The 72,089-nt window shown below is 42.8% G+C and overlaps 1 protein-coding gene across 4 annotated transcripts; it reads right to left on the reverse strand.

Moving 5' to 3' along the window:
• Positions 1-6,015: 6,015 nt before the first annotated feature.
• Positions 6,016-54,528, reverse strand: GPAT4 (glycerol-3-phosphate acyltransferase 4). 4 transcript variants are annotated; one of them, XM_060182012.1, is made up of 14 exons: positions 54,390-54,528; positions 34,905-35,689; positions 34,693-34,763; positions 23,501-23,570; positions 22,324-22,624; positions 21,459-21,533; positions 19,508-19,597; positions 19,240-19,333; positions 18,580-18,695; positions 17,132-17,187; positions 15,867-15,952; positions 10,963-11,091; positions 10,662-10,741; positions 6,016-7,064 (listed from the first exon to the last, which is right to left on the reverse strand). In XM_060182012.1, the coding sequence occupies exons 3-14, from the start codon at positions 34,717-34,719 to the stop codon at positions 6,956-6,958; spliced, it is 1,233 nt and encodes a 410-aa protein (XP_060037995.1). In that variant the 5' UTR covers positions 34,720-34,763; positions 34,905-35,689; positions 54,390-54,528; the 3' UTR covers positions 6,016-6,955. The 4 variants fall into 4 exon arrangements, with proteins under 4 accessions (XP_060037995.1, XP_060037982.1, XP_007522827.1 ...); XM_060181999.1 differs by adding an exon at positions 7,156-7,256 and having other exon boundaries at positions 34,693-35,689; XM_007522765.3 differs by having other exon boundaries at positions 34,693-35,689.
• Between the last annotated feature and the right edge of the window lie 17,561 nt (positions 54,529-72,089).

A 72,089-nucleotide genomic window follows, 5' to 3' on the forward strand; every position in this document is an offset into this window, starting at 1 on the left:
TTCAAGAGGGGTGATAAAAAACAGTTGGCAAAGGTTTGCAGTGAGAGGACTTGGAGAGCTGTCATCCTGGACATTCCATGGGAAGGCTTCAGGCTCCTCACAGCAGTGCCTGGGACAAGGCATCGAGACACACAGACACCTGCCAATGGATAGAGCTCAGCAGGCCTCTGCTCCAGAGAGGTGGCATCAGCATCACCATTAAGATGAGTCCTGTGTTTGCGTCCCAGAGGGAGGGAATCTGGCTTTGGAATCTGTGGCCAGAGAAAAGACAGCTATACACCATGAAGTCTGCTCTCATGGGAGCAGGACACACAGTCCAGAGTGAGCACACCCATCCCCCCAAACGGCCCATCCTCCCCAGGGGAAGAAGACCCAGTGGACTGAGAAGCCAAGAACCAAGTGGAAGGAAAGGGTACACATGATAAAAAGGCCACCTCCTTCTACAATGCTTTTGGGGATGCCAGGATCCCTTGTTTTCCCTGAATGTTCCAGGTCACAAGCCCAGTCCTCTCTCCAAGTGTGAGTTCCGAGGACAGTTGCATGCCATAGAGAAACGAAATTTGCCAGCGGAATATTTTTTCCTTCTTTTTAGACATTTTGCAAGATGCACAGCCTCCCTGACAATTTTTAATGTACTAACTGCCTGGTCCAGTGAGCTGATTAATTGGTGCTGGAGCGATCAATAAAAAACAGAAAATTAAAACAATTTTAAAGTGATTAAGTAGTTTAACACCTGTCTCCCGTCACGTCAGCGCAGGAAGAAAAATAAAGCAGGTGTCGAAGGGGCCTCCTGAAGCAGGAGAAAACAGCGGCTGCCGGGGAGAGATGACAAATCACAGCTGGTGGATCAATCTGAGCGCAGGAGCCCTTTCCCAGCCTGCTGCAGCACGGGGGAGCCAGGGACTCCGAGGCTGGCCACCTCCCCTACTCACCCTACTGGGGTGGCCCAGAGTCTGTCCACACCCCAAAACAGGCCAGGGCGCTAGGGGCTGGGAGGAGAAAGTACCTGAGAAGATCGTGACCTGGGCTGGGTGGTGGAGCACTTGGTAGCGCACATGCCTTACCATGCTTAAGGACCTGGGATCCCCCCGCAGGGGCCCAAGTTTCATGAGTGGTGAAGCAGGGCTGCAAGTGTCTCTGTCTCTCTTCCCTCTCTCTATCTCTCTGTCAAATGAAAGAACGAGGAGAGGAGGGAGGAGTAGAGACAGAGAGAGGTGGAAAGATGAAAGAAAAAGAAAGAAGGAAGGAAGGGAGGGAGGGAGGGAGGGAGGAAGGAAGGAAGGAAGGAAGGAAGGAAGGAAGGAAGGAAGGAATAAGAAAGGAGAAAGGAAATGCTAGGAAGTTTTGCTATGTAGGCATTGAACCCAATGATAACCCTTGTGGCAAAATAAAGTAAGAGAAGGACGAGGCAGAAGGGGGAGGGGGAACATGACCTTAGAAGGCTGCAAGTAACCTTCTCCTGATCCCATTCCCAGTCAGAGCTACCACAGGTGGAAAGTTCAGATGTATCTGGGGAGCCATGGAGCCTGGGGTGGAGCGGGGTGCGGGTGTGTGTGTGTGTGTGTGTGGTGTGTGTGCTATTATTGCTCTCAGGGATTAGCAGAGCCTCCTTTCTGGAAGCCTCAGTCCTCCACCCTCATTCCCAAGGAGTGACTTTCCAACTCTTCCACATTCTCCTCTCACCCCCAACCTCCTATTACTTGTTTGTACCTCTAGGAGGCGCAAACACCTCTGGAACCAAATGCTTTTCTCTCTGTGTGCCAATCTTATTCCCATCATGCCCAGAGGTTGTAGTGAAAGCAAATCACTCCTTTCCAAAGTTGTATATATTTGATTCAAAATCACTGCAAGTCAATCCATGGAGTACAAGAAACCTTAAAAGTGATTCTTCTCCAGCTCATCCTGTCCCCAGCACTGCATAGCCCTGGGCATGGGGGTGAGGGGTTCAAGCCTTTGATATATAGGACTGAAGTCTCCTGACCAACAACTTCTCCTGAGAACCCCATCCACACTCACCTGTTTGGCAGGACTCCACAGGCTTGTTTTTCATTTTCGAGTTTCCTGTTCACCTTCAAGGTCCGCAGTGAAGCAGCCTTCACCCTCCAGACTAGGACAGAAAAGGAGCATGGAGGAAGGAACTAGTGGGTAGGCTACTTTGTATCTGTTCATTTCAGGAAATGCTAGTCTCAGTGAAGAGGTGGCCAACCCCTTGCAGCAAAATTTATGTTGAACATTTCACAAAGATACTGTCTTCAGCTACTGACCTAATTTAAAATAGGATTCAGAGGTCAGACAACTAGCATGCCAGGTATGATACATGCCTTGCTTGCCATGTAAAACTCAGGTTTGACCCCTGACACCACATGGGAGGTGCTAGAGACTGATAGAAACTCCTGTGCTGCAGTGTCTTGCCCTCTCTTCCCCTGACTTTTACTGAATGAAATAGAACCTCGGAGTGATCCTATTGCCCATGCATGAGGCCTGAGGTTGCCCAGATTAAAAAGAATCCAGTCAAGGTGGGGTTAGATAGCATAGTGGTTATGCACTCTTGTGCCTGAGGCTCCAAAATCTCAGGTTCAGTTCCTGCACCACCATAAGCCAGAGCTGAGCAATGCTCTGGTAAAAGAAAAAATATCCATTAATATAAAAGTAACCTATTGGCATTTCCTGCCACCAGATGATTTTAGTGACCTGGCCAGGAAACCTAAAGATGAACGTAGTCCCCAACTGTTCTCTAGACTAAGGGTGTCCCCTTCCCTTGTGGTCTGTCAGTAAGCAGAGGACTGGCCGTTGGGCCCGTCTATGGTGCAGGAGAGGAAGGGTGTGGTGCTACCCAGAATGCCGTCTGCTGCAGGGGGTCAGGCTCCAGTACCTCACCACAAAAGTTCTCCAAACAGCACCTGCCAGCAGGCCTGCAGCTACTCCCTGTAGAGTAAACCTCAGGCTGACTGAGATAAAGTTTCCCGGGGCCCAAGTTCCAAACTCGGCGGTTTTGTTTCTGTTAAAATGCAATTGTTTTTCTCTGGAGTGTGTGGTGACTGCTCAGGCGTCAGGAAGATGTATGAAAACCTCCACTTCAATTCAGCATCCCTTTTCTCCCAGACAAACATGGTCGGATTTTAATAAATCAAAGAGCCACACTGTTTAATAAAAATTTATTGACTTACAAGTGATTATTTATCAAAAGACCATTAATAGCAGGTACTGAAATGATGTGTTACTGGGTGGTGCTGGGAGACTAATAGGAAATCAATGCAGCTGGCCAGCCAGAATGCATATGAGAAGCCCACCCAAACCTCCCCACACACACACACAGCCTGCGCAATTTCTCCAGCAAAATACACCAGACGCTACCCCTGGTGCAATGAAAAGTTCCCCCTTTTTATTTATCGTTTACAAATGAAATGATCAATACTTTTAATCTAGAGCAAAATTTATTAACTTTCCCATCGGAGAGAGACATATTGACTGGGGAGGGGGGGGGAGTGTGGGTGTTAGAGCAATGGAAGATAGATGGCAGGATGGTCGTCTCTTAACCTGTCCAAGAGTCAGTGTGCATGCAGCTGCCCTCCCAATCCAGACAGATGGGGCAACTGGGGAAATTGAGTCTGGCCATCCAAGACACACAGCAGGTGAATGGGACCCCCAACACAGTGAACTGCCTCACACTAGGGCATGATGAGAAATATTATGCTCTAATATTATTGCCACTGAGTTTTGACTCAACTCCAGGAAGGTGATGGCAGGCTTTATAGGTCCAGGAGACGCATACAAGACAAGTGAGTTAGTGCTCAGCACAGAAAGGGTTCTGCTGTCCAAAGGTTGTGACAGGCAGGTTGGGGATGGCATCAGAAGCTGGCCGGTGCTCACCTCACTAGTTAATGCCCATCAGTTTTCTTCTCCTCTCCATTGCAGCTGGCACCGCAGGGGTAGCTATATTTTGCACTTGTATTGCTTTACATATGCCCTGGTCCTGATTCCCAACTACTGTACGGTTTCACCAAACAGGTCAACTTAGCTAACCCAGAATAAGCTCTCTGATGGGTAACTTGGAATCTAAAGGGCCTCCAATTAAAAGATGAGGCAGCCTGGTAAATCTGCATGTCTGTAACAAGCACTGAATAAAAACTCCAGAGATACTATTTCAGGGTTCTAATTCAGTCTTTCTCACCTGGTAACAGAAAATCCTTTTCTTAACCATCGCTTTGATACAGACGTTGACACTAAAACAGGTTCTTGTAATACTGTTATCAGCCATAGACAGTTCTGCTGAAAAGAATGTGAGAACTAGAAACAAATCATTAATGGGGCCAGAGACAGTTCATTGGTAGAGCACACACCTCACTATGCACAAGACCCCAGATTTGAACTCTGGCCCCACATGGGGGAAGCTCCACAGATGATAGAGTGATGTTATGATATCTCTCCCTATCTGAAATAAAATGGAAAGTCAGCCTATGAATGGGGAACAGGGTAGGTGTGTGTGTGTGTGTGTGGGGGGTGTCAGGCGATAGCTCACTGGTTAGGTCAAATGCCTTACTATATATGAAGCCCTGAGTTCAAGCCCTAGCAAGATGACAGCTCCAAGGGAACTCCATGGATAGTGAAACAATGCTATGGCATCTCTATCCCTCTACTCTGTCCTTCACTCTCTAAAATAATTTGAAGATTGGCTTTAGGGGGCCACTTAGCAGTGGTATTGCACATTTGAGACCCTAGTTTCATTCTCTATGGGTAGAAAAAGAAAAGACAGAAGGAAGGAAAGAAGGGAGGGAGGGATTTAGGGAGATACAAAAAGGGGCCAGGTGGTGATGCACCTGGGTTCAAGCCCCCGTCCCCACTTGTAGGGGGACCTTTCATGAGTGGTGAAGCAGGTCTGCAAGTGTCTTTCTCTCTCATTCCCCCCTCCCCTCTTAATTTCTCTCTGTCCTATCGAATAAAATAGAAATTTAAAAAAATGGTTGCTAGGAGTGGTGGATTTGTAGTGCTGACAACAAGCCTCAGTGATAACCCTGGAGGCAATTTAAGAAAAAAGTCACGAAATAAACATACTGAACAGAAAAACAATTCTCCAAGATCAACCTTTAAAGATCATTCCAAGTAGGTTTTAAGAAATGTTAAACATACAAAGGCTGAGACCCACTGCTTCCTCATTTTGCAAAAATAGTTAATAAGAAATTGTTCTAGACGTAACAGTGTTTGAATAAGAATTGTTCACTAGCAACAGAGCGAGGAGGACATAGGGTGGGGAGGGCTCTTGAGGGTGGATACAGGACAGTTGGGAATGTCACAGTAAGGGTAAGCAAAGACAAGGTGGCAGCAGCACAAAGGCAGGAGCAGGGGCTCACTTCCACACTCCCAAAGCACAGGCCAGGTCACCTTCAGACAGGTGATACTCAACAGGGCTGGTATAAGTCCCTGCAGGCGTTGTGACTGTGCTACCCTGGAACAAGGAAAGAGACAGGTGGCATGGGTGGATGGATAATTGGTGGGGGCTAGGCAAGTCTCTTCTGAAGAACCCGAGGCTAGAACTGCCAGGGGCAGGTCTGCCTCCAGTGCAGGTGGCCCACGGAGCCTTTAGTTTCCTTACGCAGGAAAAGCCCAAAGCTGACGCCCACAGTGCGCCCAATACCCACCTTCCCAAATCCCCACCTGCATGGAAGGTGCCAGAGCCTGCTCCTGCCCCACCTGCCTTCCTCCATTCCTCCCGTGGTCCTGTGCTTTCTATTCCCCCATCTCAATAAAGAGTGCTCCACCGCCACTTCTAATCCACACGTGGTTTGTATTGGAAATCCTAAACTAACCAGAGGTATGTTAAACACCTGGCGTGAGCTGTTCACCTATGTCGGAAAAACTCGCCGTCTTAGTCTAGAAGTCCAGTGGGTCCCCTCTAGTCCCTGGGGTTATGTTCAAGTCAGAGAACTGTAGCGTCGCTAAAATGAAAGTCGAATAACAAGTCGAATTGCTAAGGGCTATATCTAAGAGAGAGTGAAGGGAAAAAAATCCCTCAATTCATTCACCATCAGAGACAATTTTATTTACTCACAAAAAAGCTAAAGCCCTGTGGAGCAGCTCTGAACTCGGACCTTGCCATGCTGACTTCACAGACGTGTACTGAGAATACTGATCTTTACTTGTCCTTCACTTATAGTAGCACTTTAATCCCCACAACAACCCTGTGAGGTAGGTATTACCACCCTTCCCCCTTCCCCCACCCAGGTTACAGATGGGGAAACTGAGGCACATGTTAACAAGGAGCAAGTCACATGGGAGTTCAGTGTTAGCACTGGAGTTTGAATGCAAAAGGACTCTTGGGTCCTACCACACAGTTGGTGGTGAACTCACTCTTCCCATCCCCTTGGGGGCAGCGGCTCAGGGATTCACAACTTCATTCTGTTGAAGCACCTCCTCCCCCCCCCCCCCAATGCTAGTTTTTGTTTTTCCAAAACGTTTCTTCAGAGTTCTGAGGCTGGGGAGGAAGGGGGCATGGCATTTAGGCTGAAGCAAGTCACCCTGCCCTGCCGGCCAAGCCTCTCCTCACCTCAGCCACGCCCCTAGCATGTGGGCCTCCTCAACAGACTTAACAGCCAAATGTCTGAAAACAGGAATGGGGCCAGTTCTTCCCAAACCAGTAGCCCACATGTGTGCAAGCAGAGTTGACTTTAATGGCGATCCTCCAATGGTCTTATTGTAAGAAAAACAAGAAGGCCTCTTGTCCTGGGCAGTGATACCCAGCGGCGCTCACTTCAGACTGCAAGCCCAGCGGTCCTGGGGCGGCTCTGAAGGAGCTGGAGTCCTGGATCCTGAGCAGCCCAGAGAGCCCTGGAGTCTGGAAAGGATGTAGCAGGTGCGTGGGGGGGTGGGTGGGGGGGGTGGGGGGTAGTGGTGCCAACTCCAGCTGGCTCTCAGGTTAGGATTTGGGCCTGTGTGGCTCCCGCCAGCATAAGGTGCAGACTCAGGAGCGGCTCCTGTCTTCATGGTTCCCGACAATCATCTTGCTGTATAGCTTTTGCTGTTCCTCTTTGAATGTGTCCTTCACCTTCTCCCTCTTTAGGCCACCATCCCTGAGGAGAAAATGGCTGGATGTAAGAGTAAAGACGACTTCCCCCATCGGTCTCTGCATAGGCAGGTACATTGCAGGGACCCAAAACCTACCAGAAACAAGGGCATTCCCCACACTGTCTGTAGGATGACTTCAGAGAATGGCCCTGAACTCCTGGCTTCCCCATCTTTCTACCATAAAGCTCACTCTTGTCCTGGGGTCAGAATGCACAACTTGTATTCAAGGTCCTTTGTAATCTCTAAATCTTATACCAGAGTTTAAAATTCTCTTTTACTCTTAACATTCCTTTTTACCTTATAAAAAATAATAGTGGCATTATGTAAGGAAGGTAAGCCACACTTTAAGAAATACAGAGTTGGGCTGGGCAGAGAACATAACTGTTATGCAAAAGACTCTCATGCCTGAGGTTCTGAGATCCCAGGTTCAATCCCCAGCACCACCATAAGCCAGAGCTGAGCAGTACTCTGGTTTTTCTTCCCTCTGACTATCATTAAAATAAAACATTTATGGGAGTCGTGTCAGGAAATTGTGAGGATGTGGTAGAGCCTGGCAGGGCTTGACCTGAGGAGTGCATCTATCCTGTCAGTCTCTCTCTCTACCAAGAGGTTGAGCAAGAAGGGACAGGAGTAACTCCAAAGGTTTGCCCTGTCTTATCAGACTCCCTGCCTCACAAAGCGTCCTGCATTTTTCTGCCTCCAGGAGCCCCGCATTCCTTAAAACATTAAGCCAGCTCCCCCTGCTCCGCCCTGCATTCCTGATACAATGGTCTACCTACATAATCATTGTTTTGCCTGAAAGATCCCCACCCATTCCATTCCTTTGATCTATCTTCTGTCTACCCTCAAGACCCTCCCTGCCTCCAGGGTATTATTAATCCTACCAATTAAAACCCACAAGAGTTGCTAAGGAAGTTCCTACTTTTCTCAGCCCCTTTCCAAACCATGTCAAGACATTTCTGTTTCCGACTTGCCACTTTGGGGTCTGCCTTTTAAAAAGCCTTGGCTCTCTCTCTGATCAATAAAGAATCGAACTGCCTCACCACCATAAGCTTGGTTCCTGGGTCATCTTTCTCTCTCCCTCTCCTTCTCCCTCTCTCTCTCTCTCTCATGGCTGAGTGAGTAGCAGCCCAGGCTGGCTTCAGGGTTGCTTTGTCTCCAACCCAGAGTACGCGCCCGGGAAGAGGCACTCCCACGCTAGCCCAGCACAGATGGGCAGTAGCACAGCAGGTTAAGCGCAGGTGAGGTAAAGCATGAGGACTGGCGAGGATCCCGGCTCCCCACCTGCAGGGAAGTCGCTTCACAGGCAGTGAAGCAGGTCTGCAGGTGTCTATCTTTCTCTACCCCTCTCTGTCTTGCCCCCTCCTCTCTCCATTTCTCTCTGTCCTATCCAACAACAACAATAATAACTACAACAACAAAACAAGGGCAACAAAAGGGAATAAATATTTTTTTTAAATATTTAAAAAATAAATATTGAGGATCCCAGCTCCCTACCTGCAGGGAAGTCACTTCATAGGCAGTGAAGCAGGTCTGCAGGTGTCTATCTTTCTCTCCCCCTCTCTGTCTTCCCCTCCTCTCTCCATTTCTCTCTGTCCTATCCAACAATGACAATAATAATAACTACAACAACAAAACAAGGGCAACAAAAGGGAATAAATAAATATTAAAAAAAAAAATTTTAAGTAACTATTGAGGAGCTGGGTGGTGGCACGCCTGATCAAGTACAGACATGGCAGTGCACAAGAACCTGTGTCCAAGCCCCCAGTCTCTTACCTGCAGAGAGGTAGCTTCATAAGTGGTAAAACAGTGCTGCAGGTCTCTCTCCCCACCATCCCCCACCTTCTCCTCCCCTCTCAGCTTCTATCTCTATCCAAAATAACTAAATTTAAAAAAATATTGGGATAACTATTGTAAAAACAAAAAAAATCTGCAAAACTCAGACTTAGGGATTCTCCAAATTCATGTGAATAATGAGTATAAGCAGAAATGCAAGTTCTTACTTGCCCAGCTCTCACTTTCCCAGGCTTCATGCTGTGGGATCTTTCATTTCTTTCTCTCTCATGGCCTGTCTCTATAAAAAAAAAAAAAAAAAAAGGTCTTAATTCTCCATATTCAAAGGGTGGTAATGGAAAGGAATCAAAATGACTTTCAGAGTGCTGGCCTGACACTCAGCACCTCCCTTTGACTTCCCCCTAACAAACCCTCTTAAACTGGACTTATCAGTGATTAGTGAAAGGCCGTCTTTCAGTTACACCTTTTCAGTTAAGGAGGTACGGATGGTGAAAAAAAAACTCCAGTGAAGCCCTCATCCCTGGAGACGCCTGCCACACTCTTAAAAACACAGAAGGGGGAGTCAGGCAGTAGCTCAGCAGGTTAAGCGCAGGTGGTGCAAAGCACAAGGACAGGTGTAAGGATCCTGGTTGGAGCCACTGGCTCCCCACCTGCAGGGGAGTCGCTTCACAGGCGGTGAAGCAGGTGTCTTATCTTTCTCTCCCCATCTCTGTCTTCCCCATCTCTCTCCATTTCTCTCTGTCCTATCCAACAATGATGACATCAATAATAATTACAACAATAAAATAAGGGCAACAAAAGAGAATAAATATTTTTAAAAATCTTAGGAAAAAAAAAAAGCACAGGAGGAACGTCCTTTTAAAGGCAACTCCCTTGTGCTGACCTGTCTCAGCGCCAGGGAACATGGAAGAGTGGTTGACAAACCCAGCTCTGGCTGCCTGTCAGACCTGAGCTGAAAATCTGGCTTCAGTGCTTACAATCACTGAAACTCTAAGGGTTTCACTTTCTTTCTTTCTTTCTTTTTTTTGAGACTAACTTTTCTTATGTTTCCTAGAGAAAAATGCTAACAATTGTTTTATTTTATTTTATTAGGGGCTTAACGGATTACAGTACAGTTGTTGGCACGTGGGTACAATATCTCATATGCCCATGATAGGTGTCTGCGAAACCCCCCAGCTTAGGCCCTTCCCCGCCATCATGAGCCACTACCCATCACTTTCTCCATGGCCTTACATCCCCCATCCCTCCTCCTAAAGTCCTTTGGGGGGGTTTCAGCTTTTCACTTGTGAAATGGGAGCAGCATCCCTTTGTTCCTTGGAGTTACTGTGAGGAGGAAATGTAATTCTCACCAAGCATGAGCGGTACCGGGTAAGCGCTCAATACACATACACATTTTTTAAAGGCTAGGCTGAGAACCAGACCCTTACCTGAGAACCCACAGGTGGGTTTAACATTTTATTTTTCTAGGCTTTCTTCTCCTACAATGCCCACTTGAGTCAAGTGCCACCCAGAGGTGCTGCCCGTACTTATGCCTGAGGATCCTTTAGGAGGCGGGCAGTTTCCCAGGGCCACATTCATCCCTACCCAGCTCCCTCTCCATAAAGCGTAATTATCTCACGCTCTAGTATCACCTTGTGTAAGGCAGCAAAGGGCACTTGCAGGCTGAAACTCAATCCCAGGGCTGGTAGGTTTAATTCTCCTGACCAGGGAGCGGGGGACTGTGTCCATGGCAGTCAATGGTCTCGGCACTGGTTTTCATCAACTCATTCCTGTAGGACTCAGCTGAGAAAGATCCAGCTCTCACTTACCATAGCAGGTCTACAAGTCCTCCCTGCCTGGCAATGGCGGATTTCACCCTATTTGCAAACTGGACAGCATCTTCATCAGCCTGTAAGAAAGAAGGAACGGAGGGCAGGGGGAGATAGCATAATGGTTATGTAAAGAGACTCTCTTGCTTGAGGCTCTGAAGTCCTATGTGCAACCCCCATACCACCATAAGCCAGAGCTGATAAGTGCTTCGGTTAAAAAAAAAAAGGAACGAGACCATTCAGCCCAGATTCACAGCCAGACCCCTGCACATAAAGAGCCTGCACTGCTGAGGCTACCTACCTCTCTGGTCATGGGAGGCAGGTACCAAACACTGCAAACAATGGCCCAGCTGGTCATCATCCTCAGCAAGTACGTCACCATGCCGTATTTGCTGCTGTTCCAGAAGGCATCACCGAACTGAGGATCATACTGAAAACCAACGGAGAGCCAGAATGAATGGAACTATTTGTTGTAGCAGCTCAAAGGGGCCGCAGCAACTGCTCAGAGGCACCCGTGGGGCTGTGGCAGATTAAAAGGTACCCCCAGCACCTGCACACACACCTTGGTGGTAATTCAACTCCCAGAAGTGCTGACCTCTGGCAAAGCTGACCCTCCCCCAAACTCATCCAGAATCGGGTTCTAGATGGTTATAAAGAACTCCTAGCACTCTTACTCAAACAAACCGCCTCTGGTTAGTTTTACACCTTATTCACTCAGGCGTATAAGTTTTCAAGCACGTTCTAAAGCCAAAGAGAGCAGGCAGGATGATACACCTCTCTCAATGTGCTGATTCCCTGGTTCAACAAGTCTCAACATTTCACCAAACCTGCTTCCCCTTCCCTGCCACAAAGCTTAGCTCCGACATGCCACCCACTTACACATACACATCTCTGAAACAAGCTTACATGATTACCAACTTTTTGACATTTCTAGCGCCCTAAACCAAGGTGAAATCAATTAGATGCTTAAGCTATAGTGGTGAAAATCTGAACATCTGTTTCAGTGGAAGTTTTATCAGTGTTGACCACTGGATAGATGTTTGCTGAGAACAGATAAGATCTCTATGTTTGAGGGAGTCGGGCGGTAGGGCAGGTGGTGCAAAGCACAAGGACCGGCAAAAGGATTCTGGTTCGAGCCCCTGGCTCCCCACCTGTAGGGGAGTCGCTTCACAAGCAGTGAAGCAGGTCTGCAGGGGTCTATCTTTCTCTCCCACTCTGTCTTCCCCTCCTCTCTCCATCTCTCTGTCCTACCCAACAATGATGATATCAGTAACAACAATAATAACTACAATAAAACAATAAGGGCAACAAAAAGGGAATGAATAAATAAGTAAGTATTAAAAAAAGGCTTCTGTTTGGTACATGGGGAATAGGTGCTAGAATAAATAATCTAGATGGGGGCCAGGTGCTGATGCAACTGGTTAAGTGCACACATTACAGTGGACAAGGACCTAGGTTCAAGGACCTGGTCCCTACCTGCAGGGGGAAATCTTCATGAATGGTGAAGCAGGGCTGCAGGTGTCTCTCTCCATCTCTATGCTATCTCACTCCCCTCTCAAACTTCTTTTTTTTTTCTTTTAATATTTATTTATTCCCTTTTGTTGCCCTTGTTGTTTTATTGTTGTAGTTATTATTGTTGTTGTCGTTGTTGGATAGGACTGAGAGAAATGGAGAGAGGAGGGGAAGACAGAGAGGAGGAGAGAAAGATAAGACACCTGCAGACCTGCTTCACCGCCTGTGAAGCGACTCCCCTGCAGGTGGGGAGCCGGGGTTCGAACCGGGATCCTTATGCCGGTCCTTGTGCTTTGCGCCACCTGCGCTTAACCCGCTGCGCTACAGCCCGACTCCCCCCCTCAACTTCTGTCTCTATCCAATAATAAATAAATAAAATGAAAATGAGTAGTAAATAAAATGAAAATGAGTAGTCACACCACAGCAACAAGCTGCCACCCATGTTGGAGAGTGCCTTTTCCTTGGAAGAGCCTGAGAGGGCACAGCAGAAGAAAAACTACAGCAACAACTTTAGCACTTGAGCAATGAGAGGCTGGATTTGAACTCTATGGTCCATATACTATCTTACGTCTTTCAAACCTCAAATTTTATCATTTTTCAGAACAAAAATTAGACAGCTTATGCCTCTTTATAGACCTAACTACAAAAATGAAGAAATTCAGATTTCACTGTAGAAGTGATATGCTCACATTTGACACATACACAAAGGGGGATATATATATATATTTGCCACCAGGGTCATAACTTAATGCTTACACAATGACTTCACTGCTCCTGGTGGCCATACCCCCTTTTCTATTCCTTTTTAAGAGACACACAGAAAGGGACAGAAAGGAAGTGTGGGAGAGGAAGAGACACCTAGAGCATTGCTCCACCACTTTGAAACTGCAAGCAAGGAGGCTTGAACCTCAGTCTTGATACAAGGTAATGTGTGCATTCTGACAGGGTGTGTTGGTCTGCTTCTAAATTCTGCTTCTAAGACCCCTTCTGTTTCATTGGTTTAATCCTCCCTGCTTAACACTGTATTCTATTTACATAACCACTGTTAACTAAGCACCGCCCTGCCTCCAGGGCATTGGTTTAATCCTCACTGTTTTGCACACTTTTTCTTCTCCCCACCCCCTATCCTACGTACATCCTCTTCGGACCTGACTCTTCCACCTCAGGATATATAAGAACAGGATTGTGATTAGAGATAGCTTAGATTGCGCTGCGTTCCACATGAATAAAGACTGAACTGCGTACCACTCAGCCATGAGTCCCTGGTCGTCTCTCTCTCCCGCCCACGAAGCTAGTCCGGCAGGGGTGCACCACTGCCTGGGCCCTAAGGAAAAGTGAGTTTCAAACAGAAGCTGCACTAGAAGAGTAGAACAAAATGTTGTTGTATAAAGCACAGCACAGATAGTAATTTTGCTGTTGTATGTAAGAGCCTGAGGGCTGGTTCTCTATTCTTTCTGAAGACACTGGTGTATAAAAAGTAAGGGAATGGGGGGGGTAGACAGCATCATGGTTATGCAAACAGACACTCGAGTCTAAGGCTATAAGGTCCCAGGTTCAATTTTCCCCTCCCCTCCCCCACCAAGCCAGAGTTGAGCAAGTGCTCTGGTAAAAAAAAAAAAGGGGGGGGACAGCTCAAAAAGCAATAAATTCCTCAAAATCAAATAATGATTTGATTTTGGTGGAAATGGAACATGAGCTTTAATACTTCTTAGGCTATTCAAGTTCGACTACCAATGAAAGCTTCACAAAAAGTATGTCAAATAGTTTCAGATTTGAGCCTGGTCTCCACCGTATTAAAGGAAGCTACAGCGCTTCAGTTTAGAAGCGTTTTAGCTAATAAACATATGGTAAAGCTACACATTAATACATTACAGTGCAGAACAGCACATCTATGACACAACTATATTCTCTGTCTCTAAAACACAGCAGCCAGTGCTATGACTCTCTCTTTCTAGTATTTATTTTGGGTAGAGACAGAAATTGAGAGGGAAGGGGGAAGACAGAGGAGAGAGACACCTGCAGCATTACTTTACCACTTGTGAAGCGTCTCCTCTACAAGTAGGGATAGGAGGCTTGAACCTCGGCCCTCACACACTATAATCTGTACATATTACCTGGTGCACCATCACCTGGTCCCTGTGACTTTTGTTTATTGCTATACTCAGACACAGGATCCTCAGCAAATCTCCTGAATAGCCTTGCCCCACAGATCTAGCCTGCAGACTCTGTTCATTTGCCATCCATGGCTGCTCAGTGTTTGCTTAGCCAACAGGAATGCTGCATTACACAACTTCAGACAAAGGCATCTCGGAGAGTAAAATGTATGCGCAATTGTGGCTCAAACTTACTCACTGTTTACCCTGATCTACGATTTCAACCAAAATACTGTAAACATATTAACAAGTCTGTTTTTTAAAGAAGTGATAATGTGAGAAAGAATTTTTTTGAAATAATAATATACACCTCTTTTCTGTCCATAAAATTGGACAGGTGTGAAGGGGAAGAGAAAACATAAAAAGGGAAACTGGGGGGGGGGGTTGGGATTTGACTGAGCACACATTACCATACACAATGATCTGGGTTCAAGTCCCCAGTCCCTGCCTGCAGGGAGACAACTTTCATAAACAGTGAAGCTTTAATGCAGGTTTCTTTCTCTCTCTCTCTCTTTCTCTCCCCTCTTTCCTTCTCTCCCTCCCTCCCTATCTCCCCTACCAAGAAGAAGAAAAAAAAAAAAAAAAAGGAAAAATTAGCCACCAGGAACAGTGGATATATAGCGCTGAAGACAACCATGGTGGCAATAAGAAGAAGGGGAAAAAGACAATGTGTGTGTGTGCTGTGGTTTTTTTTGTTTTTTGTCTCCAGGGTTATTGCAGGGTGCCTGCATTACAAATCCACTGCATTACAAATTTTGGTTAAGACAGAGAGAAGTTGAGAGGTGAGGGGAGGGAAGATAGAGAGAAAGACAGATACCTGCAGACCTGCTTCACCGCCTGTAAAGCAACCCCCTGCAGGTGGGGAGCTGGAGGCTCGAACCGGGAGCCTTGTGCAGGTCCTTGCATTTCGTACTATGTGTGCTTAACCCAGTATGCTACCACCCTGGACCCCATGTGTTTGTTTTTAACTAAGAGAAACTATTTACTTTAGAGCTCTCTAGATGAGCTTCCAGATTAAAGGTACAAGTTCCTTAAAAAGTGGGTGACTGACTAGATGTGCTCTCAAGGGCCATTTCACTATCAGCTGTTCTTCATAGCTAAGATACCACAATCCAAAGCAGGGCAGCAGTTTCTTCCTTCAGTGCTAAGCATACACGTGCACCCCTCCAACTCACCTCTCCACTAGACCTGGAAGCCCCATAACACCTGCAACTCTTCCACTGTCCTTTCCCGCCACCCCCTACTCCAGTCCCTGCATTCCAGGTATATTTATGAAGACAGAGATAGTAAGTGGAAGAGATATACTTAGAAAGTTCTATCGTTTCTTGAATGTAGTGGCAGCGGCAGTGGCTAGGTGTGAGTGGCTGTCCATTCTGATGAGCTAATGACAACTTCATGTCCTCTCTCTCCCCCCACACCAGCCTTATCTCAAGATGCTCTGCTGGAGAAGATCGACCTACTGACTGCTGACACCAGTGGCTCCCTCTACCTCCTCTGGCTGCTACAATAAAACAACATGTGTCTTTGGCAGGTATTGTACCTTGATGGCAACAGGATAAACCGTGGCTCCAATTTCAAAACTTCCCTTTTTGAACATCATCACCGACGTGTTATTGATGCAGGTTCCTAAAATTCAGGAGAGAGTAAAGTGCTATTTCTTTCAGTCCTTTATTCCCAGAGATTAGAAGTTCAGGCACCACATGTAGTAAAAATTCTCCTGATAGCTCTTTAAACAGGAAAAGCCTACCACCAACTCTAGTTTATTAAGAAACATGTAAAAAAAAAAAAAAAAGATGAGCAAAATGCCTTCTTGCTCTCTATTCTCTTGCTACAGGCCCTCTGGGCTGATAATGCCAGTCTGAGGGCTAGAGAGGTTCCTCACTGGCAGTACACCTGCCTGACATGCATGAAGTGACAGACGTGAGCCCCACAGCCACGCAAGAGAACAAGACTGTTCCTTTTTTTTGTGCTGTGTCTCAGTCAGAAAAAAAAATTAAATGCATACACACATGAAACTAAATTTATGAGGTCCCCAATTTCTATAGGAAACTGAAATTTCAATCATGCTGGCATTATAGAAGGATCTTTCTTTCTTTTTCTTACTTTTTTCCCACAGGCATTTATCACTAGGGCTTGGTGCCAGCACTACCACTACTGGCTTTTTGTTTTGTTTTTGCCTTTCTATTTTAATTGATGGGACAGAGAGAAACTGAGGGGGAGGGGGAGAGAGAGAGAGAGAGAGATAAGAGACAGGGAGAGAGAAAGGTAGATTATCTATAGATCTTTACTACTCGTGAAGCATCCCTTCTCCAGGCGGGGAGCAGGGATAATGTGTGTGCTCAACTGAGTATGCCACCACCCAGCCCCCACAGAATGGATTCTTGCAGCAGAAAAAATATATATATCATTATAGCATTCTTGGTCCAAATTCTGAATTTCCCAAGATTTTACTCCCTTTAAAGGAAGCCTAACACTATTCAGTAAAAACAGTTCCAGGAGCTGAGTGGTAGCATACCCTGTTAAGCGTACATAGTACTATAGACAGTAAGTGCAAGGACCAGGGTTCAAGGCCCTGCTCCCCACCTGCAGGCATAATGCTTCATGAGTGGTGAAGCAGGTCTTCAGGTATCTTTCTCTCCCTCTCTCTTATCTCCCCCTCGTCTCTCAATTTCTCTCTGTCCTATCAAATGGGGAAAAAAAAAAAGGTAACCCCAACAGAGACTTGGTTCCAAGGCAACCTCAGAGTTAGATGCTAAATGGTCTACCCACAAAGAAATGTCTCCATGGTCATCAATCCCTTCTTACCTTCTGGGAAGATGAGGATTGGTAGTTTGCTTTTATCCTGCACATGCTCTGTCAGTCTTTCGAAAAGGAAGACACAGTGAAGGGTTAGCAGCCTTAGTTCTATCATCATCAAAACACACTTATAAATCATTTCTATAGCTGTGACACTCTTAGGCAACACAAGCAAGTTAACAAACATGACCCTGCCTTTTAGCCACCAAGAATTTCAATATCATAAAAATGTAACGTACAGGGCCTGGGTGGTGGCGCACCTGGGTGAGCGCACACATTACAGTGCACAAGGACCTGAGTTCAAGGCCCCAGTCCCCACCCGCAAGAGGAAAGCTTCACGAGTGGTGAAGCAGGGCTGCAGGAGTCTTTCTGTCTCTCTCCCTCTCTATCAGCCCTTTCCCTCCCTCTCAATTCCTGGCTGTCTCTACCCAATAAATAAAGATAATAAAAAAAATGTAACTTATAAAGAGAGGGAAAAAACAGATGACTTTTATTTACTTCATTTGAGTATCATTTTGTACACAGAGAACATTGCCTTGGGTCTTAGACTACCTGCCAGCAGTCCTTGCAAATGGCACCCTCAATAAACAATGCCTACAAATTCCTAAGAGTGGTGCTGGGCTGGACCTACTGTCCCACCTGATTAAACACTGTCTTTAGGATATGCTGCGAAGTGACAGGCTCATTTGTCTCTGAGGGAGATGATCCCAGTTGAGCCATGAATCATGCTACTACAATATCTTGCTCCATATGTATTTACCTTCTTTTTAAAAAAATTTATAAAATAAAAAAATATTGACATGACCACAGGATACGAGGAGCTCAACTCCACACAATTCCCACCACCAGAGTTCCATGTATGTACTTCTTTTAAAAACTTAAAAGAGCGGTACTGGGAGCTGGATGGTAGCGCAGCAGGTTAAGTGCATATGGCGCAAAGCGCAAGGGCTGGCGTAAGTATCCCAGTTCAAGCCCCCGGTTCCCCACCTGCAGGGGAGTCACTTCACAGGCAGTGAAGCAGGTCTGCAGGTGTCTCTCCCCCTCTCTGTCTTTCCTTCCTCTCTCCATTTCTCTCTGTCCTATCCAACAATGACAACATCAATAATAACTACAACAATAAAACAAGAGCAACAAAAGGGAATAAATAAATATTTTTTAAAAAAGAGCAGTACTTGTTCCATTGCCACAGATTGCTTTCATTTATGGTAACAAACTCACTTTGAACTCAGAAACTGCATAAGAGTTGACGTGTTAATAAAAAAAGTTGCAGAACTTTATTGGTAAATAACAGGACTTCTAAACTTTTAATAGTCCGTTTTAAAAAAAATGTTTTATTATGAAAGCAGTATAGGCTCAGTGTATAATTCAGCAACTTGGTGAAAGGTAACTACTTCTCAAAAAAGCATATTATAGTTGGTAAAACAGAGCAGTAATGCAATAATATTTTAGTGATTTACCTTTTAGCCACCAGGTGGCGATCTTTAACTTCAGAACGTTCAAACCAGACGTGGGGGCAGGCCTTCACCATGGCTCTCTGAATCACACCCATGAGTCCCCCGTGCACTTGACCTACCTAATTTCAGACAAAGGAATACAAAGTAGTGAAGCCACCCTCCCACAAATCCCCCGCTCTGTAATGGAAATTCTTGTTCCCAAAAGGTACCCATACTCTGCTAAATCTGCTCAGGAGAGGGTTAGGGTTACCCGCCAAAAGGTGACACTGAGAAGTGGGAGTCTGGTATAAAAACATGGTTACACTGGGAGTCCGACGGTAGCGCAGCGGGTTAAGTGCAGGTGGTGCAAAGCGCAAGGACCAGCATAAGGATCCCGGTTCGAGCCCCCGGCTCCCCATCTGCAGGGGAGTCACTTCACAGGTGGTAAAGCAGAGGTGTTTATCTTTCTCTCCCCCTGTCTTCCCCTCCTCTCTCCATTTCTCTCTGGCCTATCCAACAACGACGACATCAACTACAACAATAAAACAACGAGGGCAACAAAAGAGAATAAATAAATAAACAAACAAACATGGTTACCTTAAGAAAAAGCCCCATGTGGCACTAGCCTCAAGCAGTGTAAAGAAAGAAATCTTGCCCCAAGAAGACAACAGAAAGAGGTCTTACCATAGCATAATAGCCATCGCTGGCTAAAATGATGACATCGATTGGAGAAGTGTGATTGGCTACGCAGATACCGCCATTTCTAGGTCTGTTTTTCCTGTGTTTAATATATATGCAAAGCAACAAAAATGAGTGTGAACCAGTGCATTTGGAACTCAGCTCTCACCTCACCAGTTTTTATCAGCTCTGACTGAAAGCTCAGAAGAGATCGTAGGTCTGAGTCATATGTGGCCAGTGCCACTTCCCTCTGAATCACACTAAGTTACCTTACCTGTCATGGTAAGTAATGATGGCTGTCAGGGCTCTCACACAGATGCGGTAACACATCAGGTGAACGTGTTTACTCAGGAACTCCTTAAACCTGTAGCAACAGAACCAAGATTTTTGTTGTACAGAGAGGAAGACAGCGAAAGTTGCCAACTTTTACAGCTTAACTATGACTGCCACAGTCCTTATGACTATACTTTTGTAAATATTAGTGCATGTGGCAAAACCCTGTATAAATTTTATGTCACGCATGAGAAATAAAAATAATGATTGCTTAAATTCATCTTCATTGTGGTCCAGGAGGTGGCACAGTGGATAAAAGCATTAGAGATTCTGAGTTCAACCCCTGGCACTGCATGTGCCAGAGTGATACTTTGGTTCTCTCTCTCTCCTCCTCTTTGTCATCAATAAATCTTTTTTTTTTTAATTCACTTTTATTAATGAGTTTAGAATTCACAGCCCTACAGGTGGCTCTGTGGTGCAATGGATAGCGCATTGGACTTCTAGTGACAAAAAGAATTCACAGCCCTATAATTTCCAACAAAGGTGAGTCATCATTCCTTCCCAGTCAATATCTACAGGCAACACAAAGACCTAAGAGGCAAACCTGTTCAATGGCCAAGTCTGGTAGCCCCAGAACTTCCCCAGAAAGGCCGACCTTTCTTTCTTTCTCTTCTTTCCTTTTCTTTTCTTTCTTCCTTTACTGACTTAATATTCATTTAATTCAAAGTTACATGTCAACAGGGGTATAATTCCACACCGTTCCCACCACCAATCCCCAACTCCTCCATTGCAAGCCATCACAGTTCTCCCAAGGTTGCAGACACGGGCCAACCATCATCTCTACAACCATCTGTCTACATCTGTACATAATTGCTCCATTTTTCTTCAAGTCCAGTCCTCTCTTCCCCTCAAGCCACTCATGACCATATTACTACATCCAAATGTCCCTCCCTTTTTCCTCCTCTTTCTGTGGATCCTGTTGGAGCTGGAGTTCAGAGCCCTCTTATCCTCTATTACTTCTCCCCTGCTGGGAGTATGGATCAAAACTTTTTGGGGGTGCAGAGGAAAGGAGTTCTGGCTTCTGTAATTGCTTTTCCACTGGACATGGGTGTTGGCAATTCAGTCCACACTCTCAGCCTGTTTCTATCGTTCTCTGTGAGGTAGAGCTCTGGAGGGGTAAGGTCCCAGGACACATTGGTGAGGTCGTCGAAAGCATTTTTTTTTTTTTTTTTAGTAACAAAACCATTATATCTAGACTTCTTGTCCTCTTATTTGTAGAATATTCAAAACTAAACAGCATGCTGTAAAATCTGATAGCTCTATTGTTTTCTAGTTTTTCCTTTTCCTTTTGTTCAGTTTGCTGTTTTTGTTTGTTTGTTTGTTTCTAACCAGAGCACTGCTCACCTCTGACTTATGGCAGTATGGGAAATTGACCCTGGGAGCTCAGAGCTTCAGACATAAAAGTCTTTTTGCATAGCCATTGCACTATTTCCTTGGTTCCTTTTGCTTTTATGTGTGTGTGTGTGTGTGTGTGTGTATACATACATACATACATATATATATATATATAAAATTTCATTTATTTTAATGAGAGCAATATAGAGGAAAAAGGTAGGTAGAGAGAGAGAGAGGGACCAGAGCACTATTCGGCTTGGGCTTATGGTGGTACTGGGGATTGAACCTGGAATCAAGAAGCCTCAGCTTTCCCTTTATTATTAAAATGGAAAGAATACACAAATGGGATGGTTTAAAAAAAAAATCACATCAATATTAGTGAACTAGGAAAAAAAAAAAAAAAGATTTGACTGTTGCTATCATTCCTATCACTGGGTTATTTCATCTACCTAAGTTTCTTTTGGATGTACCCAAGGTAGTAGCCTGGCCTTCACTATTCGAACCGCTGTTTCCAGAACCAAGTACCTTTCAGACATGGAAACTTTTTTTCTACTCACCTCCCATTTGGCAAGTATCCCACCACAGTTGTGCCCACCACCAGAAGACTAATTCCCGTGAAAGCAAGAGCTATCCTGTAATAAGAAGAAAAATTAAACCAGAGCAAATCAATTCTTGCCCCAACTCCAGAACTGATTATGTGAACACCAAAGGGACCAATGTGTGAAAATTAAAGTGACCATCGTGAAAACCAGACTCAAGTTCTATTTGGACAAGAGGTTCCCACTAGAACAAGCTTGTCAGAACTAGAGATCATCTGGATTCTAAACTGAGTGTGCCTGATAGATCTGGCTCTCAGCCGACACCATCTCTTCAGGTGTCAGGCAGCCAGGATGATGGGAGATCCTAAAGTCTGACTTTTCTGCTTTCGGGGACCTGTTGTCCTGCTGTCTTAACCTTCCCTTTGGCTTTCAACTCTGGCAGAAATGCAGCTTCTCTGTAAGGCAACAGGAAATAGAGCCTGAAGGTACCAGTATCCAGGAAGACATACTCAGAATAGCACGTGATACAGAAAAACCGAGAGCTCAATATTGCCTCTGTGCTAGAAAGGCCAGCTGTAGGAAGGAATCCACCAGGCCCAAGGAGAAGTGGTGAGAAAGTACATCATGTTCCCTGTCTCTGTGGTTGGTCCACCTAGCCAGGCAATCTGTCTTTTAAGGACCCAACTATTTCCGTCTGTCATGCAGAGAATGCAAGGGCCTCTAGAGGATAACCGCCAGTGTTCCCATCCAAGAGTTTGGGGGATTGGTGAGTCAAACAATCTCACTGCCTTTTCTTTCTGAAACAGGAAACCAAAACAGAGACATGGGTAGGAAGACTATATATTGGTCTAAGGCTTTTGATGCCACCAGGCCCTGCCCTCACCTGAGTGGCAGAAGGAAGCAATAACGAATCAGCACCCCTAGTCCCCAGAGGACAGTGAGCCGGAGGCTAATGTACTGGAAGTTATAGTTGGTTCTGCTCAGCAGGTTCCAAGACTCCAGCTCCTCTGCTGAGAATCTCTTTGTCACCTCATCATCCATAATGGTCTCCATTCCTTTCCGGCAAAAGTAGAAAATGTCAGAGAGTTCAAACTCTTGAGTGTTATCCAGAGCCTTACTACTACCACTTCGACGGATTTCTTTGATCTCTTCTTCTAGAGAAGTGGGATCTTTTGCAATGATTCCTGCAAATGAGAACACGTCGGTTAGGCAGTATGTTAGGAGAAAGCCATGTTAAAAGATACACAAGTATATATCCTGTTATGTATATAGTGAAGAGTGGGTGTGGAACAAAAGCATTTAGGAACATATTTCAAAGAGATTCCCCCCCACACACACACACCCCTCCAAAGCATGATTCATTTCTGGCTTATGGTAGTATGGGAGAGTCTCAGGCATAAAGGTCTTTTTGCATAGTCATTATGCTATCTCCCCACATTTAAAGATTTAAAGACATCTTTTCAAAGGAGATTTACTTATTAATGAGAGAAAGAACTATAGCATCACTCTGGTATATGGAACACTGAGGATTAAGCTGGGGTGGGGGGTCACAGACCTCATGCTTGAGAGTCCAGTGCCATTTGGATAAGAATCAAGGTGGGGGGGAGGGCAGGCAGTGGTGCACCAGATTAAGAGCACATATTACAGTGTGTGAGGAACCAGGTTCAAGCCTCTGGTCCCCACATGCAGGGGGGAAAGCTTCACAAGTGGTGAAGCAGGGCTACAGATGTCTTTCCTGTCTTTCTCCCCATCCCCTTTCAAGTTCTGTCTCTATATAATAACAAATAAATAAATGCAAAAAGAAAAAAAAAAAAAGAATCCAAGAGGGCTAGGTGGTGACGCACCTGGTTGAACACACATATTACCATGCACAACGATCTGGGTTCAAGCCCTTGGTCCCCACCTGCAGGGGGGAAGCTTCTTAAGCAGTGAAGCAGGGGTACAGGTGTCTATCTCCCCCACCCCCAGTTTCTCTGTGAGGCTATCTAATAAGTAAATATAAAAAGATAATAAAGTTACTAAGAAACCAGTAATAAGATAAGGCTCAAGACCAGTCTCACCATTGGTATAGGGTTTGTAGAGCTGGTGGTTCTTCTCCTTGGCTCCTCTCTCCATTCTCAAGGTAGCCCACTGTGGGGTGGAAAATGGGGGGGGGGGGGAAGAGATGAAAACAAGCAAGGAGGAGGTTTTTTTTTCATTCAGTGAACACTTCCCTTTCCATTCTGTGGACGCTTCGAGCCCAGAGTGAGATGGCGATCTCAAAACCGGAATCAGACTGTGGCCAAGCAAGCATATGTTCTCCAAAGGAAACTCACCAAAGCCCTCTCTTCAGTCCTTCTTCTCTTCTTGATAATCAGGACCGAAAGCAGCTAAGTCACATACAGAAAAGCCGTGGAAACTCATGAAGACAGTTTAAGTTTCTCAGACCTAGCTTCTTACTGCCCAAAGCTCCTTCTCTCCCAGTTACTTAATGAACGCACTAACTTAACAGTCAGTGTGTCTCACATTTCTTCACGGCCACACAGCAGCTATTCACAATCAGCAGAATCCAGCATCTTTTAAGCGAGTACCTTCCGCCCAATACTGCCAACCTCTCAAAGTATTCCAAGAAAGCCGTAATTTTAGCTTTCAAATAGATGACAGATTTATGAAATAGGAAAGTCTTGTTGTCCATCGCCCTTTGCATAACTCTAACAGGAAAAGTCCTACAATCTGACACAGAAAGGTCGGAGAGGGACTATTTCTTCCCCTTTTTGCCACCAGAGCTATCACTGGGGCTTGGTGCTTCCACCATTCCTAGTAGTTATCTGTATGGATCGTTAGGAAAGTCATGATATATTTTTCTATGTTTTTCAATGCATATACCTGTGTGTGTGAGTGTACTTATTTATTTATAAGAGAGTAAGAATGACTGCATAGTAGGAGACCTGTAGCACTACTTGTGAAGCTTTTTCCCCTTGCAGGAGCTTGATTCTAGGACCTCAAGCAAGGGCCTCTAGTGGACGAGCCACTAGATTCTTCAAAGGTGGGGGGGGATATACCTGATTTGGAGAGTAAAAAAGAAATCTAGGCTCAAATTCAAAGTCTGACATGTAACTCATTTCCAATACTCTGATATTGATCTTTTTAAAAAAGCATTTATTTACTCCCTTTTGTTACCCTTGTTTTATTGTTGTAGTCATTATTATTATTGTCATCATTATTGTTGGATAGGACAGAGAGAAATGGAGAGAGGAGAAGATAGAGAGGGGGAGAGAAAGACACCTACAGACCTGTTTCACCACTTGTGAAGCAACTCCCCTGTAGGTGGGGAGCCAGAGGCTCGAACCGGGATCCTTACACAGATCCTTGTGCTTTGCGCCACATGCACTTAAAACCTGCTGCACTACCGCTGGACTTCCAATATTGATCTTTTCTATCTTCAAAACAGACACATCAGTCTCCTCCTTCATAAGGTCACTCAGACTCAAATGAGACAAGTATGTAACAGAACTTGGGAAGCTGTAAAAACATCCCAACCATCCTCATAACCACAAGCTCCAGGAGAGTTTGAAAAAAAAAAAAAAAAGGCTTTTTTCATCGAGCCTCCTCTCTCCTTGAGCAAAATCTTTTTAACCATGGTAAGAAAACTCAGAGGCTGAGTCTCTCTTACTATTAGAGAAGCAGAAACACAAGTACATGTGTTTCCAAATGGAATAAGCTGTCAACAAACAGGCACATCCCTGATGAGCCCAAGAAATGGAACAGATATTTTAAAAAGTGTCTCTCTTTAGACTTCCACTTCCCCAATTATGTAGGTGGGAACCCTATTGTTCCATGACACAGCAAATCCACAAGGCCCAAAGCATCTGGTGGAGACTCTGCTGGCAGAGCCCAAGTACTAGCAAGACCACTCTGCATGGTCTAATGGAGCCAAAAGCAGGGCACAGGTTTTATCAGTCACCTAACCTCATTTGGGGATTTCTTCAAACACCACTAATCTAGGAAAGACAGAGGACTTAAACAGAATCACCTGGGTGGGGAGTAGCTAGCATAATGGTTATGCCTGAGGCTCCAAAGTCCCCGGTTCAATTCCCCCACACCATCATTAAAAAAAAAAAAAAAAAGTGACGTTTCTAAACTTGGGTGCACATCCAAAATGCTGGGGAGCTTGTGTTTGTTTAGGGGCCAGGCAGTGGTGCACCTGGTTAAAGCACACACACTGCAATGTGTAAGGACCCAGGTTCAAGCCCCTGGCACCCACCTACAGGGGGGAAGCTTCAAAGTGGTGACATAGGGCTGCAGGTGTCTCTCTGTCTCTTTCCCTTTCTACCTCCTCCACCCCTCTCAATTTCTCTGTCTACCCAATAATAAATAAAAATAAAATAAGAGAGAGAGAATCACCCACTCCAAGATCTTAGAAAAGCAAACTGATACAACCCATTTTGTATTTCAGATTCTTCAGCTGGCGGATTTATGCATGCTAACATCTTCTAGAAGGAAATGTAAATATAAGCCCTGGACAGAGAAAGGTGAATTCCACCGGGAAATTCCACCAAGAGAAGTAGTGAATAAGGAGCAAGAGTTTACAAATCTGATGTAAAAGCCAAGGTCACTCACTCAGAATTCAGGGTTTTACATTTTAAATAAAGTCCCGGTACAGGCATAGTCAGAATTAGAAAAACCCCAATTCTTTTCTGACAGTTCCGATACAGACTAGATTTCAACAGACAGACAACATTTGGGCAGGCTTCTGGCACAGTAGAGTGTGAAGACTGTTTCACTACGCAAAACTCAAGTTGGCTGTGGTTTCGTTTTTAGTGGAAAGGTACTGAACTTGGTTAAATGAAATGCTTAAGTCTCGCCTGGTGCTATCACCAAGTTCTCACTAGCATCCTGTCATTCTTCTGGGTTTTCTGCTGTCGTGTGTTCATTTGTTTGTTTTTACTTCTAGCTTTCCTTTTTCTCTCTTTTTTAATTTATTGGGGGATTAATGTTCTATAGTCAAAAGTAAACATAATAGTTTGTACATGCATAATATTTCCCAGTTTTCCATGTTTTGCTTTTTCAAATGTCAGATTCATTGCGAAATGCTCATGTGTTTAGGAAATAACTGTCAAAAGTCCTAAGTGTTGGGGCAAGGACAGAAGGGCTGGGGAAAGCTCCTTGTTAGCTGGGAACAGGCTGTTAAGAACGGCCAACCAGTGAACTCCACTACCTCGCCTTGGGACAAAAAGGGGTGCTACACATTAGCAAAATCTGAGAGCTATATACAACTGACTTCTCAGAGCTGTCATTTGAGGAAGTTCAGTGCCGGGATAACCAGAACAATACCGAGAATCCTAAATTCAGAGCATATTTCCCATAAACCTCTTCTCCCTTCCCTTGATCCGAGATGCCATTTACTTTGCTATTCAGTATCATATCACCCAATTATTCCTTTCTCAGCTTCTCCCAAAGAGAAGACCATTTAAAGGCATTAACAATGTTGCACTCTTAGGTAACATTAAACACAACAAAGACTTTGGCAGGTGAAGTGCAGATCCAGCCCTTACAAATGCAGGCGGTTTGACAGTGCTTTTTTTTTTTTTTTTTGCTATCTATTCAGTGGATATTCAGTGGAAGGAATAAATAGTATCCATTCAGGTACTTAATCCTGTGAACAGGGCCCAGTGAAGTCTTAGCAACACCAATCTCAGCAATAAAACCCCTCCAACCCAGTCACCTTCCATTGCATTTTCCCACCAACTGGCTACAGATATCAAAAGAAATAAGATCCCGGGGGACTGGGTGGTGGTGCACCAGGTTGAGTGCATGTGCTACAATGTTCAAGGACCTAGGTTTAAGTCCTTGGGCTGCACCCGCAGGGGGGAAATTTCACAGTGGTGAAGCAGTTCTGCAGATGGCTCTTCTGCTCTCTGCCTCTATCTCTCTACTTTTCCTCTCAATTTCTGTCCCTATCCAATAATATATATAAAAGAAAATAAATAACAAGATTCCCTACAAAGCTAGGATGCCATCATCTGTCACTTCAGTTTTTTTTTTTTTAACCAGAGCACTACTCAGCTCTAGTTTATGGTGGTGTCAAGGATTGAACCTGGGACCTCTGAACCTCAGGCATGAAAGTCTTTTTGTACAACCACTATGCTGTCTCCTGAGCCCCCATCCCTCACAGTCTTTCTACTTCCCATGCAAAACAACTCTTCTAACAACTGTTAGAGAGTCAGCTATAATCTACTACTACTATTATTATTATTATTATTTTGTTCCTTGAATTTTTATTTACTACCCTAGCAGAAACTATTAACAAATAAAGGTGCTGGTTTCATATACACAATGTTGCCCCCCACCCACCCGCCAAAAAAGACCACCCTTCATTAGAGGCTGAGGAGAATATGAAATTAGATGAACTTTTATTTAGAGCATGACCCAAGTTAGAAGAACCGAGTCTCTTGCAGACTTGTGCCTTCTATAATCTTAAGTGGATACTAACAAATCCAATTTCTATTCTGGACTTGGCACAAGTGTCAACTTCACATTCTAATCACCAAGTTATTTCCAAGCCCAGCCAGTCCTTACCACCCAGCATGGTGAGAATGAAACCTTTTCTCCTCTCTCTGGGTTTACTAATGCTCCGGTTAGTCAAACTTCCAAGTTTGCCATCAGTGATCAAATTCAAACAACCCTCCTGAAAAAAGCAAACTCCCACAATTGCTCTTGCATTATAACTTCTTTTTTTTTCCACTAGCTTATTCAGGTGTCTACACTAATGCAGCAGTCATTTGGTTGCCTTTTCCTCCCACTAGTCTATTTGAAATATGTATCTGATTATATCACTTCCCTGTCAGTGGCTTCTCAATATCCAAATAAATATCTGTGATGTTTGTTTGTTTTCTTTTTGTCATCACTAGGATTTCACTGCTCTGGGCTGACTTTCAGATATAGACAAAAGACAGAGAGAAGAGAAAAGACAGCCAACAGCACTGAAGCTTCCTCCGGTGATGTGGAGGCCAGGTTTGAACCTGACTTGCACACATGGCAAAGCAAATAACACTATCCAGGTGAGTTCTTGTGCTAGCCCAGAAATATGCATTTTTTTTAAAAAATATTTTTGTTGCCCTTGTTTTATTGTTGTAGTTGTTATTATTGTTATTGATACTGTTGTCATTGGATAGGACAGAAAGAAATGGAAAGAGGAGGGGAAGACAGAGAAAGGGAGAGAAAGATAGACACCTGCAAACCCACTTCACTGTTTGTGAAGCAACTCCCCTGCAGGTGGGGAGTTGAGGGCTCGAACCGGGATCCTTACACTGGTCCTAGCGCTGCGCTACTGCCAGACTCCCGAAATATGCAGTTTTGCGCCCCATCTCATTCTGTTTACTCTACTGAACTAGGCATTATGTAAACAAGGCTTTACCTTCTCTTTCTCTGCTGCTCTTCTACAATGCTCTGTCTTTTTAAAGATTTGGTTCCCTCTGTGCATGTTAACTGGCATCACGTTCTGAATTATGTTTGCATATATGTCTTTCCTTCTATACTGTAAGCTCCTTGGGGACAGAACCTACCCAGACTGATAGCCGAGCACAATCTGAGAGACAGCCTTGTGCTGAAAAGTAATCAAGAAGGGCTGTATGGAATGCGTCATCTCCAAATAGTTCTCTTCACTATGATCATCTGTGGAAAAGACAGACCTGAAGTGATAAAACCTAAAACTTTCCCCACCACAATCCCACACTACTTCTTCTGTTCTTCTCTTAAGCGATGTAAGTTAAAATCACCCTCCCCACAAGGGCTGGGAGGACATTAGTGATTAACAGCAACTATTACACTGCGAGCATGGTAAAGGAGTCCCACTCTCTAGAAGACAGAGCAGACTGGAAAGTCTGCTGTCTAAGGTCAAGTGTCAGGGATGATAAGAAAAACTGGCATTTAACCTACAGGTCACTTGACTCAAAAAATCCATGTCCTTCTATTTTTGGCTTATCTCACTTAACCGTGAACACACAAAGTAAATGTTGGACTGGGTTTGGATGGCTGCAAAGGACTCTGGGGAAGAAGGGTAGGTCCTGATACATGACAGTGAAAAGGGACATAAGTTGGGGATGAGAGTGTTTCTGAAGATACCTATTGAGGGGAGATAAATGGTGATTAAAGGAAAAGAAGAAACCATGCCTATTGTACCATAGTCACCTCTACTGCCATATAACCACCACTGCTTTTTTTGGTTTTTGCTTTTGTTTTGTTTTGTTTCTCAGAGTTGGGACTTGTGCATGTAGAATTCACTGTCCTCAAGTGATTTTTTTTTATTTACATACAGACAGAGAAGGAGAAAGATACCACAGCACTGGAGGCTGGCCCACCACCCCTGGACCACAGCACTCCTTGGGGTGACTGGGCTTGAGCAAGCACAGCAAGGCACATGCGCTTCCCAGGGAGCCACCTCTCCAGTCCTTCCACCCCTGGTTGGTTTTGTTTTGTTGTATTTATTTATTTCTTTTTTGTTGCCCTTGTTGTTTTTATTGTAGTTATTATTATTGTTGTTTTTGATATCGTCATTGTTGGATAGGACAGAGAGAAATGGAGAGAGGAGGGGAAGACAGAGAGGGGGAGAGAAAGACAGACACCTGCAGACCTGCTTCACCACCTGTGAAGCAACTCGCCTGCAGGTGGGGAGCCGGGGGCTCGAACTGGAATCCTTATACGGGTCCTTGCGCTTCGCACCACCAGCGCTTAACCTGCTGCGCTACTGCCCGACTCCCCCACCCCTGGTTTTTATGACTCTGTTTTGGAGATTAACGTCAGTCTGATCATAACTATCTTATGGTCTCTATTCTTAGCCAATGAACTCCATTCACATCAGGCAAGCGACAACTGACATCAGTTAAATTCACTGTTCTCTTTTCTAGCTATATATATATTTTTTCCTTCACTTTTTCCCTTTCTAACCAGAGCACGGCTCAGCCCTGGTTTATGGTGGTGCAGGGGATTGAACCTGAGACTTTAGAGCCTCAGGGATAAGAATATCTTTATATAACCATTTTGCTGTGTCCCTGATGGTTTACAGCTATGCTCTTTTTTTTTTTCCTCTCCCATTTTCCTTATCATTCTCAACTCAGCTGAAAGTCCACTCCCAGGAATTTCAGCACTCAAAATACCACCACCACTGTATAGAGGGTAAATCTGCAGCACAAACTATAAGGGAATAAAAACACTGTAGACAACGTGCTGCCCTCTACACATGATGACCTCCAATGACTCAGCAATTACAGGCCCTGTTGGAGTTAAGTCTCCCCTGAGAGAAAACAGAAAAGACAAAATCTACCCATACCATTTTCTATAGTGTTCCCCCCACCCAGTAGGTATATAAGTATTTTCTTCTGTTTATTTCAAATATTTTTTATATATTTATTTTATTTTGCTTACCAGAGCACTGCTCAGCTCTCTGGTTTATGGTGGTGCAGGGGATTAAACCTGGGACACTGGAGTCTCAGGCATGAGAGTCTCTTTGCATAACCATTATGCTGTCTATCCCCATCCTTCTTCTTTTAAAGAAACTGTTTGTGAGAAACTAACTTTAGAGTTAGTGCTTACTTAAGCCCTCCAAAAGCAAAGGTATCATCATAAAAGCTATTAAAAATGTATTAGATATTCATTTTTTACTAACTTTTATGATTACCTAGTAAAATGAATAACTGATGAAATTCTAAAAGTATAGGCAGAAAAGCATATGCATATGGCATTAATGCAATCATAAACTAGAAGTATACATTATATCAAAGATTGAAAGGCAATACACAAAAGATTAAGATGTTACAAACTGTGGGACATGAATGAATGTTCCGATTCTTCAGTATTCCATTATAATCTGGCTGTGTCACTGCTACGTGACAAACCATCCGTAACTTAGTGACTTAAAACACATCAACTGGGTGACTAAAGGCTGACGGCTGAAGCCTTCCGAGGACTTGCTCAATCCCATGTGATAGCGATGTTGGCTGTTAGAGTCTCCCTAGGACCGTGAACTGGAACACCTATATGTGTCCTGGTCTCCCACACAGCATGGCATCTGGATTCTGGGTGTCAGACAAAAGTTATACTGTGTTTCTTCTTACCAAATCTCACTCCTCACACAGCATCATGTCCATAGCATTTTATCTGTTAGAAAAGTGTCATGAAGGATAAGCTAAAGAAGCTATGGGATGGATACTCTACTCTGCATTCAAAAAAAGATGACATTGTGTCCTTTGGGACAAAATGGATGGAACCAAAGATGATTATAGTTAACGAAATAAGTAAAGAGATGAAAGGCAATGGATGGTTTCACTCCCTGTGGAATCTAAAGAAGTGATAGCCATGAATCTGAAAGCACACACACCAGAAGAACTAATCTTGGCAGTTGCACTCGTGGATATACAGAATTTGGTGGTGAGTGTGGTGTGGAACTATACACTATAAGCTTATAATCTTACAATGCATTATTAATCACAAATAAAAAATGGGGGGGGATAAATGTGTCATTAAGGTCTCCATTGGGTTTGGGCAGTGGTACACACGGTTAAGTGCACATATAACCAAGAGCAAGAACTCGGGTTCAAGCCCCTGGCCTCCACCTGAAGGGGGAAAGCTTCACGATTGGTGAAGTAGATCTGCAGGTGTCTATCTTTCTGTCTCCCTATCTCCTCTCTCTATCTCCCCCTCCTTTCTCAATTTCTCTGTCCTATCCAACAACAAAAAAAAAGACACACACAAAAAGGGAAGGTCTTCATTCAAAAGGAGTTTATCAGACTCTACTTTTTTATGGTATATGGCAGAATCACTTGGGAAAGTTATAGAAATGCCTAGCCAAATTAATGGCATAAGTCTGTGGAGGAGACTAGCTCCTGAACAGCATGCTTAAAATGCTTCCTCATTTTAAACTAACAGTCTAAATGCAGAGTTAGGGGAAGACCCACAGTATTATATTCCCTGAGCTTCTACCTCTAAAATTCTGTACTTATCCTAATTTAGAAAGGAGATGAAGAGACTTTAAAAAAAAAAAAAGGCAAAATAAAGAAGTTTTTTTAAATACCATAAACATATATAAACACCATAAATGCATATATGTATGAATACAGATATTTATATATGTATTTCAAGATCTAAACCCAAAGGTATCCAAACACAACTTGTATCTAATACTACCACTAATAAAAATGTAGCTATTCAGTTCTTATTGACCACTAAGGGGTTGTTTTCGTAATGGAGTAGAGAATATACACAGATTTAAAGCCTTTCATCCAATCCAAAGAGAAAAAAAAAAAAAAATTTTAATTGGGGGGGGGGGGTGGCACAACTGAGTATACATGTTACCATGTGCAAAGACCTGGGTTCAAGCCCCTGGTCCCCACCTGCAGGAAGGAAGCTTCATTAGCAGTGAAGTGGCACTGCAGGTGTCTCTTCTCTCCCTCTCAACTTCCTCCCTATCCTATCAATTTAAAGTAAATATGTTAACAATGTTAACAATTATGAAGAAGAGTAGGCTGGTAACTCCTCCTATTTCTGTTCTTAAACTATGAATTCTCATTGTTTATGATTTAAGCCTTGCTTATAAACTTGAATAAAAGCTAGTTATCATTCACTGCTGTTTCCTAAAAGCTTATCTATGTTCCATCTCTGAATTTTTCACACAAATATGAAATATGAAATTTTACTTTTTTATCAGTATTGACTCATCAATGTTTCACCTTTTTTTTTTTTCTGGCTGAATAATAAGACAGAAGATAGATTTGTGGTTGTTAAAAATCAGGGGAAGAGAAAATGGGAGAACCACAAACTCCTTAATGACTATGGGTTTCCTTTGCAGTGATGATGATGTTCTAGTACCAAAAAGAGGTTGACTGTATTATAAATATCTCTGTAAACACAAAGTCATTTGGCTGCCCACTTTAGCATGACTGATTTTACATTAATGAGGTGAACCTCGCTTTTTTACAGTGTGAGAAAGAGTCATTAATTCTTACAGGAATATGAAATAACAAAAGCTATGAACTTAGATGCCTGAGACTCTGAGGTCCTAGGTTCAGGGTGGTCCTCTCCCCTCCGCTCGCCCTCATTCTCTGTCTCTCTCATAATAAACAAAGTATCAAAAGCTAGAACGTAAAGCTCAGCAATATACAGGTAATAGAACTTCTCACTTAAGTCCTTCAGACTTTCTATTTCTTTTCGGACAAGATATAGACTCCTTATAATTAATTCTGTCCGCCGTAGATGCATAAGGAACTAAATGAAGGTAAATAAAAATTATACCGAAAACTCTTAACACGCTGTACAGATGATGTGGTGTCATTTTTAATATTATGAGCACATTTCTCAAGTTATACATGGTCTCACCTAAAGATTCACTGACTATTAAAAACAGACAATGCTAGTAAATGACCAAATGTACTATAAATATCTAGTGTCTGTGGCACAGATTGACTTGCAGGAAGTATCACTTCTCATCCATTCCCTTTACACTAGGATAAGTTCAGCAGTATAATTATATTCTAACATATGTGAAGCAATGTATTATCCTGCTCCTCTATTTTTAACAGATAAAACAATCCATCAACCACCCTGTTCTTGTAACAAATTTCCTCAGCTATCTAAAAGCAGAGCACTCTTTAGTTGGTATGGTTTGGTAGGTTATTTTCGGTTAATGTGGTTAACCATTCACTTACACAGAACAACTTTCAAATCCTCTCAGATGCCTCTCCCCAACTAACCTGCCAAACCATACCACATAGGAATGGTTTCACTCTCAGATTGTAGGGGAAGTCTTTAACACTTCTTTTGTCTGAAATGCAAAATATCTATTTAAGATAAACGTCTGAAAAAGAGAAGAGTTTCTTCCATGCTTATCAGTGAGGGAATGTCAGTAGCAGCTTGTGTTTCAACATGTTATATAAGATGAAGTTGAGTCTGACAAAGTGAATCAGTGATTTTTTTTTTTTTTTAATTCTAAGCCCCACTCTTTATAATAAGCCAAGCCAGGAGTCATGGAACCGAAATCTTTGCTCAGATGAATCAAATATACAGGTATGTTACCTCAAAAAGAAAGACTGCTAAAAAAATGTTATCTCAAAAAGACTGCTAAAAGACTTCCACAAGTATGTACTTATTCTTTATACTCAAAAGGCCATTTTCCATACTCATCTTCTCCATATCAATAAACAGATAACAATCCACTAAGAACAACATTTTTTTTTCATAGCACTTCTTCCTCTATGAAATACACATTTAAAACACAACTTACCGCAAAGATTTTTAGCAAAGTTTTCATATAGAGCTTTCGGATGCCAAAGGAGACTCCAAAAATGGCCGGGACTATGATGAAAACGAGAAGGAGAGTAAAAAGGACAGTCAGGGAGATGCCCAGAAGGTTGACAATCAGGCTGTCAAAAGGCAGCAACAGGAACATGGTGGAGGATCCCAGCGAGGCCAACGCCCTCCTCCCCAAACACAGACCACGGCCTTCAGAATGTCCTCTCAGACAGCACCAGCCTGAGAACAAAAGCAAGGCCCTGGAGGATGGTAAACTCCATTATTGGATGGCCTGAGGAGAAAACTTGGGAGTAGAATGAAAGTTAAAAAAAATAATAATAATAAAAAATAAATAAATAAAGAGGCACAGGAGGCAGCCTCCAAATGCCTCACGTTGGAGGTGAACAAGGCAGGATCAGTCTTCAATTCAAGCATTCAAGGCCAGGCTGAGTTTCTGTGAAAGAGCAGTTAAGCAGGGATCACTGCTCTGCTCCCTACACTGCTTCCAGAAGTCCTTTTCCTGCCCAAGAGCATTCAGCAGATAAATCTGTCCCGAAGATCCGTCATTGCCAGAAGTACCAAGAAGAGACTGTCTTGGTGCCAGAAAAATCCTGATAACTCCAGGAGGGGAGGGCTGGCACTTCACACAGAAGGCTACTGGACGTGGATATTCAGAAATTAAATAACTGTTTCAATTTCAAATTCCTTCATAAGCTAAAAACTGTTCACTGTAGAGAGTTCACATCTCGCTCCATTCTTCCTCTAGAGAGGCTCCTGGCGCATGTGGCTTCCAGGACCCTCCTACCTGGAGAGCTATGATCTCTGCCAGGAGGACACAGATGCTGGCACAGAATGTCTCATGCTGCCTGCGGTGAGTGTAATTCCAGACGCGGCTGGCATTGATTTCCTCTGGATCTTCTTCCTCCTAATGCCCCCTTCTCATTGGTGACCTGGGTTCCTGGCAAGAAGTATCTTGCATGTTGCCAAAGCTGGGGTGGAAACAGAAACACCATCAGTTTATATGAATCATTAGGAGAAACATCCTTGGGGGGGTGGGAGGGGGGATTGGTTTAGGGTAAGCTTCATCACCGTAGCTTCTCAAATCATCAAGGTCAAAGAGACAGGTGGCAGACATGATGTGGGAGGAAAACACACAAATGTTTCATATATATATATATTTTTTTTTAATTGGAGGGATTAATGTGTACAGCAAACAATAAAAACAGTAACAAAAAATAAAATACAGTAGTTTGTACAAGTATATCATTTCTCGGTTTTTCCCTCAACCCCTTTTCTAGGTCTTCGGACATCATGTTCCAGGCCCTGAACCTTCCCCTCCCCACCCCCCAACCCAGAGTCCTTTACTTTGGTGCAAGACAACAAACCCAGTCCAAGTCATGCTTTGTGTCTCCTTATTTTTCAACTTCTTTTTCTTTTAATTTATTATTGGTGATTTAATAGATTTAAGATTGTGAGATAAGAGAAGTACAAATCATACAGTTCCCACCACCATCACCAGTGAGCTATATCCCATTCCCTCCACTGGAAGGTTCTCTATTCCTTTTTTTTTTTTTTTTTTTTTTTGCCTCCAGGGTTATTGCTGGGGTTCCATGCCTACATTACGAATCCACTGCCCCTGGAGGCCATTTTTCCCATTTTTGTTGCCCTTGTTGCTGTTATTGTTGTCATTGCTGCTGTTGTTGTTGGAGAGGACAGAGAGAAATGGAGAGAGGAGGGGAAGACAGAGACGGGGAGAGAAAGACAGACACCTGCAGACCTGCTTCACTGCCTGTGAAGTGACACCCCTGCAGGTGGGGACCCGGGGGGCTTGAACGAGGATCCTTCCACCTGTCCTTGCACTTTGCGTCATGTGTGCTTAACCCGCTGTGCCACCGATGCCCAGGCTCTCTATTCTTTATCCCACTGGGAGTATAGACCAAAGATCTCTTAAGGGGCACAGAAGGTTCTATAATTGCTTCTCCACAGGACATGGGTGTTTCATACATTTTTCATGATAGAACTCAAACTTTCTGAGTAGAAAAACATAGGGGTATAAGACAGACTTCAAAAGAACATATACAAGAACATATACATAAAAAAAAAAAAATACTATGAAAAGTAAAATTCCTTTTCACCTTTCCTCCATTCTTGTCCACAGATACAATCAAGTTAGCAGCTTTATACTCTTCTGGAGATCATCTGTGCATCTACAAGGAGATCACACTTACTCTTTGCTACCTGCTTTCCCATCTGCAGCAATGTTATACGTACTGTTATACGTATTATACACAGCACTGGATGGGCATACTATGCATGGTTTATACACAGTGGTGCATATTACACACACCTGTGGCATACTATGCACACTGTTATTCACTGTACTTGATTTTTATTCTCTCCTTCTCTTTTTCAGTTTAATATATCTTTAAAAAAGTGTTCCACGGTGGTGGTGGTGGGGGGGGACCAGGTGGTGGTGGTGCCCCTGGTTGAGCACACACGTTACCATGCACAAGGACCTAGGTTCAAACCCCTGGGCCCCACCTGCAGGGGGGAACTTCAGGAGTGGTAAAGCAATGCTGCAGGTATCTCTCTTTCTCATTCCTTCTCTATTTCTTCCTTCCCTCTCTATTTCTGTTTCTATCCGATCTATCAATAAAGAAGGTTCCATCAGTATAGCTATCTTATTCTTTGCAGCTACAAAATGTACCATAATTTTGCTGATGAGTTTGAGTCAGGAAACAGTGTCTTCACATTTTAATATTTGTTTATTTCATTTTAATAGGCATTTTAGTTATTATCCTCTCAAAATAGATCAAGTCTTAATCATTATGCCCTCTCTCCCAAACTACCTCGAAAAAAACTCACCACCATAGAACTAGTGGTGAGAGAAATATCCCATGGCAAATCTGGATTCATGCATCCGAATTTGGTGTTCATCTCAGAATCCAAGGCACAAACCTACTCTTATTTTTCTAAAATGGCCAAACTGACTGCACGTGTTAGATTCCAAACTACATCACAACAGAGATTCAGGCAATTAGATGTATTTGTAAGACTTTGTTGCACTGGCTGCCTGAGTCACTGTATTATTTCAACCCAATACCAGCCGAACTTAAGAGCCACACTTCCACTCCACTCTTCCAGCTCCATTCTGCATGGACAACACTCGCATGGAAAACAGGCAGCTAGAGCCTGCGATCCCACTGGGCAGCTTCACCACACTAGCCAAGGTTACCTTGAGCTCCAGAAGCCAAAAATGACTGATATTAGGTACTCTCTGACTCCTGCCAGACCAGAGTTTAGATCGCTCTTTTCTGGATCACAATCAAGTGAGAATTCGCAAGATTATTCTGGGTTCATGTCCCTGTGACGTTTAAGTAAACACATTTAGCAATAAGCTAATTTCTTCACCTAGTTCAAAAGTTGGTAAACTATAACCCATGGGTCAAATCTGACTATGGCTTGTCTTTTATAAGACTTGTGACTTAGGTATGGCTTTTTAAAAAAAATATTTATTTATTCCCTTTTGTTGCCTTTGTTGTTTTATTGTTGTAGTTATAGTTGTTATTGATGTCGTCGTTGTTGGATAGGACAGAGAGAAATGGAGAGAGGAGGGGAAGACAGAGACGAGGAGAGAAAGACATATGCAGACCTGCTTCACCACTTGTGAAGCGACTCCCCTGCGGGTGGGGAGCTGGGGACTCGAATCGAGACCCTTACACCATTCTTGCGCTTTGTGCCACCTGCGCTTAACCCACTGCACTACCGCCCGACTCCCTTTTTTTTTTTTTAACATCTTTAAATTGCTGTAAAAAGCAAAGAGTCACAGGTGACAGAGGCTATGTCTACACAAGCTAAACAGGCCTGGTCCTTTGCAGAAAAGCAGTGTGCTGACCCCTGACCCAGCAGTTTGTTTGGTTTTTTCGTTCTTTGTTTTTCCTGTCAGAGGCAATGAACTCTCCCCTTGTTACCCAGCCCCACCACTTAAGTTCTTACTTATGATTGCCAGACTCCAGAACAGAGAACAGCAAACCAGCCAAACAAGTTATTTGGCCAACATTAAACAGCACTCACATAAATTCTTAGAAATAGAAAGAATAAAAGCAAACAAGTTGCAGTTACCATACAGGCTTCCAGATACCTTGCTGGATTAGCAGAGCAGTCACTGGCAAGGTAAATGGTGTCCCCTTAATACAGACTTTGATCTCAGGAAATACAGAAAATTGCTCCTATTAGAACTCCATTACACCGTGATGTCTATCAATTTGCCTTAAGTAAATATAACTATGACTACTTGAGCATGAGACAGGGGAACTTAAATAGTTATTCGTATCTTTATCCTCAACAGCTATTCATTTTCTTAGCTTTGTCAGCTTTCAGCGAAACCCAATAAGGCCAAACGGTCCAGAGAAAAACCAACTAATTCTGAGCATTTTAGGAAAATGGCTTCACAGAATGTGCTGTTATACTAAACAAACTCTCCAATCCATGGAATGAGACAGTTTTTGAGATTTCCTCAGTTATTCAGAGACAAGTTCATTCATTCAACAAATATTCTCTAGGCACATGCTCTGTACTACATTTATTTATTTATTTATTTATTTATTTTTCCTCCTCCAGGGTTATTGCTGGGCTCGGTGCCTGCACCTTGAATCCACCGCTCCTGGAGGCCATTTTTTCCCCTCCTTTTGTTGCCCTTGTTGTAGCTTCGTTGTGGTTATTATTATTGCCCTTGTTGACGCAATTCGTTGTTAGATAGGACAGAGAGAAATGGAGAGAGGAGGGGAAGACAGAGAAGGGGAGAGAAAGATAGACACCTGCAGACCTGCTTCACCGCCTGTGAAGCGACTCCCCTGCAGGTAGGGAGCTGGGGGCTCGAACCGGGATCCTTACGCCGGTCCCTGCGCTTTGCGCCACATGCGCTTAACCCACTGCGCCACCGCCTGACCCCCACTACATTTTTTTTTTTTTTTTGCCTCCAGTATTCTCCCTGGGACTCAGTGCCTGCACTATGAATCCTGGAGGCTATTTTTTTCCCCTTTTGTTGCCCTTGTTGCTTATCGTTGTTATTATTGTTGTTGTTATTGCTGTCATTGTTGTTGGATAGGACAGAGAGACATCAAGAGGGGAAGACAGAGAGGCAGAGAGAAAGACAAGACACCTGCAGACCTGCTTCACTACTTGTGAAGCGACCCCCCTGCAGGTGGGAAGTCGGGGGCTTGAACCAGGATCCTTATGCGGGTCTCCTTAGCATCTGCGGGGGTTTTTAGTGGGCATACATTGAGATGGAATGCTATTGGCATCAGTACACAGAGATGTGTCAAATGTCTTTAGTGTGCAGACCAGCTTCTGAGACAGAGAATTATCCGTCATCTAATGGTAACAGCACAGAGGCTGAGAAATCCTGCACAGAGACACATGCAAAATGACACACACGCATGGTTATTGGGTGCAGTACAGTTTGTAATATTGTAAGAAACAGCCTCTCAGCAGGTGACACAGTGACTAGACACCAGACTTGCAAACATGAGGTATTGAGTTCAGTCCCTGGCACTGCATATGCCAGAGCGATGCTCTGGTGAACTTGTGTTCTCTCTCTCTCTCTTCCTTAGGATGAAACATCAATGTCCAGCAATAAAAGATACGCTGGAATGTTGTTAAAATTCTTAAGCTCTAGCCGGGCTGGCTTCACGGGTGGGTAACAGAGACGACCAGAGACATACGGCTGGGCAGGGAAGCTGTATTTCTTTATTCAGGAACAACGATTCATAAACTAAGACAAACTAATCACCAAACAGAACTCTGCTGTCTCTTTGCAGCGGTGCAAGCACTCTCTCCAATTCCGGAACTCAGGAACTCTCTTTTACTCTGGAACTCTGGCACTCAGGAACCCTGGAACTCTGGCGGGGTTCCTAGGGGTGGGGCCAAGCGGGCCACGAAAACTAACTGGACTGATCCAATTCTCTTGGCGGGGGAGATCTAGAACAACCCAATGTAAAGCATACAACACTGGAAGCCGTTAATCATGTGGTTTTTGGTTTTTTAAAAAATCTTTTATTTATTATTGGATTTAGACAGAGAAATTGAGAGGAGAGGGGCAAAAGAGCAGGAAAGAGACAGAGAGACACCTGCAGCCCTACTTCACCACTTGTGAAGCATCCTCCCTGCAGGCGGGGGCCAGGGACTTGAACCTAGGTCCTTGTGCACTGTAATGTGAGCACTTAGCCAGGTGTGCCACCGCCTGACTCTGCTTGTTTGTTTTTTAAAAGAAACATCTAGCTGCCTGGAAGGTAGTGAAGTGGATAAAGCACTGGACTTTCAAGTACAAGGTCCTGAGTTCTATCCCCAATTATATGTGCCAGAGTGATGTTCTGGTTCTCTCTCCTCCTCCCTTCTCTCTCATAAATAAATTTTTTTAAAGAGAGAGAGAGGGACTGAAAGATAGAGACATCTACATATGCACTGATCAAAAACAATTTTCCAGTTAGATCCAAGAGCAACATCTACAATAAATATTAACTCTAAATGAGGGAGGAAAAGTTAAAATACACACCAGTTACAGCAGCTGGCTCTAGGAGGGGAAAGGTACGGTCACTTTATCTTGCTGATAACTTTAAAACTACCATTTTGAGTAGTTAATAGACTCAAGGTTCAAGACTCACATTAAGGTTTTGGACCCTAACTTCATTTAACCAGCAGAAACTGGGGGTGGGGGGGAGGAGTAGATAGCATAATGGTTATGCAAAGAGGCTTTCATACCTGAAGCTCTGAAGTCCCAGGTTCAATCCCCCGGCACACCATAAACCAGAGCTGATTAGTACTATGGTTAAAATAAATATGTAAGAATTTAAAAAAAGGAAAATTTTAAGTCAACCAGCAGAGACTGAGTATGACTGGGTAAAATTTTCAAAGCTAATTATGATATGGGGCCTGGCAGGTGATTCAGTGAATATGGTGTACGCCTTACCATGCCTCAGGCCCTAAATTCAATCCCATAATCCCACATGGGAGCACCATGCACCATACCCACAGAACTCCACAGATAGTAGAACAGTACTTTGGCCTATCTTTCCTCCTCCCTTCCTCCCTATCTCTGAAGGTATATATGGGGTTTAAAAATGGGCCAGGAGGTGTTTCAACAGTTATCTTACAGGCACCAAGTCCCAGGTTTATTACAGGGTAGATGGGGACACACACACTTGAGGGTAGAAAGAATTATTATGAGAAAATAGTAATGCAATTTTTCACAGTGCCTGGAATGAGTAAATACTCAAAATATATTAATCACTATTCTGAGCTTTTGTAACAAGAATGGAGGAGCATTTAAAGGTATTTCCTGGGGAGTTGGGCGGTAGAGCAGCAGGTTAAGTGCACGTGGTGCAAAGCACAAGGTCCGGCGTAAGGATCCTGGTTTGAGACCCTGGCTCCCCACTTGCAGGGGAGTCACTTCACAAGTGGTGAAGCAGGTCTGCAGGTGTCTATCTTTCTCTCCTCCTCTCTGTCTTCCCCTCCTCTCTCCATTTCTCTCTGTCCTATCCAACAACAATGACATCAATAATAACTACAACAATAAAACAACAAGGGCAACAAAAGGGAATAAATATTAAAAAAAAAAAAAAGTGTCTCTTTAAAAAAATAAATTTTAAAAAAAGGTATTTCCCAAGAAGACCTAACACTACACAAATGAGAACACTGTTTTCACCTAAGCACTCCTGCCTTACATTGGTTATAATCCCCTCACCTGACTAGAGTCTGTAACACCATGTAGAAACTGCATGTTGCCCAAAGGGAAAGTAAAGATATCAGCTAGCATCTGCAGAGCACACTGCAGGGGAAGCGGGGTATCTATAGAAACCAGGAAAAATAAATGCTTCATGTTAATGATGGTACCCAAAGTTAGTGCTCTAGAGAAGACTAGTGGTGTGTGTGTCCGTGTGTGTTTTTAATTTTTGTTTTTTTTATTTTGGATACAGACAGAGAAGTTGAAAGGGAAGAAGGATAGATAAGAGAGGGAGAGGGACACACACACATGCAACACTGCTTCACATGTGAAGCCTCCCTCTGGAGGTGGGAACTGGGGGCTTGAACCCAGGTCCTTGCGCGTGGTAATATGTGCCCTCAACTGGGTGTGTTACCACCTGACTCCCTCAGAAGACTAGTTTTGAGTCAATACAGTAAATATACATAAACAACAAGAATGTGAGTGGTATGGGCCTTCAGAAGACCTAGACAAAACTATTCTTCCAGTCATTAGTAATTGTGCCAATTCTCCACCCAGGATGGACTGGGCCTTTTCCGTGGGTGGGGTATGAGGTTGTTTTGAAAGCAATACAGGGAGTTCTAACATACAGCCAGAGTGAATTACTAGGTTAAGGGTTCGGACCAGTTAACTCAGCAAGGAACAACAGTATACTGACAAGACATCCCACTAGTAGTTATCTTTGATTTCAAATTACTTGTAAGTAAAAGACATCTAGTTCTCTAGCCAAAAAAAAAAAAAAGCAGGGGAGAATATAGACAAACACATTCACAAAAGAGTGGATATAAAACTACATTCCAGAAACTGCCACAGGGCCATGAAAACTGATAGCAGCTGTTTAGCATTAGTGTTGGAAGTCTCAGAATATAAGATTGAGCTGTCGCCCAGAAAAGGCACATCTGCACTGAGACAAGAGGATTAGCATTACAGTTATGGGGGTGCAAATTTTAGGTTAATATTGAGAATCTAGCCTTCAAACACTGGTACTGGGAATGTAAAGTGGTACGGCCATCTTGAGAAACTATCTTTTTAAAATTTTTCTTTATATATTTATTTTCCCTTTTGTTGCCCTTTATTTATTTTTTTTCTATTGTTGTTGTAGTTATTATTGTTGTTGTTGTTGTTGGATAGGACAGAGAGAAATGGAGAGAGGAGGGGAAGACAGAAAGGGGGAGAGAAAGATAGACACCTGCAGACCTGCTTCACCACATGTGAAGTGACTCCCCTGCAAGTGGGGAGCCAGGGTCTCAAACCAGGATCCTTACACCGGTCCTTGCACTTCACACTACATGCATTTAACTTGCTGCGCGCTACCGCCTGACTCTGTGAGAAACTATCTTATCATAACCTCAAAATGGTTAAACACAGAGTTATCATACACTAGTTCCCTCCCAGATAGATAGAGATATTCAAGAAAATAAAAGCAGTCTTCACAAAAGATGGCATAATGTTGGCAGCAACATTATTCAGAATAGCTCAAAGGTACACAAGCAACCCAAATATCCATGAACTAAGGCATAAACAACATGCAGTGTTATCCACACAAGGGAATATTTTTTGGTCACTGAAAAGTACTGACACATACTACAATATGGATGAACCTTAAGAACATGTTAAGTGAAGGCAACTAGTTATGAAAGACGACAAATTCAGTGATAGCATATATATTGTCTACATCTTTAGAGAGAAAATGGAGATTAGGGGCAGAGGAGACAGCATAATCGTTATGCAAAGAGACTCTCATACCTGAGGCTCCGAAGTCCCAGGTTCAATCCCATGCATCACCATAAGCCAGAGCTCAGTGCTCTGGTGTTTCTCTCTGTGTGTGCCTCTCTCTGCATCTCTCTCAAAAATAAAATAAAAGTATTTTAAAAAGTGTAGATTAGTGGTTACTCAAGACTGGGAAATAGGGGTGGAAACAATGCCCAAAGGGTATGAAATTTCTTTTTTGAGTTAGTGAAATAATTTGATTTATTTATTTATTTAGCCAGAGCACTGTTTAGCTATGGTTTATGGTGGTGCGGGGGATTGAAACTGGGACTTTGGAGCCTCATGCATGAGAGTGTTTGCATAACCATTATGCTATCTACCCTCTGTCCAGTGAAATAATTCTAAAACTGACTGTGGAGATTACACCTACCTGTGAATATAACACAGACCACTGTGCTGTATCCTTTAAACGGTAGAACCGTATATTGAATTGTATCTCAATAAAGTTATTATTATTTTTTGTAATTCTAAGGTTGGGCTGGGAAATAGCATAGAGGTTATGCAAAAGACTTTCATGCCTGAAGCTTCCAAGTCCCAGGTTCAATCCCCAGTACCACCATAGGCCAGAATTGAGCAGTGCTCTGGCCTCTCTGTGCATCTCTCTCTGTCTGTGCTTTTCTATTTCTCATGAAATTAATAAACAGAATATACTTTTTTTTAATTCTAAGGTTGTATTGTTCAAGAAAGAACAGACAAAAAAGGAATATTTTTACCTGTATCTGCTTTCTGCAGGCCGGCAGTACACTAGGGTGGTTAGTCCAGTTGTCAAGGGCCAGGAAGATGCTGTGTGTCAGAACACAGGGCTTACATGCCTGAGTACCCAGGATCAATACTCAACACTGCCATGTGCTAGGACTGAGCAGTGCTCTAGTTTCTCTCTCTTCTCATAACAATTATTATTATAATTACTTTAAACCATTATTTTTCAGGGCTAGGGAGATAGCTCAGGAACACAAGAAATGTATGAGTGAGGCATCGGAGATCATAGCCAGGATCACCATAGGCCAGGGCTGAGTGGTTGCTCTTGTCTCTCTCTCACATCACATATAAATAAATCATTTTAAAAAATGTAAAAAAAAAGTGCAGCGGGTTAAGCACAGGTGGCGCAAAGCACAAAGACCAGCGTAAAGATCCCAGTTCGAGCCTCGGCACCCCACCTGCAGGGGAGTCGCTTCACGGGAGGTGAAGCAGGTCTGCAGGTGTCTTTCCCCCTCTCTGTCTTCCGCTCCTCTCTCATTTCTCTCTCTCCTATCCAACAAGAGCAACAATAACTACAACAATAAAACAACAATGGCAACAAAAGGGAATAAATATTGTTGTTGTTGTTGGATAGGACAGAGAAATGGAGAGAGGAAGGGAAGACAGAGAGGGGAGAGAAAGATAGACACCTGCAGACCTGCTTCACTGACTGTGAAGCGACTCCCCTGCAGGTGGGGAGCCGGGGGCTCAAACCAGGATCTTTAATCCAATCTTTGCGCTTTACCTGCTGCACTACCACCCGACTCCCATTAAATAAATATTTAAAAAATGTAAAAAATAAAAACAAAATAAAGGCAAGATTTTTAGCTATGTCTCCTTACTTAAAATCACATAGTGAGAGAAACAGTAAAAGATGATGTTAAACATATAGGAAATAAAACAAGATGCATCCCAACCCAGCCTTCATTACTTTCTGACTGTGTGACTTTAAGAAAGTAGGTTCAGTGGTCCGGGAGGTGGCACAGTGGTAAAGCTTTGGACTCTCAAGCATAAGGTCCCAAGTTTGCTCCCTGGCAGCACATGTGCCAGAGTGATGTCTGGTTCTTTCTCTCTCCTCCTATATTTCTCATAAATAAATAAATAAATCTTTTTTTTTTTTTCAGTTTGCTCATCTGTAAAATGGGACTATGTATCCCATGGTATTTCTGTGAAGACTGAATATGATAATGCATACCTAGCTATATTAGCTAGTGCTGTGCATTTCATGCTCCATAAACAGAAGCTACTAATTAATCTTCACTTCAAAGTTGGAGGTAAGACTAAAATAACTTTAATTGTATTCATCAGTCACAGAGGAATTTTAATACAACCTGTATGGTTCAACTAGTCAAGTCATTGAAGGGTTAAAAGCTAACAAGAATAAAGTGAATGCGAATGAAAAAGCAATACAACTCTCTCTCTCTCTCTCAGCACAGAGCAGCTCAGGTTTACGGTGCTGCAGGGGATTGAACCTGGGACTTCTGAGTCTCAGGCATGATGAGTCTCTTTGCATAACTATTATGCTATCTGCCCCAGCCCTTAAAATATTTTTATTTAATTATTGGATAGAGACAAATTGAGAGGGGAGGGTGAGACAGAAAAGGAGAGAGACACCTGTAGCCCTGCTTCACCACTTGTGAAGTTTTTCCCCTGCAGATGGGGACCAGGGGCTTGAACCTAGGTCTTTGCGCATGGTAATCTGTGCGCTTAACAAGGACAAAAAAGTGTGCACCACCTGGCCCCAATACAGCTGTCTCTCTCCCTTCCTCCCTCTCCATCAATCTTGGATATGAGGAAATGGTCCAAAATAAAGTCAGGACACAATAAACTAAAGGATAACTCACAAGACAGATGACAGCAGCAAGGTCAATTTCAGGATCTTAATCTTAACAAGGTCACTGTGGCCTTTAGGGCTTTCTCCTTGCCTGGAAAGACCTGACCTGTGCTAGAACTGAGTAAGAAGTTAGTTGGTACCAAGTTCAATTCAAAGCAACCTAATTCTTCAAAGCAAAAAGAGGAGAGAGAGAAAGGGCAAAGTATATAAGGTAGTTTGATATTTGGGGGCCATCAGTTTAAGATGGCAGTCTGATTTGTTGAGGTTTTAAGGCCCAAGATGTTCTACTATCCAAGTTGAAAACTGCTCTGAGAGGTCAATTACAAAATCAATACTTACATGTTTATATATCATTTTTGTGTGACTGAAATTTTTGGGCCGGTGGTTGATACACTCGGTTGAATGCACATGTCAGCATGCAGAAGGACCTAGGTTCAAGCCCCTGGTCTCCACCTACAGGAGGAAAGCTTCACAAATGATGGAACAGTGCTGCAGGTGTATGGGTGTCTCTCTCCTATTTTCCCTTCCCTCTCAATTTCTGTCTCTATTCAATTAAAATTAATACTTTAATTATACACATTTATAAAATATGTATGTACAGCTCATATTTGAGAGAGGGATAGAGAGCGAGAAATACCAGAGCTCTGCTCAGTTCTGGCATATAATGATACTAGGGACTGAACCTGGGACCTCAGAGACTCAGGCATGAAAGTTTTTTACATAACCACTATGCTATCCCCCCAGCCCCTCAATAATAAAATCGAATTAAGAAATAGGCAAATAAACTTGAGGCATACAGATAAGAAATGAAAAGTTTTACTGCTAGCTATTTTTTAAAGGCCAAGCCTCTTATTCTCCCAGTGACAAAGCAGTCATATAAACAGAAAGCATTCCTACTAAATTATACACTTAAAAATGGTGAAAATGAGGGGCCAGGCGGTGGCACACCTGGCTAAGCACACACATTACAATGCAAAAGGATATGGGTTCAAGCCCCTGGTCTCCACCTACAGAGGGAAAACTTCATAAGTGGTGAAGTAGGGCTGCTGGTGTCTCTCTGTCTCCTTCCCTATCTCTCCCTCCCCTCTCAATTTCTCTGTATCTATCCAATAATAAATAAAAATGTAAAAAAAGAATTTTAAAAAATGGTGAAAATAGAAGGGAAAAAAGGAGGGAGATTCCACAACTAAAAGCAAATAAAAAAAATCAAATGCAAGGATTTGGGCAGTAGCACAGCGGGTTAAGCGCATGTGGTGCAAAGACCAGCAATGTTCTGGGTTCGAGCCCCTGGCTCCCCACCTGCAGGGGAGTTGCTTCACAAGCGGTGAAGCAGGTCTGCAGGTGTCTTATCTTTCTCTCTCCCTCTCTCTGTCTTTCCCTCCTCTCTCCATTTCTCTCTGTCCTATCCAACAACAACAATAACCATAACAATGAAAAACAACAAGGGCAACAAAAGGGAAAATAAATTATAATAAATATAAAATTATAAAATTATAATAGAATTTATAATATTATAATTATATTTATATATTTATATTTATAATATAATTATATTTATATAATTATATTATAATTACAATATAATTTATAATATATAATATATAATATATATAATTTATAATATAAAATTATAAAATATAAAATTATAAAAATATAATAAATATAAAAAAATAAATATAAAAGAATCTTAAAAAAAATCAAGATGCAATAGAGAAAGCACTTTATCAAGAAAGCAAAAAAAAAAAAAATGTGAAATACCACAAACTCAAAACAGTCCTAACTGAACAATGAAAAAAATCACTAAAACATGAAAGAAAAAAACCACGACAACAAGTTCTATTTTAACCTCTGCATTGGGTACTGTTCTGCACTGTCTGACAGCAGTCACTTACTCTAAGCTGCTAGAAATGTGGTTAGTCCAAGCTGAAATGGGCACAAAGTCCAATGACTTGGTATGAGAAAAATGAACTCAAAAGCTGTTATTCTGTATACTGATTACATGCTGAAATGGCAGTCTAGACAATTTGGGTTAAATAATTAAAACCTTTTACTTTTTTATTTTTTTTTAAGTGGCTACTATAAAGGCCAGGGAGAAAGCATAGTGGCTATGCAAATGGTTTTCATGCCTGAGGCCCTAGGTTCAATCTCTGGCACCACCATAAACCAGAGCTGAGCAGTGCTCTGCCAAAATAAATAAATAACATGGCTATCACAAAATATAAACTCACATAGTGATTTTGTATTCTATTACTACTGGTAAGTACTGATCAATTTTTTTAAAGCACTGAAAATAATATAGACCAGGTTCTATGAGAGAGAGCATATGTTCACACATATCCATAAACTACAGCAAAATATATACCTGAAAGCAGAAGTGCACTAGAGTTTGCAGTGAGTACCCCCCCAACAGTTCCTCTCCACTATTCCAGCCTTTGGGTCCATGATTGCTCAACAATTTGTTTGGCTTTGTTTGTTAACTCTCTTTTCAGCCACCAGGTGCCAGATGTCATCAGGATGCCGGCCAGGCTTCCTCGGACTGAAGAACCCACCAATGTGTCCTGGAGCTCCGCTTCCCCAAAGCCCCACCCTACTAGGGAAAGAGAGAGGCAGTCTGGGAGTATGGATCGACCAGTCAACGCCCATGTTCAGCGGGGAAGCAATTAAAGAAGCCAGACCTTCCACCTTCTGCAACCCACAACGACCCTGGGTCCATGCTCCCAGAGGGATAGAGAATGGGAAAGCTATCAGGGGAGGGGATGGGATATGGAGACTGGGTGGTGGGAATTGTGTGGAGTTGTACTCCTCCTACCCTATGGTTTTGTTAATTTATCCTTTCTTAAATAAAAAATTTTTAAAGCACTGAAAATAATATATCTCCAGCTGATAAGAAAAAAATTATATATACATAGGAGAGGAAAATAATATATATACATATGTATATATATTATTTTAATATTATTTATATTATTATACATTATATAATATATGTATATATATTATTTTCCCCTCCTGTGTGACCTTGAAAAAGCCACTCTGCAGGATGGGGAAGATAGTGCTTTATGCAAAAAACCTGTCATGCCCAAAGCTCCACAAGTTCCAGGTTCAATCCCCAGCACCACTATAAACCAGAGCTGAGTAGTATTCTGTAAAGGGAAAGGAAAAAAGTCACTCACCAACCCTAGATTTCTATCTTCAGTGCTTTTTGGAGTTTTAATTCAAAGACTGAACAAAAATCATTATGTTCTTACTTTTTATAGAAAATTATTCTAATACTGCAGATTTAGAGCTTCAAATTTCAAAGGAAGCCACAATACAAACAACTATCATGCAAAACAAAATAAAGAATGCTCCAAAAAAGATGAGCATCTGTGACTGTATCACATTTACAAATGTACTGAATATGTACGTATGCTTGTTTGCTTTAACCATGCACTACTCAACTCTGACTTATGGTGGTGGCTGGGGATTAAACATGTGACCTCAAGAGTCTCAGGAATGAAAGTCTGTTTTATAAATTGCTGTCCTATCTGTCTGGTCCTGTGTAGATATGCTTTATAAGAGAAAGAGTGCCTTACAAGATTAAGAACAATCACAAACGCAAATACTTCTACTAATTTTAAAATTCTGCATTTGCAAAAAGCGCAGACCATGCTTACTATAAACTCTATCATGTGGTTCAGTGGTATGCAGAATTATATTAGGTCACGTCATTCCAAAGGGATGGAATTCTTACAGTAAGAAGTAAATGACATGCCATGACGAAGTCCCGTTTAATTTGAAGAAACAATTCTGCAGTATAGGTCAAATTCAACTAGGACCCAATAATCTCCAGCTTCTGTGTCCAGCAAGCAGGGGATTGTTTAAATAAAAAGCTGCTGTCTGTGATGTGTACGGAAATGAGAGGAACAATTTATTCTTTTTTTAAAGACTGATTTAGTTATGAAAGAGATGAAGAAAGAACCAGAGCACCACTCTGGCACATGCAATGCCAAGGACTTACTTCAGGACCTCATAACTGAGGGTTCAACACTTGATCCACTGCACCACTTGTCAGGTCACACAATTTATTCTTTAGCAGGAATGTTAGTTTAGCCTGGCAGCCTAGTAAGCTCACCACAGTATTCCTTCTGACGCCACAAACAACATCATATACAGAACATACAACCCTGTACCCCATGGGTTTAGGGTAATGATATACCAAAACACCTAGATGCTGTTATTTTCATAAACTAGGTATGACTGACAACTAAAATGCTTAGATTATATACCACCAAAAGAAAGTCTGTGCAGAATGTATGTTTATAGAGACAATTATGTCACAAAATATAAACTAAACTTTTAAGTGAACTCAGTGAATTCTATATACAAGCATTCCCTTATTCACAGCTTTCCTTGGAGACAGAAATCCTGTACTCATTTTAAGACAGTTGAAGCACAAGTACAAATACAGAAGTTACCTGCCTGTCTTGAGAAAAACAAAGAGGGTACAGTATGCTAAGAATGCATATTATAATTTTGGGAAGAGGAAAAAAAAAAACAGAACAGGACTCTTATCTGTTAACTGCAAGAGAGAATGCTTTATGGGTGGGCACCTTTACTCTCTCTGCTATGGAGCAAAATCTGAGGCACTCACTCCAAATCACTGCAGTTTTGTTTAGTTCTTCTAGCGTTTGCCCTTCTTCCGTAGCCAGTCAACAGCGTCAGGTTGAGCCTGATGTAAAGTTTTGAGACCTCCTTTGAATCTGGAGAGGTGGCAGTCATTGACTATGTGGGTCATAGTGTGTCTGTAGTCACAGGGGCAGTCTGTTTAGTAAGTAACTGGAAATACAGGAGCTAGGTGGTGGCACACCTGGCTGAATGCACGTTACAATGCGCAAGGACATAGGTTTAAGCCTCCAGCCCCCACCTGCAAGGGGAAAGTTTCACAAGTAGTGAAGCAGTTCTGTAGGTGTCTTTCTCACTTTCTCACCCTCTCCCTCTCAATTTCTAGCTATCTCTCTCCAACAAATAAATAAAGATAATAAAAGTAGTTGGAAATATTAACTAAATGGTTTTAATGTCTGTTGTTCTTATTCTCAGTTTGGTAGTCCATTTCAAAGGTCAGGATTTACCCATGTTTCCTAAAAACTATGTTTAGAACTTTGCACTGTCCCAAGTCTAGTTTAATAACTTCAGGCATATTCCTAGCTTATTCCAAGATTACATGGCAAAGTTCATATTCACTCAGTCAAATCCTTCAGTGTAGTTAAGCTATCCATCACAGCCCTCCCACACAGTTTTTTCCTGAAACAACCTAAAAGCAAGCAGGACACTATAGGAAACAGAAGAATAGATGCCAAATTGAGGTGTGTCCTTTCCAGCCTCTGCCTTACCTCATTTTTTTTGTTTGTTTGTTTGTTTGAGATTTCTTTATTGGGGATTAATGTTTTACAGTCAACAGTAAATACAACAGTTTGTACATGCATAACATTTCTCAGTTTTCCACATAACAATACAACCCTCACTAGGTCCTCTGTCATCCTTTTCCATCTTACTCATTTTTATTTTTTATTTTTTGCATTATTTTAAAAAACATTAATTTTTGTGGGGGTTAGAAGTAGGGAGAGCCAGAATATAACTGTGGCACATGTGACACCAAGGACTGAATTCAAGACTTCATGCCTTTAAGCCCAAAGCCTTATCTTCTGTGTCACCTCTCAAACTGCACCATTAAAAAAAAAAAAAAAAAGACTTATTTTAATTGAATGGAAAAGAGAGTTCCCTGGGTAGAGCACCTGCAGTACCCAGGTTTCAAACGCCAGCATCCAGTCGGAGGGCTATTACAACAAAAGAAACTTTGATGTGCTTTAGTGTTTCTCCCTTTCTATTGGGGGGGGGGAAGCAGAGTGGTGAAAACACGTGTTAAAAGTCAAGGTTCCATTTTTTAAAAAAGTTTATTTTATGAAAATGCTCTAATGTATGTGTGCCAGAGATCAAATGGCAAATTAACATTTTACTTATTACAGAAAGAGAAAAAGGAGTGTTTCGGAGGGAGAGAGAAAAAGCTGCATGTGTCACTCTGACATAAGCAGCAGCCCAGCACTGAATTTGGATCCAGTGCTCTGCTACTACTCAGTCACTTCTCCAGTTGCAGCTGGGCCCTTATTCCCTGTAAACCTTGACAAATCACTGACCTCTTAGAACCTTGAGGACTCATCCAAAAAATGAACAAGAAAAAAAAAGTCAGACAGAATACCTGGAAGTTCTCATTCAGATCTGAAATGCTTATAAAAAAAATGCTTTTAACTAAATTCATGAGAAAGTGAGAGGGAGAAAGCGGGAACCATAGAACGCAGACACATAGGTACAGAGAGCCCTCACAGCTTGTCCACTGCCACTTGGCAACACGTGAAACACTTTGTTTTAACCTGTCCATCAGCTGCTTTAATCTTTTCGGATACTTGTTTCTGGCCCTTCTCTCCAATGCTAGCATGTTGTTTCTTAGTTGAAACACTATTTGGTCCACTCATAAGCGCATTAAAACTTTATATGGAATCTGTGGCAACTGTATGTTGAATCTCAAGATACTTTTGACAGCAAGTATTTATCCCCAGATAAATAACAGGAGGGGGGGGGGAATGGATGGGGTATGTGGTTAGAACAAGCACAGCCAGAGATGAGTTGAGGGTAGATGATGGCTATGAGTGGGTTCACTATTCTATTTACTTGTTGCTTGTGTGAAATGTACGCCCCACCAGGTTAATTTTGGAAAGGAGGGGATCACTGTCCAAGTATCAGAGAATTACCAGACACCTGTCCAAATAGCAGATAGCAAGGGCACCAGCAATGAGAGGCTGACACTTAGCACAGCATGGAGCTGACTCTCCCAGCCCCTGTGCCCCAACTTCACAACTGCACAAGGTAAAAGCCCAAGTGTAAGACAGAAAAAAATGAAGAAATACACAAGATCCTCTGGTGGGAGGGAGGCTGCCTCCCTCGCAGGGCACTAAAAAAATAAAAAATATATATATTGGGGGGAAAAAGGCAAAGGGCGATTTAAAAAAAATTTTTTTTTTGGTAGGGGAAAGGGGAGGAACAAGAGAGGAAAATAAGAACCCCACTCCCGCACGGGGGTGGAGGAAAGCCAAAGGACGTGGAAGAATCACAGGCTCCCTCAGGAGGGCTCACGCCCCGGGACTCCGGCGGCCCGGCGCACCCCGGCGAGTCCACGCGCAGAGGGGCGTCCTGAGCCGGGAACATGGGCGCCGCTGCGCTCGGGCCTCCGGGAGCACCGAGCAGGGGTTGCGCAGGGCTCGCATGTCGGGGCGCTGCGAGGATCGAGGGGCCCAGCCAGACCTGGGCGCGCCGGCTGCTGCACTGCGACTCCTGGAACCAACCGAGAACCCCCGACCCACCCCTACTTCCCCACCCCCGGGAAGCGGCAATGGTGTCGTCTGCTCCCGGGCGGCGTACGGAGGGTGTCCCCGCACTGCAGGGGCCCCTCGCGGGAGCCCCTGACCACAAACCCCACATTGGAAATTCTCTGCCCGCCAGAGGCCAGGGTTGGGGAAGGGTGTCTCCGGAAATAAAGGGATTCGCTACTACTCACCGACCGCGAAGCTCTGGGACTCCCAAGCACCGTGGCCACTGTACGTCCCGCCCTCGCCCGCCGCCGGCGGCCCAGCGTGCGTAAGGACGTGCGCGCGCCCGCCCTTTGTCTACGCGGCTTTGACGTGACCCCTCGCGTCCCCTCCCCACCCCGCCCGCAGTCTAATCTCGCGGAGCGCGCGCCGGACGGGCTCCACCCCCCTGGGGGCGGGACCTGGAGGGGAGGCGGGGCGTCGCGTCTCCTACACCCGAAGGGGTGGGCTCGCTCGGGAAGAAGCGAGTCGCCCCCTGGCGGGCTATGGGCACTGGGCGCCCAGGATTCTTCCTCCTTGAGGAGAGCGCTTGCTGAAGAGGTGGAGGGGGATCTGCACATTTTTGTGCTGCGGCCTGGGCTCACATCCCTGCTGCTGCTGCCCCCAAAATAGACTCCTAGGTTCTGTTTTCTTTTCTATTTATTTATTTACTTATTTTGTTTATTTATTACTGGATAGAGACAGAGAGAATTGAAAGGGGAGGAGGAGATAGGGAAAGAGACAGAAAGACACCTGCAGTTCTACTTCACTCGTGAAATTTTCCCCCTGCAGGTAGGGACCAGGGGTTTGAAGCCGAGTCCTTGCGCACTGTAGTGTGTGCACTTAACCAGGTGTGCCACCGCCTGGCCCCTACAGTGGGATATCATTCAACCCCATTTAATGATGTACAAACAGGCAACTTCATAGATCCTGAGGATTCCATTGTCAGTGAGAAAGAAAAGGGCTTGTGCCCTGAACAAAGAAATAAGGTAAGAGCTTGCGGCATTGAGGGAAAAAGAGAAGAAAAGACTGACACGTTGGAAAGAAAATAACTAATGGGAGTCAGGTGATGGCGCAGTGATTAAGCGCAGATGGTGCAAAGTGCAAGGACTGGAGTAAGGGCCTGGGTTCGAGCCCCCGGATCCCCACCTGCAGGGGCGTCACTTCACAGGCGGTGAAGCAGGTCTGCAGGTGTCTGTCTTTCTCTTCCCCTCTCTGTCTTCCCCTCCTCTCTCCATTTCTCTCTGTCCTATCCAACAATGATAAGAACAATAATAACTACAATAAAACAACAAGGGCAACAAAAGGAAATAAATTTTTTTTTAAGTGACTAATAAGTGGTCCGGGAGGTGGCACAATGGATAAAGCACTGAACTCTCAAGCATGAGGTCCTGAGTTCAATCCCCAGCCGCACATGTACCAAAAAGATGTTTGGTTCTCTCTCTCTCCCCTCCTGTCTTTCTCATGAATTAATAAATAAATCTTTAGGGAGTCGGGCAGTAGCGCAGCTGGTTTAGCGCACAAGGCGCAAAGCGCAAGGAACGGCCTAAGCCTCCTGGTTCCAGCCCCCGGGTCCCCACCTGCAGGGGGGTCACTTCACAGGCGGTGAAGCAGGTGTGCAGGTGTCTATCTTTCTCTCCCCCTCTCTGTCTTCCCTCCTCTCTCCATTTCTCTCTGTCCTATCCAACAACGCCGACATCAATAACAACAATAATAACTACAACAATAAAGCAACAACAAAGGCAACAAAAAGGAATAAATACATATTTAAAATAAATAAATCTTTAAAATAAGAAGAAGAAGAAAGGAAGTGACTAATAAAACCAAATGTTTTGGGCTGGGTGGTGGTGGTACTTTCGGTAGAGAGCACACATTACCATGTGTATAGACCTGAGTTCAAGACCCTTGTCCCCACCTATAGGAGGGAAACTTCATGAGTGGTAAAACAAAACTACAGCTCTTCTCCCTCTACATCTTTTCTGCCTCATTCTCTCTCAAAAAAAAAAAAAAAATCCTAAGTGGACAGTGGAGTTGTACAGATACCTAGACCCAGTAATAACCCAGATGACAGGGAGGAAAAGTTCAATAGGTATATTTTTCCTACTTTGTAGATACATTTCTTCCATAGATTGTCTCTAGAGACAATCCTATGTTTAGAACTGTTCCATATAAAATACTTGGATCACAGAGACTTTACAGTTAACAAGTAAAATGAAGAAGAGGAGCCTGGGTGGTAGCATACCCAGTTAAGCACACATAGTACTACCTGCAAGGATCTGAGTTCGAGCCCCTGCTCTCCATTTGCATGGGGAAACTTCACAAGAGGCAAATCAGGTCTGCAGGTATTTATCTTTCTCTCTCCCCATCCTCTCTCAATTTCTCTCTGCCCTGTCCAGTAAAATGGAAAAAATAACCACCAGGAGCATGTAGTGCCAGTACAGAGAACCCCAGTGATAACCCTGGAGGCAAAACAAACAAAAAGAAACACAATGAAAAAGATAGGTTTCTCTAATCCAGATCCACACCAGAGTTCAAAAACTTTAATCAATTAATTAATTAATTAATGGTGGTGAGGGAAAGAGAGAAGGGGCTGGTGAAATAGTTCACTTGGGTAGTGCACTGCTTTGTCATGTGCACAATAGAAGTTTGAGCCTAGCCTCCCCTGCACTGAAGAACTTTGGTACTGTGGTCTTTTTCACTTTCTCTCTGTCTTTGCTTCTGTCAAGAAAGAGAGAGGGAGAGGGAAGGGAGAAAGAGGGAAAAAGAATGGAAGGAAGGAAGGTAGAAAGAGAAATAAAGGAGAAAGTGAAAGAACTGGGGATCACTCTGGCACAAACAATACTGGGGACTGAACTTGGGGGGGCTCATGTTTGAGATTCCGGTGCCTTGTCTACTGTGCCACTTCCTGGATCACCAAAGTGTGAGGACTTAAAAGCTCAATGACATGATTTTGTCAATATGACAGTGAAGCCAAACATGGGTCCATGTGATAGTAGCTTTTGTAAAATAAATAAATAAAAAGAAAAAAAGGAAAAGCTCTGCTGCCTTTCAGATGCACAGAGGCTGGAGTATATTACTTACAACAACCTCCAAAGGGAGTCAGAGTCTTCTTATTTATTTATTTATTCCCTTTGTTGCTCTTGTTGTTTTATTGTTGTAGTTGTTATTGTAGTTAAGATTGATGTCATCATTGTTGGATAGGACAGAGAGAAATGGAGAGAAGAGGGGAAGACAGAGAGGGGGAGAGAAAGATAGACACCTGCAGACCTGCTCCACCGCTTGTGAAGCGACTCCCCTGCAGGTGGGGAGCCGGGGGCTCGAACTGGGATCCTTCCCCGGTCCTTATGCTTTGTGCCACCTGTGCTTAACCTGCTGTGCTACCACCCTACTCCCTCTTCTTTTTTTTTTAAAGACTTATTAATTTATTATAATGGGGATGGTAGAGGGAGAGAGAGCCAGAGCATGACTCTGCCACTTGTGATGTCAGGGATGCAACTTCGACCTCATACTTGAGAGTTATAACTCTTTATTGTCCATGCCATCTTCCAAGATGACAGAAAAAATTTTTTTAATGTAAGAGTATCTATTACACAAACACACACACATGTATTTCCAAAGTTAAAAATTTTAACAGGAAGGGGGGGAGCAATAAACAGTTATGTTATCTAGAAGGCAAAATTTTACAAAAGCAGCAAATATGCATTCATATGTTTTATTTATTTTGGACAAAAACAGAGAAGTTGATATGGAAAAGGAAGATAGAAAAGAAGAGAGATAGTGAGTCGGGTGGTAGCGCAGTGTGTTAAGTACAGGTGGCGCAAAGCGCAAGGACCAGTGTAAGGATCCCAGTTCGAACCCCCAGCTCCCCATCTGCAGGGCAGTCACTTCACAAGCGGTGAAACAGGTCTGCAGATGTCTATCTTTCTTTCCCCCTCTTTGTCTTCCCCTCCTCTCTCCATTTCTCTCTGTCCTGTCCAACAATGCCAACAATAATAATAACTACAACAATAAAAAACAACAAGGGCAACAAAAGGGAATAAATAAATATTAAAAAAAGAAAAGAATAGAGACAAATACACACACGCACACACACACACACACACACACACCTGCAATACTGCTCCACCACTTATGAAGCTGTCTCCTTGCAGGTAGGGATCAGGGGTGTGAACCTGGGTCCTTACACTAATGTGTGCTTTCAACCAGGTGTGCCACTGCTTGGTCCCCAAAAGAGAAGATATTCATTCAAAGCACATTATGGTGTGGTGTGTGGTAGGATAGGTATTAAATTCAAAGATGACTAATGGTCAGCAGCTTTTTTCAGCCCTATTAGCAAGTGCACTATCCAAGTGAGTTATTTCACCAGCCCTCTATTCATAACTATCCTTAACTGTAACTTAATCCGAGATAAAGTCATAAATCTAGATTCAGAGTCCCTGTAACAGCGCAATCAGACTCATGTGACCCTGAACTGAATTGTATATTTTGGCTTACTGGTGAGATTTCAGAACCTCTTATTGTTATCATTTTATTTCTCATTGGAACCATTTCTGATAGAAAGAGGAAGGACAAACCCCATAGCATTGAAACATCCCCTGTTACCACAGCCTTTCCCATTGTAGTACTGGATCTTGAACCTGAGTTTCCAGCATGGCAATGTAGGTGCCTTATCTGGTGAACTATGTCTATGGCCCAGAGACTCTAAATATATAGTACAACACAGTTTAGCTGTAAGTTCACATTATAACACACTATTCACTTTTTAAATTAGATTCTTACTAGTTTTAATGTCAGAGAGTGATGCAGAATCTTGACAGTGTATCCTATGTAAACCTTGCTTCGCTATGAGTATCCTTTAATTTTTTTTTATAAATTTTTATTTAAAAAAAGGAAACACTGACAAAACCCACATCAGATCTACAGGGATGCAGAGGTCACATAGGCTCCTAAGCTGAATATGGGCCCCAGATCAGATCAAATCTATGGGGTTTACAGTCAATATTTATTCTTTAATTTTTATTTATGTGTTTATTTATTTAAAAATACATTTGTTAGCTTTGTAGTATATGCTTTCTCCTCCCCCCCCCTTTATTTGATAGAACAGAGAGAAATTGAGAGGAGGGGGGATATAGAGGGAGAGAGACAGAAAGATAACAGCAGTAGTTACTTCACTGCTTGTGAAGCCCCCCTTCCCATAACTGGGGAGTGGGCGTATGAACTTGGGTCCTCGTGCATGGTAATGTGTGTGCTTAACCAGGTGCACCACCACCTGGCCGATATCCTTAAAAAAAAAAAAAAAGGATTAATTTGAGAGAGGAGAAAGAACCAGAAAATCACTCTGGCATATTCTGTGTTAGGCCTTGAAACCAGGACCTCATGCTTGAGAGTCTAACACTGTATTCAGTAAACCACCTCCAGGGCAGTGTGTGTGCATGTGTGTGTGCGTGTGCGTGCGTGCGTGCGTGCGTGTGTGTGTTGTGTGTAGAAAAGACTGAGGCAAGGGAGAGTGGTGGTGCACCTGGTTGAGCACACATGTTACAATGTGCAAGGACCTAGGTTCAAGTTTTGAGAGTGGTGAAGCAGTGTCATAGGTGTCTCTCTGTCTCTCTCACCTCCTTCCCTCTCGATTTCTGGCTGTCTCTATCAATTAAATAAATAAAGATAATTTTTAAAAGTTATTCTTTAAAAAAAAAAAGAGGGAAAAAAAGAAAGAGGAAAAGGAAAAAGAAAAAGAAATGGAAGGCACTGGAGCACCATCAAGCTGTACACATGTTACTATGCTCAATGACGCAAGTTTGAGCACTTGTGCCCCACTTCTGGAGGAGATACTTCATAAGCAGTGGTGCAGGTAAAAGAGACTTCCAGAGATGGGGCTACGAGCAGCAGCAGATGTGTTTCTCTCCTTTCTTCTCCCTGATCAACTGGGAATACCAAAGGAGACCACCTGGGACCACATCAAGACAGAACTAGAATGACTTCAGGAACCCACCAAATCACTGGTGAGTGCAATCACAAGTGGCTGGTAACAGTCTGGCAGTTTACCAGTTGAGACACAACTACCAGTCTGTTCCACCAACAAAGGGATGGCTGAAGGGAGGAGAGGACTCCCCTGAGACTCACCAAGTGAAACTGTGAGTCTCCATTGCTACTGCCCTCAGAACCTGGAGCAGTGGCAGGGAGGTCCTCTGCTGACACCAGGGGACAGAGAACTAACCAGGAAACTCAGGAGACCTATACCTCGGTGGCCTACCAGTGGAGCTGTGAGAATCTTTTTGCATAACCACTGGATTATCTCTGCCACACCCTGCTTTATCTCTTGGTCAGGAATCAGTGATTAAGCTAAGAAGGCTACTTATAGTTTAAAGGCCCTCAGGCTCCCACAGCCTACAGGGAAGAAAGAGCACAAAAGAGGCTTTTAAGCCACTGAGCTTCAAATCAGGGATTAAAATACTATTGAGACAACTGTTAACTTCCAAAACTGTGAAGCCTTTAATTACCTTACTTAGACACAAGTCAATCCAGGCAATAGTGATCAGTAATTTGAAAAGAACTAAGGGACCTCATAACATAATATATAAAATGGTTAAAGCAACAAGAAGAAATATTGGAGAAATGAACCAGGACAAGAGTCCAGCTAAAAGCCCACCAAAGGTTGAAGCACAAAATAATGAGGTCAAGATCCAAACACTAGCTAAGGAAATAATCACAGGAGTGAGTAAAATATTTGAAAAAATTATCATTAGAATTGCAGAAACAACAAATGAGACTCTGGAAGAAAACACTATCTCAATCTTATTAGAGAGCTTAAAGCTGAAATAGCTGAGCTAAGAACACAACTAGCTGAACAAGCTAAAACAGTATCAGAACAGGGTAATAATATAGATAAACTCCAGAAAAAAGTAGAGGGGAGAGAGAATAGAATCAGTGAGGCTGAAGACAGAATTAGCTAGATCGAGGTCCAATTAGACAATTAAAAAGGAAGTAAGAGATCTCAAAAAGAGATTAAGAAGATACTGAAAACAACAGAGACCTATGGGATAACTTCAAAAGAAATAATATACACATTGTTGGCTTACCAGAGGAAGAAAGAGAGGGAGGGGAAGAAAGCATTCTTCAGGACATAATAGCTGAAAACTTTTCTAGACAACATCAAAGACATAAAGGTTCAAGAAGCCCAGAGGGTCCCAAACAGATGTAAAGACACCAAGACACATCATATTTAGAATGGAAAGGAATAAGGATAAAGTATCCTGATGGCTGCAAGAGAAAAACAAAGAGTCACCTACAGAGGAAAACCCATAAGATTAGCTTCAGACTTCTCCACACAAACACTACAGGCCAGAAGAGAATGGTAAGATATCTATTGAGTGCTCGATGAGAAAGGCTTTCAACCAAGACTACTGTATCCTGCTAGACTGTCATTCAGACTAGATGGAGGCATCAAAACCTTCTCAGACAAGCAACAGTTGAAGGAATCAACTATCACCAAGCCTGCCCTGAAAGAAGTTCTGAAAGGTTTCCTATAAACAGTCAGACCACCATAAATAGGCCATCTATCAGAACACTCTAAAACTCTACAAGAATGGCATTAAAATATCTTCAATCTTTGATATCAATAAATGTCAATGGCCTGAATTCACCTATTAAAAGACACAGAGTAGGAAGATGGATCAGAAAACACAACCCAACAATATGCTATCTACAGGAAACCCACCTAACTCAACAACAAGACAAACACAGACACAAAGTGAAAGGATGGAAAACTATCATACAAGCAAATGGCCCACAAAAAAGGGCAGGAACACCTACTCTCATATCTGACATGATAGACTTTAAAATCAATAAAATTAAAAAAGATAGGGATGGAAACTACTTAATGTTGAGAAGATCAATCAAGAGGACTTAACAATTATTAACATCTATGCACCCAATGAAAAGCCATCTAAATACATCAAACGTCTACTGAAAGAGCTACAGCAATATGTTGACAGCAACACAGTCATAGTAGGGGACTTCAACACCCCACTCTCTCAACTTGACAGATCATCTAGACAGAAAATCAATGAAGACTTAAGGGAGCTAAATGAGGAGATAGATAAGCTAGAACTATTGGACATTTCAGAGTCATTCATCCCAAGAAACTGCAATACACATTTTACTCTTTTGAAGTCATCCCATAGGTCTCTATTGTTGTTTTCAGTATCTCTTAATCTCTTTTTGAGATCTCTTACTTCTTTTTTAGTTGTTTCTAATTTGTCCTCGATCTAACTAATTCTGTCTTCAGCCTCACTGATTCTATTCTCTCTCCCCTCTACTTTTTTCTGGAGTTTATCTATATTGTTACCCTGTTCTGATACTGTTTTAGCTTGTTCAGCTAGTTGTGTTCTTAGCTCAGCTATTTCAGCTTTAAGCTCCCTAATAAGATTGAGATAGTGTTTTCTTCCAGAGTCTCATTTGTTGTTTCTGTGCTGGGGTAGCATGGGGGTGCCTCTTCCTGGCACGTACTCTCTGGGTTGGAGAGAACATGACAGGAGCCAGCCTGGGCTGCTACTCCCTCAACAACTCGAGGGCGATAACTCAGGAATCAAATATGTTGCACAAGGCAATGCAATGTCTTTATCGATCAGAGAGCCACGACTTTAAAAAGACAGACCCAGAAGTGGCAAGTCGGAAATGGAAATGGCTAGGAAATGGGCGGAGAAGGGCAAAATGGAGTTGGAAAGGTAGGAACTTCCTTAGCAAGGGTTTTAACTGGTAGGATTAATAATACCCTGGAGGCAGGGAGGGTCTTGAGTGTAGAAAGAAGATCAAAGGAATGGAATGGGTGGGGATCTTTCAGGCAAAACAATGATTATGTAGATAGGCCATGGCATCAGGAATGCAGGATGCTTGTGAGGCTTCTCACAATTTCCGGACATTTCTGCATTTCTGATGACAATTCTTTCAAACTCTTTACTCACTCCTGTGATTATTTCCTTAGCTAGTGTTTGGATCTTGACCTCATTATTTTGTGCTTCAACCTTTGGTGGGCTTTTGGCTGGACTCTTGTCCTGGTTTTCTCCAATATTTCTTCTTGTTGCTTTAACCATTTTATATATTATGTTATGAGTTCCCTCTCTCAGTACTTTTCAAATTACTGATCACTATTGCCTGGATTGGCCTGTGTCTAAGTGAAGTAATTAAAGGTTTCACAGTTGTGGAAATTGACAGCTGTTTCAATATTATTTTAATCCCTGAGTTGGAGCAAAGTGGCTTAAAAGCCTCTTTTGTTCTTTTTCTTCCCTGTAGGCTGTGGGAGCCCGAGGGCCTTTAAACTATAAGTAGCCTTCTTAGCTTAATCACTGACTCCTGACCAAGAGATAAAGCAGGGTGTGGCAGAGATAATCCAGTGGTTATGCAAAGAGACTTTCACATTCCCACCACTAGGCCACCCGATATATAGATCTTTCCCTGGGTTTCCTCGTTAGTTCTGTCCCCTGGTGTCAGCACAGGGCCTCCCCCACCCCACCCCTGCTCCAGATTCTGAGGGCAGTAGCAATGAAGACTCACAGTTGCATTTGGTCAGTCTTAGGGGAGCCCTCTCCTCCCTTCAGCTGTCTTTTTGTTGGTGAAACAGATTGGAGGTGATGTCTAAACTGGTAAACTGCCGGACTGTTACCAGCCACTTAATCTCTCTCTAGGCTCCTCTCTGTCCACCAGCCACATGTGTTTGCACTCACCAGTGATTTGGTGGGTTCCTGAAGTCGTTCTAGTCCTGTCTTGTTGTAGTCTCAGGTGGTCATTCTCCTTTGGTATTCCTAGTTGACCCATGAGAGGAGATGAGAGAAACACAGCTGCTGCTGCTCTGTAGCCCCACTTCCCCTAGGTCTTTCCTTTCCTTTCCTTTCCTTTCCTTTCCTTTCCTTTCCTTTCCTTTGCTTTGCTTTGCTTTGCTTTGCTTTGCTTTGCTTTGCTTTGCTTTGCTTTGCTTTGCTTTCTTTCTTTTTTCCTCGTGAGAGCACTGGTCAGCTTTGGTTTATGGTGATTCTGGGAATTGAACCTGGGAGCTTGGAGCCTCAGGCATGAAAATAGTTTACATAACCATAATGCTAGTTCCAAAGCCTTTAAAAAATTTTTTTTTAAATATTTACTTATTAAGCAATGAAATAGAGAGAACCAGAGCATCACTCTGGCACCTGCAATACCAGAGTTGGAACTAAGGACCTCATGCTTGAGGGTTCAGGGATTTATCCATTTTACCACTTCCTGGGACCCACTCACTGATGAAACTTTTAGACAATGAAATGATTAGGATTATGTTCAAGTTATAAACCCCAGATATAACTGAATTAGCAAACTGAATTTAAAAAGTATATTTGAGTTGGAAACAATCTGTTTCTATAAGTGACTTGAAACACCTTCACATGCAACGTTTTGTGGCCAAGATAATTTTTTTAAAATTTATCTTTATTAATTGGATTAAGATAGCCAGAAATTGAGAGAAGGGAGATAGAGAGGGAGACACCTTCAGCACAGCTTCTTCATTTGTGAAGCTTTCCCACTGCAGGTGGGGACTGGGGGCTTGAATTTTTTGCACAGTAACATGTGCCCAATCAGCTGTGCCACCACTCAGTCCCTTTTTCTTCTTTCTTTCTTTCTTTCTTTCTTTCTTTCTTTCTTTCTTTCTTTCCTGCTTTGTTTTCTTTTTATAACCAGAGCACTGCTCAGCTCTGGTTTATGGTGGTGTGGGGGATTGAACCTGGAACGTTATAGCTCCAGGCATGTGCGTCTCTACATAACTATTATGTTATCATCTTTCCAACCATCTTAATTCTAGTTGTTAATACATTTCTTCTCTGAATCAATCTCAAATTTTCAGATTTATACTTAGGGAATCTTTTAATGATTCACTATAAATTCCTTGAGGGCATAAAATTAATTTTTGTTTCTGTTCTCATAAAGCTTAATAGAACTGAAGCTAAGGCTTAGGTAATTGTGTGTTGAATTAATTTTGAATGGTTTCCCTTGTCCAAATTTGTAAGCACTGTGGTAAGTAGAGCATGATTTGCTATAGGCAGAAAATATTATGTTAAGAAAAATGCCACTTCCTCTAAAGTAATGTGAATGGTAGTGGTTACTCCTCCAGAAGGAGTCTTTTTGGAAGACAAACTTATCCCAGTAAAACTATCATTTAAAAAATATGAGTGAAGCAGGGGTACAGGTATCTATCTGTCTCTTTCCCTTTCTATCTCCCACTCCCCTCTCCATTTCTGTCTATATCCAATAATAATAATTAACAAACAAAAATATGAGAGATATCAAAGAACTGCTTAACTCTGGTTTATGGCGATGCTGGGGATTGAACCTGGGGCCTCAAAGCCTCAGGCACGATGAAAGTCTTCTACAGTGGCCCGGGAGGTGGCGCAGTGGTAAAGCTTTGGACTCTCAAGCATGAGGTTGTGAGTTCAATCCCCGGCAGCACATATGCCAGAGTGATGTCTGGTTCTTTCTCTCTCCTCCTATCTTTCTCATAAATAAATAAAAAAATACTTTTAAAAAATTAAAAAAAAATAAAGTCTTCTATATAACTGTTATGCTGTCTCCTCAGCCCCTATCATCTTTGGATCCTCTTCCCTGTTAATGGAAAAAGAGTACTGTGAGATAGTTCAGAGGATGGACTTGAGACCTCCGGACCTAATAAGGGGTGAATCCTATTTCTTCTAAGTAGCTATTGGGTTTTCAGTAGATCAGTCTGTTTTCTTCTCTATAAAATAAGCATATCAACATTTTCTAACTTGTAAATTTATTAAAAAGTATACTTTATTTGTGCACAGCTATAAGTACAAACTATTGGGTTGTCAGACGTCATGACATATTTTTTTGCATAAAAAAACCAGAAAAATACATTACTTTCCTGACAATCCAATATTAAGTTGTACAAATAAAATAGGGATAACGACAAAGATTTAAAAATACATCTTACTTATTTTAATGAAATAAATAAGAGAGGCAAACGCTAGAAGAAGAAGAAGAAGAAGGGAGAAATAGAGACCAGAGTGCTACTCGGCTCTGTAGTTTCTCTCTTCCTCTCCCATTGCCTTGTGCTCTCTCATAGTAAATAAATAAATCTTAAAAATATCAGACTCAGGCAGGGGTAGATAGCGTAATGGTTATACAAAGAGACACTCATGCCTGAGGCTTCAAAGTCCCAGGTTCAATCCCCAGCACCACCATAAACCGGAGCTGAGAAGTGCACTGGTTTAAAAAAAAAAAAAAAGAAAAAGAAATCAGACTCCAGGGAAGAGAAAATCTTTGTTAATTTCTAAAGTTACCAAATTATTAGATTCAACAAAATGCTCAAGGTATATATAAAGGAACAGAAAAGTTTTATTCATTTTGTGGGTCATTAGAAAAGTCATGACAAGTTTTTGTATAGAAAAACCAAAAGTAGGTTGGGGTAGAAATAGCATAATGGCTATGCAAACAGACTCTCATGTCTGAGGATCCAAAGTCCCAGGTTTAAACCCCCCCCCCCCCAACCCCAATAAACCAAAGCTGAGTAGTGCTCTGGTAAATAAACAAACAAAAAAAAACAAACAAAAAACAACTACAACTTTTCTGACAACCCAATATTATTGATACTATTATTTTTAACTAGAACATGGCTCATCTCTGGCTGATGGTGGTGCTAGGGATTGAGCCTAGGATCTCAATTCTCGGGTATGAGAGCTTTATGCATAATCATTATGCTCTTCTCAGTACAAAGTGTTAACTCATTTAAAGGGGGAAAATCCACAGAAACAATCCCTTTGGAAAAGGCCTGATGGTAGACATACTAGACAAAGATTAATTTTTATTGATTTAATAATGATAGACAAGACCATAGGATAAGAGGGGTACAATTCCACACAATTTCCACCACAAGAATTCTGTATCCCATCCCCTCCATTGGAAGCTTTCCTGTTTTTTTTTTTTAATTAAAAGAAATTTTTTTAAAAAATTTTTTATTTAAGAAAGGATTAGTGAACAAAAGCATAAGGTAGGAGGGGTACAACTCCACACAATTCCCAACACCCAATCCCCATAACCCACCCCCTCCCATGGTAGCTTTCCCATTCTCTATCCCTCTGGGAGCATGGACCCAGGGTCGTTGAGGGTTGCAGAAGGTAGAAGGTCTGGCTTCTGTAATTGCTTCCCCGCTGAACATGGGTGTTGACTGGTTGGTCCATACCCCCAGTCTGCCTCTCTCTTTCCCTAGTAGGGTGTGACTCTGGGGAAGCTGAGCTCCAGGACACATTGGTGGGGTCTTCAATCCAGGGAAGCCTAGCCAGCATCCTGGTGGCATCTGGAACCTGGTGATTGAAAAGAGAGTTAACATATGAAGCCAAACAATTTGTTGAGCAATCATGGATCCCAAGCTTGGAATAGTGGAGAGGAAGTGTTAGGGAGGTACTCACTGCAAACTCTAGTGTAGTCCTGCTTTCAGGTATATATTTTGCAGTAGTTTATGGATATGTGTGCACATAAGCTCTCTCTCACAGAAACTGGTGTATATCTAGGTTATGGGACTTTGTTAGAAAGTGAACTACCTGAGATGAAATTAGAGTGTACTATTAAAGGAAAGGTCTCACCCGAGTAATGAAGCTGAAGGGTTGTCATTCCACACGTGAAGTCTCTGGATACATTCTGAGGTAAAGCATGTTAAGGTAGCAATCGTTGCTTTGGTTAGGTTGTAATCGGCAGATGCAATGTTATTTGGTTTGGATTGGGAGATGCATACGGGAAAGTGGGCCCTATCCAAGGGTTCCAGGACTGGGGGAAGTAGGGGCTCTATAGTGAAGATGTGAGGTTCCTGCTGTCTTAGGGTTCAAAAAGACAATCAATAGTTAATATTATCATCACATTATTTGTTAATTGGGTTAACTTTGAAAAGTCCCTTTGTTATGGTTTGCTGGACAGTACCCAGTATCTTGTATATAGTTGTGCTATTGGAAGCTTCTAATCTACTTGGTCTAGGCTTTTGAGAGAGTCCGCATATCAAATACATAGCCTATATATTAAAAAGATTCAGTTTGTCTTTTGAGAAACTTTGAGACATACAATTGATTTCCCCCTCATATTAATTAGCTACTGATTTATATGTCTACATTTTGCTAGGAGTGTACATAAACACCATTCCCACCACCAAAGGACTGTGACCCATCCCTCCCACCCACTCCCACCCCCCACTGGCCCAGGAAGCTACATGCCTACCCCTCACCACTGGGTTTTTACTTTGGTGCCCTACTTACAATTTGATCAGGTCCTGCTTTTAGTTTCCCTTTCAGATCTTCTTAGTCAGCTTCTGTTGATGAGTGGGATCATCCCATACTCATCTTTATCTTTCTGACTTAGTTCACTTAACATAATTCCTTCTAGCTCTGTCCAAGATGGGTCAGAGAAGGTGGGTTCATTGTTCTTGATAGCTGCATAGTATTCCATTGTGTATATATACCACAGCTTTCTCAGCCACTCATCTGTTGTTGGGCACCTGGGTTGCTTCCAGGTTTTAGCTATTATGAATTGTGCTGCTATGAACATAGGAGTACACACCTCTTTTTGGTTGGGTGTTATGGAGTCCTTGGGGTATAACCCCAGGAGAGGAATTATTGGGTCATATGGAAGGTCCATGTCTAGCCTTCTGAGAGTTTTCCAGACTGCTCTCCACAGAGGCTGTACCAATTTACATTCCCACCAGCAATGTAAAAGGGTTCCTCTGTCCCCACATCCTCTCCAACATTTGTTGCTGCTGTCCTTTTTGATGTATGCCATTCTTACAGGAGTGAGGTGGTATCTTAGTGTTGTATTGATTTGCATTTCTCTGATAATCAGTGACCTAGAGCAGTTTTTCATATGTTTGTTAGCCTTTTGGATCTCCTCTGTGGTGAATGTTTTGTTCATTTCCTCTGCCCATTTTTGGATGGGGTCATTTGCTTTTTTGCGGCTAAGCTTGCTGAGCTCTTTATATATTTTGGTGATTAGTTTCTTGTCTGATGTCTGGCATGTGAAGATCTTCTCCCATTCTGTGAGGGGTCTCTCTGTTTGTTTAATAGTTTCTTTGGATGTGCAGAAGCTTTTCAATTTGATGTAGTCCCATTGGTTTGTTTCTGCTTTGGTCTTCCTTGCAATTGGGTTTGATTCATATTTATATTTATTTTCCCTTTTGTTGCCCTTGTTGTTTTTCATTGTTGTTGTAGTTATAATTGTTGTTGTTACTGATGTCATTGTTGTTAGATAGGACAGAGAGAAATGGAGAGAGGAGGGGAAGATAGAGAGGGGGAGAGAAAGATAGACACCTACAGACCTGCTTCACCACCTGTGAAGTGACTCCCCTGCAGGTGGGGGAGCTGGGGGCTCGAACCAGGACCTTGTGCTTTGTGCCACCTGCACTTAACTTGCTGCGCTACCGCCTGACTCCCCCTTTTTATTTTTATTTATAAAAAAGAAACACTGACAAAAACCATGGGATGAGGGGTACAACTCTACACAATTCCCATCACCAGAACTCCATATTCCATTCCCTCCCCTGAGAGCTTTCCTATTCTTTATCCCTCTGGGAGTATAGACCCAGGGTTATTATGGAGTGCAGAAGGTGGAAGGTCTGCCTTCTCTATTGCTTCCCTGCTGAACATGGGCATTGGCAGGTCGATCCATACTCCCAGCCTGTCTCTCTCACTCCCTAGTGGGGTGGGGTTCCAGGGAAATGGGGCTCCAAGACACATTGGTGGGGTCGTCTGCCCATTTGGCAGTCTGGCTGGCATCATGTTAGCATCTGGAACCTGGTGGCTAAAAAAAGAGTTAACATATAGAGCCAAAAAAATTGTTGACTAATCATGAACCTAAAGGCTGGAAAAGTTCATATGAAGAGTTGGGGGTGGGGGCTCTGTTTTTTAGATAGTAATGCTATTTTAGTTGTATTCCAAAGAGCCCATGACTATACAAGTTTTTATTTTTTCCCTGAGCCTGACATCTGATATGCAGGTGGATCTAAATTATTATCTGGGGAGATGATATCATGGCTGGAAAAAGGACCAGAAAGCTGTATCAGGGAAGAGAGTAGCTCCCAAATATGGGAAAGGTGTATAAATATTGTTGACTGTAAACCCCATCAATTTGATCTAATCCATATTCAGCTTAGGAGCCTAAGTGACCTCTGCATTTCTATAGATCTGAGCTCACATTCTGTGGTTATGAGTAGGAATGTTCCAAGCTGCCACAATTTCAGAACCTGTCTTCCTCAGGTAGAACATAAGAGTATGTTGTCCAGCCTCCCTTTGGAGGATGGAACATTCTCTACCTTTGTTGATCCATGTTGAGGGCAAGGTCCTATGGGGGCCTACAGAAGGGTCTATTGTGTTGTTCCTGATAGAGATGACCATTAGCAATGGAAAGGGATCTATTCGAGATCTAGGTCCATCATGTCTGTTTGGGAATCTCAGGACTCTACAACTAGGGCCCTAGCCGATGGCCTGGCCTGATAGTGACTAAAGAGTCATCATTAAAGTATGCCAGTCTCTTGCCCTTATTCAGCTTTTGTAGTCCTTACTTTGATAAGGTTAGCTTTGGAGTGAGTGAGGGAAGTATAACAGGAAGTAGGTGAGGAGGGTATCTAAGTAGACACTATTTCATTAGGAACTCCTATTAACTTGTAGACATATAAATCACTATTCAATTCATATGAGAGGGGTAAAAATTGATTGAATGTCTCAAACGTTTTAGTGCACAGACCATAGGCTGAGTCTTTGAAATGTTGACTCTCTTAAAAGCTTAGACCAGGGAGAACAGAAGTAACCAGTGGCATTACTCTATAAGACACAGCTATACACAAATAACGTCAAAAGGACATAAGTTATGGTGACATTGTGTATGATACAGTAAATCCTAACAAACAGATTTTCAAAGTTAACTGAAATGCCAAATAATGTGATTACAGCAATAACTATCTATTGTCTTCTTAAACCCTAAGACAGCAGGAACCTCTTGCTTCCTCTATAGAGCCTATATTTCCCCCAATCCTGGAACCTCTAGGTTGGGGCTCACTTTCTTGCATGCCTTTCTCAATTCATACCAAATGATATTGCATCTGCTGATCCCAACCTAATCAACGCTATGAGTAGCACCTCAGCATGCTTCACTTCAGACTGTGTCCAGAGACGTCAGGCGTGGAATGTCAACCCTTCAGCCTCATTACTTGAGACCTTTCATAAGAATCTCTAATTCCATTTCAGTGGTTCACTTTCTAACAAAGTCCCCAAACCTAGATATAGACCAGGTCCCATGAGATAGGGCATATGTTCACATGTATCCATAAATTAGGACAAAATATATACCTGAAAGCAAAAGTACACAATAGTCTGAGTCAGTATATGCAGCAAGCAAGTACAAAGACCTAAAAAGATACCATCAAGTTCCTATTCTAAGATTTTATTTACTTATGAGAGGAAAGAAACACACATCACTCTGGCACATGGGTTGCCAGGGACTGAACTCAGGACCTCATGCTTTAAGAGTCCATTGCTTTATCTACTGCACCACCTTCCGGACCACAGCTTTCCTATTCTTTATCCCTCTGAGAGTACGGACCCAGGGTCACTATGAGGTGCAGAAGGTGGAAGGTTAGGCTTATGTAATTGCTTCTCCACTGGACATGGGCATTGATAGGTTGATCCATAGTCCCAGCCAGTTTCTATCTTTCCCTAGTGGGGCAGGGCTCTGGAGAGGTGGGGTTCCAGGGCACATTGGTGAAGTCATCTGCCCAGGGAAGTCAGGTTGGTGTCATGTTAGCATGGTGGCTGAAAAGCATTAAGATATAAAGTAGAACAAATTGTTAATAATCAGGAAACTAAAGATAAGAATATAGCAGATGAGATTTGGGATCTCCATTTTGGAAA

The sequence above is a fragment of the Erinaceus europaeus genome, chromosome 2 (assembly GCF_950295315.1).
Source record: "Erinaceus europaeus chromosome 2, mEriEur2.1, whole genome shotgun sequence".
In the NCBI taxonomy this organism is placed as follows: domain Eukaryota; kingdom Metazoa; phylum Chordata; class Mammalia; order Eulipotyphla; family Erinaceidae; genus Erinaceus; species Erinaceus europaeus.

What these genes read in the sequence shown, in the direction of transcription:
- GPAT4 (XM_007522765.3), bottom strand. Translation starts at nt 34,857, where the DNA reads ATGTTCCTGTTGCTGCCTTTTGACAGCCTGATTGTCAACCTTCTGGGC. An exon ending in CTACAAACCCTATACCAATG is followed by an intron (nt 22,625 to 23,500) that starts GTGAGACTGGTC and finishes TCTCATTTGCAG; the next exon opens with GAATCATTGCAAAAGATCCC. An exon ending in GCGATGGCTATTATGCTATG is followed by an intron (nt 18,696 to 19,239) that starts GTAAGACCTCTT and finishes GTCTGAAATTAG; the next exon opens with GTAGGTCAAGTGCACGGGGG.